This window comes from Apodemus sylvaticus, chromosome 1, assembly GCF_947179515.1.
Source record: "Apodemus sylvaticus chromosome 1, mApoSyl1.1, whole genome shotgun sequence".
Lineage (NCBI taxonomy): Eukaryota > Metazoa > Chordata > Mammalia > Rodentia > Muridae > Apodemus > Apodemus sylvaticus.
The window spans coordinates 45,263,344-45,335,432 of record NC_067472.1 but is presented as its reverse complement, the minus strand read 5'-3'; the positions used below and the strand labels follow the sequence as shown (position 1 = coordinate 45,335,432).

The window sequence follows — 72,089 nt, the reverse complement described above, 5'->3', positions numbered from 1 at the left end:
ATCAATTATTTATAAACAAAAAGAAAAGAAGATGCAAATTAAATCCACAACCATATACCATTCACAGCTTCCTGGTTGGTGCACAGGTAGCATCATTCAAAGGAGGTTTGCCCCAGGGGAAGGGCTGAGAAGCTGCCTTTGAGGCCCCTCTAGACATTACTTTAGGTATCACGTCACTTGTTGGCTCCTACATTGTATTCTTTATAATAAAATAGTAATTGTAAGTGCAGCTCTGTAGTGCTTCTGTGTAGTGTGTAGTGTAGTGTGAGTTCTGTAAATTATTCTAATGACCCTGAGGAGGTAGTCAACAATCTTCAATCTGTAGGCAGCTAGGCACAGTGTAGATGCCATGAAACCCCTTGAGCTTGCACCTGGCATCTGGATTGAACGCAGTTTTGTTGGAGATATGTCCTGTAGGGCTGTGGTAGCTGCAGGGGCCTAATATCAGACCTGGATTATAGTATATTGCCTGGTGCCAATAATAATAATAACAACAACAACTTCAAAGCATGATGTGGTGACTCTTGTTTCTAATCTCAGCATTTGGAAGACTGAGGCAGAAGGGTTGCTATAAGTTTAAGGCTGGCCTGAGCTATATAGTGAGACTATGTCTCAAAAGAAAAACAGAAAGGAGGAAAGAAAGAGAGAGAAAGAGAGAGCAAGAGCAAGAGAGAGAGAGGGAGGGAGGGAGGGAAAGAAAGAAAGAAAGAAAGAAAGAAAGAAAGAAAGAAAGAAAGAAAGAAAGAAAGAAAGAAAGAAAGAAGAAAGAAGAAGAAAGAAGAAAGAAAGAAAGAAAGAAAGAAAGAAAGAAAGAAAGAAAGAAAGAAAGAAAGAAAGAAAGAAAGAAAGAAAGAAAGAAAGAAAGAAAGAAAGAAGGAGATAAGAAGAGGGAGGGAGGGAGGAAGAGAGAGGGGGAGGGAGGGAAAGAAAGAAAGAAAGAAATAAAGGAGAGAAGAAGAGGGAGTGAGGGAGGGAGGGAGGGAGAGAGAGAGAGAGAGAGAGAGAGAGAGAGAGAGAGAAGGAAATACAATAAAGAAAGTAATAGTTTCCCATCCCACTCATAATACTTAGCTTGAATCTAACACAAGCAAACAATTTGACCAAGTAATGGAGGAATGGGGGGATTGACTTAAACTCTTGAGAAGTAGCAATGTAAGAAAACAAAACAACTCACATGACACTTGTGCATTCCTCCCACTGGCATAAACACACATTCAAGCATACTCCTGGGCACGCACAAAGAACTGAAGTGTCCCCCTCCGAAGTGCTCTGTATTGAAGCAGTCTAAGGAAGCAGAACAATGAAGTGTGGAGGGAGTCTTCTGGGATGTAGAAACAGCCAAGAGTTCGAGTCCTTTGAAGAATGTCCTTGTGTTTAAGATGCCCAGGGATTTTTGGATATGTCTTCAGTGTGTCCCACTTGAGGGTCTACACTGGAAGGAGATCACTGACTTTGTGGTGTTGAGTTAATGGAACCTTGAAAAGGCAGAGGGTAGGCTAGCTACTGAGGCTCTATCCTGAGGTATTAAATATTTCCAGGTGAGCCGCCTCAGCCTGCCCCCTGCATTAAAGCCAGTGCTTAGTGCAGTGATGGGAATGCAGCTAACACCACTGAAATGCACAATTAAATGTGCATAAAGTTTGGTTATGTTTACTTATATGATCTGTTAAAGGCTGAACACCCCCATCCAGGCTTGAAGTCAATTCCGGAGGGGCAGTGAGGACAAAGACCATCTGGCTTAAGATGTCCTGTGTAAGTCGCCCAGAAAGGGTCAAGAGATGGGGCCTGAAACAAGGCGCGAGCCCATTCAGGCGCTCTCTGCGGAGCCACTGACTGTTGCCGCTGCCTGTTTGGGCTGGGACTATGCTCTTTCTGGAGGATTCTGGTTGGGCTTCTGTGTTTTCCAGCAATAGTTCCGGTCTCCTCGATGCTGTGGTGTGTCCCTTAGCCCCGCCCCCACCCCCAGGTGGGCACCCGGCCAGGAAAGTTTGCTGATGTCAGTTCAAAACCATGGAACCCAGGTGTCTGGAACATTTTAATTCTGTCTCTGTTTCTTAATGGGAAACGGAATGAAATAACAATGTGGGCACAGTTCCAAATCAATTGTGCTGCCCTGTTGGCAGCTCCTAGATAGACCAGGCTGCTAGGGTTCAAATCCAAAGATGGTTTCTACTGCGGTCAAGCAGCAGCCCTGGCTGGGGCTTCCAATTGTTAATTCTAGCTTGTGTTGAGTTAGCAAAATCTTACCTGCACATTTGATGAGTGAGTTAGCGTCACTCATTGGGAAATCAGAGGATAACCCATGGGAAACTGTCCTCCACTAATGGGACGGAACTCAGGGCACCAGATTTCTCAGCAAGCGCTTCTCTGGCTGAAATGCTCCATTTCTCTGCCCTGGGTTTGTTTGTTTGTTTGTTTGTTTCTTTCTTTCTTTCTTTCTTTCTTTCTTTCTAAAAACAATGATGGATAAAATGTATTCTACTTGTCAGTGGGAATACTTCATCATTTGATTAAATTCTATGCAAACTTCTTATTCATAAAAATTTTTTTTAAAGTGCAGTCATGACCTCCTGGCAGTCTCCTTCTCCCCTTCCTTCTTTCTGTCCCTCCCTGCCTCTGTCCCTCCCTCCTTCCATTCTCCAATACTATTAAGATTTATAAAACACTGAGGTGAAGTAATAAATTTGCAGCTGTTTCATACATGAACACATGTGCCTTCTTTTGCTAAGACTGCTAAGTTTCTGCCTTCATTTTGATTCTTGGTTTGATAGAAATTTGTGTGCATATCTTTTTTTTTCTCTCAATCTTTTTTTTATTATTATTCATCAATTCATGGGAGAATTGTGTACCATGACAAACCATTCTTGCTTGGCACTGTAGAGTTTTAGCACAGGCAAGGCCTCAGTCCCAGGCAAACTGGGGCAGATAGCCACTGTGGCTATATCTCTGTCCCTAACCCCTTGTTTTATGTGTAGCACAGTGTAAGAACAAAGGAAATGAGTGTTGCTCAGCTAGGAAAAAGTTTGAAGCTGTAAACTGCCCTCTCATGTGCATATCTGAACAACAGCAATACATTCTGAGAAACGTATTAGGCCATTTCCTGTGTTACCTTCAGCCTGTTTACAGAAACTGAGACTGTCCGATTACTCATCAAAAACCTGAGGTGTAGGACCGTCACACTGCATATTAGCAGGAAATTTTCCTTTTTTTAAATAAATGAAATGACTATATGCAAGGTTACTGATAAAAATTTTAGCAATTACATGAACCAGAGACCTAGTAGCTGAGCCCCATTATTACACATTGTCTGGTGTGCACCACTGTGGATGCAGCACACTCTGGTATGACAAGCACATAGTGGGTCTGCTCACACATCACAAACAGGACAGATGTACAGGGCACTGCATTCTCTTGTGACATCACTAGATAACAAATGTTTTTCAGATCCATTACGATCTTACGGGACCATTGTCCTACAAACCGCCACTGAGCATAAGATTGTAGAAAGATGGATGACTGGTCCTGACCCATTTCTGATCTGAAGGGGAGACATAAGCCTCATGAAATAGTCAGGGCCGGTTGATTGTCTGTCTTGAGACTTTCTGAGTTTTCTTTTAATTTTTTTTCCCTCGAGGACAGGCCATCCTCTCTATTATAGAGCTGGAATGTTCTGCGTGTCTAGCACACATCTGTTCCCATCGCTGTCTTCGCACGCTTTTGTTGGTTGTTTTCCCCTCTTCTCTCCTCTCAAGAACCTCGACTCTGAGTTGCCAATTCATGTCTCTGGGCTTCCCTCTGAGCTGGTGTTGTGCTCTCTCAAGGTTGCCCCATGTGATGTTTCCTCAATCAGTTAAGAGGCCTCAAGAGAGCCGGACATTAGCAATCAGCTCCATCAGCTTCCCCACTGCCCACATTGTGACAAGACAGCGGGTGTTTGTTGTGAAGTAGGCATGGTGCATGTTATCTGAGAGCTTGTCTCGCCCACTTTCATTCTAGCACCTTGATGTAAGTTCCCCTATGACCCCATTTTAAACAGTCGCAAACCGAAAATCAAAGATAGGGCCGTATTCAAAGGCCCACACACCTCCTAAGTGGCATGTCAGGCACTTAAATCCAGTCCTACAGCACTTTGTCTCTGGGAGACTTGTTCCATCTACCACATCATCTGTGCCCATTAAAGCTCTGAAGCCTTGAAGTGACTTAATTTACTTCTGATTAATTAAACCCAGTGAGAAACTTGAAAACAGCATTTCTTTCTTTCTTGGTTGTGTTTCAGTTTGGTTTGTTTTTTTCATGTGGTATTAGTATTGGCTGCAGGGCCTCACATTCAGTAGGCAGGAGAGCTCTACAGTAGAGCCTCATCCCAAGCCCAGACAGGGAGCCTGTTCTGTTTACATTTTAATGTATTATCATCCTTATCGTATACCTAATGTTTGTGTGGGAGGGCTGGCTTGTGAGCATGAACGCAGAGGTCAGAAGACAACTTTGGAAAGCCTGTCTCTGGTAACCTGTCTCTACTCTCCAGGCCCTATTTCCTAGAGGATCCACAGCCCCCTAAGGAGCTTCTCCAGCTTTTGAACAATATTTAAAACAAAAATGCATAAGAGTTATTTCAGATTAAGATAGAAGTATCTACTGTGCAATGATCTTTTTTCCTTTGATCTTTTCTGGATTTTCAGAGGGAAAAGGAAAACTTTTATTGTGCTTTTTCCCTTTGTCCTCCCATATATACATACAGAATTATTGGCTAATTCTTTAAGCTTATATGTACTTGAAAGAATAAATGACTTCTCTAAGACTTGTGGAGATGACTCATTGGTAGAGCTCTTGCCTAGCATGCTCAAGGCCATAAGTTCAACCCCAAGTACCAAAATAAACAAATAAACTCCATGATTTCTCTAACACATGGTATCAGCTGTGGGAGGATATGAGAGAAAGTCATGGCTGTGTGCCCATCTTCCCCCGACTGACTGCTCAGACACCCAAGCAGTACAGAGTGTGCCATCCGAGTGGTCCTGGCACGGGCTGCCCATCCAGGGAGGACCTCTGGACTGACTTCTCAGAGCTCCTTCAGTAAATAAGTGATGCTGAGACCGCACCCTTCAGAGTTCTTACTAGATGAGCATCCTTTATTGACTGCTACCTGATAACAGAGTCACCAGAAAGGAAGAGGCTACCATCACAAAAAAGTTTACCAGATTGGGAAAAGAAGGAGGCTTGGGGCAAGAATTATGCATGGGTATGTGTCTCCCCTGGTGTAATCCCTATTGTGTATAGCTTTGTTTCAATTTTTCTAGTTCTGTAATTTTTTAAATTGGTGTAAACTCCTTTCAGTGAGAGCAGAACAGTATATATATAACTGAATTACTATGGCTAGGTCTCTCAAGAAAATTCCAAACTCTCTACATTGTCGTAAGGATCTCAGGCACTATTTTGTGTATAGAATTATATATTCAGTATTTGCTAATTTATGATTGGCTTTATGGAACATAAGTACTATACATAACTAAAGATCACAATTACCAAGAAGATCAAGTGATCAATGTATTCATTGTTCAATGACAAGTATTGTTACCCTGCCAGGCTAAGACACTGGGAACAGCCCAGACACCTGAGTCCTCATCAACCTCTTTATTTCATTCTGTTAAATCACATTTGAGAATTTGATTTAACTTGTTTCCATACTGTCTCAGTTAGAGTTTCTATTACTGCAACAAAATACGATGACTATAAAGCAAGCTGGGGAAGAAAGGGTTCCTTTGACTCACATTTCCATATTGCTGTTCATCATTGAAGGAAGTTAGGACAGGAACTCAAACAGGGCAGGAACCTGGAGGTAGGAGCTGGTGCAGGGCTCCTACAGCAGTGCTGCTTACTGACTTGCTCCTCATGGCTTGCTCAGCCTGCTTTCTTACAAAACCCAGAACCACTAGCCCAGGGATGGCACCACCCACAATGGGCTGGGCCCTTCCACATTAAACAATAATTAAGAAAACACCCTCCAGACAGATCTTATGGAGACATTTTCTCAGTCCAGTTTCCCTCCTTTCAGATAGCTCTAGCTTGTGTGTCAATAGGACATAAAGTAAGCAGACATACACACATTTCAAAAGCTTGTTGTATTTTCAGCCAGTTCCATTGTCTTCCCTTTTTTCCTTCACTGTTGGAGCTGGAAGCTGAAAGATCCCATCTTGAGCCACAGTCACAAAGCAGAGATTAAACTGGCAGTACCATGAACGGATGAACTCTCAAGGCCCACCTTGGTGGCATACTCACCCCAGCAAGTGCTACCTTCGCAAACATGGCTGCCAAGTGGGGACCTGGAACTCCCAGTCAATGGGAATACAATCATGTCCTACCAAACCCAGCGTTACCATGGATTCTATGGCTTGAACTCAGGCCTTCATGTTTGCATGACAAGCACTGTTCTGATTGAACCATCTCCCAATCACTTTTAGCTGATTCCGGCAAACACCAGGGACATGATTGCTATGTGGCACTGTCCGACCACGTTTGGCTTACCATTTTGAATTTCTACTGGCAGCAAATGAAGGAAGGGTCCTGCTGGTGCTGTCTCTTCACTAACATTTGATATTGCCTGGGTCCTGGACTCTGGACTTTCTAATAGGTTTGCCTTGGAATTTTACTGTTGTTTATGTTTAAACATATTTCCTATGATTATTTACCAGTTATATAATGTTACATAAATATATCTTGAAATATCATTTTGGGTCTTTTGCTAATTTTAAAAGTTTAGGTTCTTAATTTTCCTATCATCACATCTTAAGTATTTGCTGTTCATTTTGCATGACAATCCTTTATCAGATGTGAATTTTACACTTTTGCCAAGCTGTGTCTGTATTTTAGCATAAAATGCATAGTAAAATATTACATTAACATCTGGTAGCTAGATGCTACTCTGTAAAGACATTTAATAAGAGATTGCATGAAGTAAAAATTTTTAAATCAATGGCTGATTTTGTTCATTAGGGTAGGACTATGCCACATTCATTTTTGTGTTTCCAGGCCCAACATGGAGCAAGATGAACAGTAAGTGCTCACCAAACACCTGCCCATTAATAAAGCAAATTGATTTGCTTAATCTTGAGTAATTATGCTTATCAGAGAAAAAATCTCAGTTTAATTTTTTCCAAATAGAAATTATAAGCCAGGTAGTGGTAGCACACGCCTGTAATCCCAGCACTCTGGGAGGCTGAGGCAGGTGGATTTCTGAGTTCAAGGCCAGCCTGGTCTACAGAGTGAGGTCCAGGACAGCCAAAGCTATACAGAAAAACCCTGTCTCGAAAAAAAAAAACAAAAAAAAAAAAAGAAAGAAAGAAAGAAAGAAAGAAAGAAAGGAAGGAAGAAAGAAAAGAAAAGAAATTGTAACAGATAAGAAAAACATACAGAATTTCTAATAGCCTTGTAATGCTTAGTTAAATTAACCTTCTTATAATTTTCCAGATGGAACAAAACCTCGCTGGATAATCAATGCTGCATCTGAATTAGAGTATCTTGGCATTTTTATTTTCTGTTCACAAATAGTTGAGATTTATTCTTTAGCAATCTGGCTGTTTAAGCATGTAACTGTTAACTTGAGAGCAAGAAACAAAATGTGGGTCCCTGAGGGTATGTTCATTTTGTTCACTAGAAGAGAAAGAAGATGACAGTGACCTTTGTGAGTTCCTGTTGTACTTTTCCCAAGTTGTATGTAGAAATATCACTGAGAAAATCATTGCTAAGGTCACGGTCACCGGACACCTGCTTCCTACAATGCTGGACTCCAGTTTGTATGAGCTTCAAAAGAGGATATAGGGATGGGAAATGAGAATAGAGGATCTGTATGTGTACATGCCCAAACTTGATTTTTTAAAGCAGCATGTCCTGGATTAGAGAACAAATAAGCTAGTGTGACAGGCAGGGAAAACTCCTTACTGGGAATATTTCCATGTCCCTGCCACTTGACAGGTGAGCTGCAGAGGCACCATGAGTCATGGCTAGTTTACCACTTTAAAAAAAAATCTGAGTACTGTTATCATATTTCTTGGCTACTTTATTGGGTTACTATATCTACCACCCTTCTCTACCTTAATCCCTTCCAACCCCCCAACACTAGGTAGGCAACAAAGAAGGTTAGAGGGGAAAGGGAACATAGATCTCTTTAGACTACTTCCTGATGATTAGGGGAGTTGAGTGCCTAGGGGCAAGTCCAGTCTTCATTGTCAGGATATCTCCAACCAGCAATCCAGCAAAACAGCAAAAGCAGCAAATTATCAAAGTCAACAGCAGGAACCAACAGCAAGGAGAGTAGCAACAGCCTCTCTCTGGATTTTTTATACCTTCTAAAGTATCCCCAGAATCATGCCCCTCCCAGAGCAGAGACAAATCATAGTCAGCTGGACCACTGAAGCAGCAACATATTCTATGCCTCGAATTAAACAAAAACATATTCACATAAGTGGGCTTTTTTTTTTTTTAAGGAAACCAAAATTTTCACTACAGAGAAGACTGTAGAACTTACCTTGCCAAGAACCAGCCTTGGCTTGGCCAGGGGTCCTGAGGAAGATGTGTTTAGAAGCTGCCAAAAGAGCAAAAAGAATGACTTAAAGTCAAATGATCAGGTGCAAGCTGACAGCCTTGTAGTCTGCTGGAGATAGCTCCCTAGACAACTTTCTGTAGGCAGCTTTTGACTGGTAGTCTGCTCGAGACAGCTCTCTCAGGCTAGAAAAACTTGAAAAAGCTCTCTGGATAGCTCATGGGTTTTCTGACCAAAGTTAGAAAAGCTGCTATAAAAAAATTCTTGGAATTTCTAGGAAAAATTCTAAAAGAGCAGTGTCCACTCTCCAAGCAGTTCTCTCTGGGTAGCCACTATAAAAAATTCTAAGGAGTTGTGTTCACTCTCCAGAGATCTCATCATGATAGGCCAGCTTTCAAAGACCAAAGCCCAGTCTTTTACTTGTTTTTTGTTTGTTTGGTTGGTTTTGTTTTTTGTTTTTGTTTCTGTTTTTGTTTTTTCAAGACAGGGTTTCTCTGTGTAGTCCTGGCTGTCCTGGAACTCATTCTGTAGACCAGGCTAGCCTCGAACTCAGAAATCTGCCTGCCTCTGCTTCTCAAGTGCTGGGATTAAAGGCATGCGCTCCCACTGCTTAGCTCCAGTCTTATATTTACATATCAATTCAAATATCCACTTCAGGTTCCCTTATGATTATCAGCAATTTTTGACCTTAGCCGCTTGATTCTTAGAAAAAGACAGCAAGTATACTTTTTTAAACACAGCAAATGATCAGAGATCTTCCTGTCTTTCTGAGCACAGACAATAAGCTAACTGTGTGGGATCCAATTCTGAGGTCACTATTCCTGCCACACCAGGACCTAAACTAGCTCTGTCTTAAACTGACCTTGAACTCAGGAATCTGGCTGCCTGCCTTTGTATTGTTCTGACAAGCTGGTTCTTGGTGCAGCTGCCTTTGTTCTTTTTGGTCCATGAAGCATCTCATATAATTCATATTGTGTTCTTATATTTTGCACAGTTGAGAAAGCTTACATTCTTAAACTCATGTTTTCAGAGTTCTTTCTCACAGCCTGAAGGACTGTCCTAAAGGTCTTAGCATTTACCATTTTTCTAAGGACATTAGACACACCCTTGCCTCCCAGACTCAAGCAGGTCTCTAATTATCGAGAGTCATTAACCCTGGTAAAGAGGACATCCCCCCACCCTGCCTATAGCAATGGCAAGGAGAATATTTCCCGAGGATGAACATCTAGTAAAGTATGTGCATTATTATACAAACAAGTCACTCCCACACCCACACCCATACCCACAGCAACCATCAGTGCTCCTGGAGGCCCATGCCCTCCTTACTCTGCTTCAGGGGTGGGAAATGCTGTCCCTTCTAGGCCATGCAGGAGGTTCTTATCAACATTGTCTCAAGGGTAAATAACTGGTGCTCTACAGTATATTGTGAGAGTGTTTAGTAGATAAGGTATATTAAATATATTTTGATTTATGATATATATTAACTCACCATAGGTTTATTAGAATGTAGCATCATAAATCAAGCATCTGCATTTTGCCTGATATTAAACTGGTAGGTATATGAGGCTAAGAGATGGCTCAGCAGTTAAGAGCACTGCTTACAGGGGACCCAGGTTCAGTCCCCAGCACACATATGGTAGCTCACACCATTCCTTAACTTCAGTTCTAGGATATCAGATACCATCTTCTGACCTCTGAGGACACCAAGTACACATAAGATACATACATATACATGGTGAAAACAGTCATAAGTTAGATCAATCTAAATATTTTCTTTAATAAAATAGACCAGTGAATATGTGTCATTGTATATGATTAAATCTACTAACAGGACAATACCAGAAGTGAATTGTAATGCAAGCTCAGGATTTTGCTAGCAGTGATAAGTCAATGAGGACTCACTACATGTAACAAACATTACACTCAAGTGCGGAACATTGATAGTAGAGTTTTGTGGAACATACCTGTAATCCCAGCATTTAGGAGACAGAGGTAGGAGATTAGTGACTTTGAGGCTAGCCTGGGCTCTGTAGTAATGTCCTGTTTCAAAAACAGATGAGCAAGGTGGTGAGATGGGTCAGTGGGTTATGATGCTTTCCATTAAGCCTTGTAACCTGAGCTTGAAAATCAAATTTCACTTTAGCATGCATGCTGTGGTGTGCACTTATATATACACATGCATAATAAACAAACAAACAAATAAATAGTTTTCTTTTTTTTTTAAATGAACGAGCAAAACTCAAAATAGCATTTGAATGTTGCTGTGTTTGGGATTTTTGATGTCCAGAAAGATGTGTAAAACCATCATCAGCCACAAGTAGGGCCTAGGAAGGAAGTTAGGTGGTTGTGCTGTAATTGGAAAGAGACACTAAGACCCTGAGCCCCTTTCCTCTTTGCAGCCACCACGAGGGCAATGAAATCAAATGGCCATGGACTGTGAGCCACATTAAACCATGCACCTGATTCTTTCCTATACTTTGTCAAAGCACCTGAAAGCTGACTAATAAGACCTCCTTTAAACAGAGACAATATTTTTTGACTCACAAGTGCTTTCCTTCCCCATAGGCCCCAGCAACCATAACTTGTCAATAGCTTCTCACCTGGGGTAGAACATCATGACCCCTCCCCCATCCATGCTCAAATGATGACTGGCAGTAACCACAGCTACAAGTTAGTGGCTGTAAACCCCTTACCATGTCCAGAAGACAGCGAGCATTTCTCGGCAATCCTCCCCAGACTTTAGTTCTTACAGTCATCTTTCTGCCTCTTCTGTAATGTTCCCGGGACTTTGCAGGGATTGAAATAGATTCCTTTAAGTCTGAGCATCCAACAGTCACTAGTTTTCAACACTTTGACCAGCTTTGAATCTCTGTATCTACAGCTGTTCCCTGCAAAAAGAAACTTCTCTAACCAAGGCTAAGAGCAGCACTAATCTATGAATATGAAGATCAATATTTAGGGAGGAGGTTTTACATGTATAGGTACCAAAACAACAGTAGTAAGTTCTCTCCTTGATCTTTGACCTTCCAAGTCACATACTTATGACCAAGTACAATGCCAGGCACACATTCTTTCTTGTGGATAGTCCTCAAAGTCAATCAGAGAGTAGTCTGTTACCTTTTTAATGGTCAAACCACTGTTTCACCATTGGGCACATCTTGCCTGGCAGATCACTATTGTAGTATGCTCTGCTGCTGGATAAATCCTCTAATGCCTTTTCTCCCTCAGTGGTCTGCAAAGCACCTTCCAGCACTGTGAAAGCTAGCCAGCAGAGGATGTTTCCAGGTTAGTTTCAGCTTGACTTCTATGTCTAGCAACCCAAGTATTTGGGTCTGAAGCAATAAAGTCTTACCATCTGGTTATGGTGGGCAACCAATAGCCTGTGTTGTTTGGGAGGCATTGGTTAGCTCCCTGACCGGTATCTCTCAGGAGGGTATCCTATGCTGGAAACTGAGATTCTCATTTAAAACCCATGGCTTCTGGGGAAGCATTGCATGATTGCATGACTGTATCTTTAAACACCAGGGAGTGTTTGAAATAGTTTATGCAAATTCTGCTTTTAAGAGTTCACTCTGATAGTAGAGAAATGTTGTACTTCTCAGATAAGTGACTCAACCTCTCTGATCTGCTGCCACGGACCACCCCAGTCAGGTATGGGGGTCTCTGGGATGAGGGTTCTCGTCCAGGTGGGTAAGGATTCGGAGGTGACAAAAAGAAACACAGAGGCAGTCTGAATCTGAGTGTATTTTGCAGCTCTCAAGCAGGGGATTTTATACATTAAACCAAACATGACACATCTCCTAGAAACCATATCTAGTGAAACAATTGTGAATACCAACAAGAATCACTTGGCAGAGTAAAATACAAAAATCATCTAAGCATTACAACTCTGAACTACATGTTCAGTGACTCACAAACAAAACAGGTAACATCATCATCAGGAAGGAGTATAACAATTCTAAAAGAATGTATTCAATAGGGTGATCATTCAAAGCTAGTGACATATTCCCAGGAATAGGTTAATAAATCTTTATGGTCAGTGCTCTTAACTGCTGATCTAACTTTCCAGCCCCAATGATTAGTTATTGCTTAAAATCTAATACCTGAGTTTTTATAAATCTTTAAAGCATAAATTTAAACTACTTTAATTCTTTCTAATTAAGGCTTTCTTTACCATATACCAAAACCCACCTCCAATGACACATGTGTAGCCATATGAAATTTTATTGTTGGGAAAGTTTTTATCTATCATAATAATTTTGTAAGTGATTTGAAAAGTAAAGCATTGGTTTCCCTGGAGATAAGGTCATGTTAGTTACCGGTCTCAAGGGGTGGTTTCGTACCCATTATTCTTGCTTAAGATCTTTGTCTAGGCTGCCAGGAACCTGTAAGTAAGAAAAGGAATGAAAGAGAACAAAAAAGAAAAATTGTCACGAGAACTACGGCTCAATTGTTTTCTCCTGCCAAGAGTTCCATAACCAGTTCTAGGAGACCTTCTTTTGAAGTCTAATGCCTCAGTCTGTGGAACTTGTCACGCAGATTCTACTGGAGTCAGTGTGGCAATCTGCTTCAGTTCTATTTGTGGAAGGTAGTAGACAAAGCTGACAGTATGGGTCCCTGGTAAGGATTAAATGCGTTAATACCTAAAAAGTGCTTAGAATATATATGATGGAGTAAATATTTACTGCTGCCACTTCTGCCTCTCTTGTTTGAGCTGAACAGTGGGCAAGTAGAACTGAGATGTCAACTCATCTGCACCCACAGCTTGCTGTCTTTGTCAGCATCCTGCACTGCTTCTCAAAATGTTTGCATGGGAAGCTCAACCTGAATATAACTTCATTTTTCACTTCAGGAACATCTTCTAAGACCTATAAATATCAGATGATAGTTGATATCAAGAGACAATTTAAACCCTTTGCTTAGCCAGGCATGGTGGTACATACCTTTAATCCCAGCATAGAGGAGGCAAAGGCAGGAAGATCTTTGAGTTCAAGACAAACTCAGTCTACATACTGAGCTACAGATGAGCCTGGGCTAAATAGTGAGACCTTGCCTCTAAATAAATGAGTAAATCTCTTCACTTTATACTTCTTGCCTTGCTATGTTCTCCGATCCTAACCATTCAATCATAACCGTTATCCAAGATTCCACATTGACAGTGGCCCTGTCTCCCTCCACTAGGGTTCAAAACCACATGAGACATTCAACTGGGCCTTTGTCCCACTGGAATGATACCAAAATTTTGAACACACCACCTCTACAAATGCAATGTGCAACAGACTTGGCTTTGTCTGGGATCAGGTTGTTTTGATGATATTTTCAGGAAGCCAGCACAAACAGGACACTTGGGAATTGGCAGTGGCCCAGGTGAGGGATGATAAGACATCAGGACTTGATGACATGAGAATATAAAAGAAGCATTCTGTGGGACAGAGCATGAGTGCCAGGGTGTTTTGGGGCTGATAGATGTCTTCAGTAGCCTGGGAAGAGTGGAAAAGAAGTTTGTGAACTATAGCTTATGCAATCTGTTAAAGACAATATGCACAGGTCAGTCCATCATAATTGAAACAAGCTTTATTGGACAGACACTAACTTCTAGCCACCTACAAGCTTTGCCCACAAAGATCCCTTAAGAGGAAGAGTGGCTGCAAATACCTTTGGGTAAGGAACACAAGAAATTGATGTGACTGACCTGACTATAGGAAAGATGGTGAAGGCGTTTAGAACTTTGGTCTGGAAAAGCCATTGGGTGCTCAGAGCTTACTAAGCTGTTTGGGGGAGCTCAGAAGACAAGAATATTGAGAGCAATGCAGAAGATGCCTGGCTTGTGACATGTAAGAGGGAAGCAAAAACTCTAACAGGGACATTCATGTGATATGTTTTGATATCACTGGTCAGCCAGTGATGAAGAATCAGCTGTGATTAATAAGAGAGCAGAACCTCTAATGTAAAATCTTTGCTTTGCTGGGATAGCTGATGCTGGTCAGTGGGAGCTGAGAGATTAATGATTAAGCAGAGACCAGCATCACAGAGTTGAAATATTTTAGTATTTTTTTCTAGGTTGGCCCAGATGCTGGGGTCCAGAGAAGATCAATGGTACATCTCATACTCAGACTCAGCTAAATACTCTCATCTCATACTCAGCTAAATACTCTCATCTCATACTCAGCTAAATACTCTCATCTCATACTCAGCTAAACTTAGTAATGTGTAAGAGTCGCAAGAAAGTATGAAGGGGTCATGGAGAGCAGCTGAGGCTTGGCACTGTGTGGCAGGGCTGGAGTCCCTGAAGAAAGGCTTAAAAGGGTCGTTGGTAAGGGTACAGCCAAGTTGCAGTGGAGACACCAGAATTTTTGAGATGCCTGGACTGTATGATAACCAAGATAGAGCTTGTCCAGTAGGTTCATGCAGATATAGGGAGCCGACTGGACAAGCTGTGGACTATGAATGGCAGGACCCAAGAGATAGAACTAGTCATGCCCTTCCATGCCCAGTAGATCATTAGAGAAGTCCAGATGTGAGGCACAGAGCGGCAGGGTTTTATTTATATTGCTGGAGTCTGGGATGGCTTTGTTCAAATTATGACTGTGCCCTGGTTCTTCCCTCTTGGGCTCACAGTTCAGAGACTTTGGATTTTTAGAGAGACTTAAAATACCTTATTGAGAGTGAATTTTTGAAGACTGTGAGACTTTTGATGCTATTTATGTTTTATGTTGCAATATTATTATTAATACAAGATCTTGGGGATGATGAAGAAATGGCCAATTGTCTTGGTTGGCTTATTGTCAACTTGAGACAAGCTAGAATTATCTGGAAAGAGGGACCTCAATTGATTGCACCATTGGGCAATTTGTAGGGCATTTTCTTGGTTAACAACTGATGTGGGAAGGCCTGAATCGATGTGGAAGGCTCCGCCCTTGAACAGGTGGCTCTGGGTTGTATAAGAAAGGAAACTGAGCAAAACATAAGGAGGAAGACAGAAGGCTGCGTTCCTCAATGGCCTCTGCTTCCCGACTTGGGTTCCCACCCTGACTTCTGCCCAAAATGTACTATAAGCAGAAATAAATACACTTTTCTTTCTCCAAATTGCTTTTTTATCATAGCAATAGAAATCTGCCACACTGGGGTCTAGAAATATGGCTCAGTGGTTAAGAACACTGGCTGCTCTTCCAGAAGACCTGGGTTCAATTTTCAATAACGACACCAGGCAGATCATAGGAAATCTCACACTTTCTTTGGTCTCTTTACTGGTATGCACATATTTATGTGTAATTAAAAAATTGAAAGAAAAGAAAGAAAGAAAGAAAGAAAGAAAGAAAGAGAGAGAGAGAGAGAGGGAGGGAGGGAGGGAGGGAGGGAGGGAGGGAGGGAGGGAGGAAGGAAAGGAGCAAAGAAATAAAAAAGGAAAAAAAACAAGTGAACTTTTTAAAAAAGTATCTTGGTCTGTGTATGTGTCCCATATTTCAATCCCAATTTTTATATTTTACAAATTAAACTTTCTATATTTGTAGGAAACAATAAAATGTAAAGGTCTAAACAGCAATCTAAGTTTATAACTTAATGAAATAAAAAATAAACAAATTAAGTCCAAAATTAGCAGATAAAAAATAAAGATCAGAATAAAATCAGTGAAATTTAGAAAAAAAATAGAAAAGATGAAATAAAGAGGTTTTATGTTTTAATGTTTATTTTCTAATTAGATTATCTTATGTGTACAGGTGTTTTACCTATATGTATGCCTCTGTGTCATGCATATTCCTAGTACCTGGGAGGCCTGAAGAGAGTGTCAGTACCCTGGAACAGGAGTTACTGGAGTTTGTGAGCCACTACATGTGTGTTGGGAATTAAATCTGGGTCCTCTGGAAGAATATCCAGTGCTCTTAACTTCTGAACCAAACTAAGTTGTTTTTTTTTTTATTGTTGTTTTAGATAAACAAAATTTTGAAATCTTAAACTAGGCTAAGAAAGTAAAAAGAGATAAGATTTGGACTTCCTGGCATGCTGAGTTGTGAGGAAGCAGATATCAAATCTACTGCCTCACATACAGCTAGGCTACCACTGTGATGGACTCAAAGTGTAAGCCAATACGCACCTATTCTTTCAATATGCTTCTCCCTAGGTTCTTGGCTTCAACAACAAGAAGAGTGACTAATAAACACAATTGGCCCTGGAGATGAAAATGCTGCTACAGTGAGACTGACCACGTGGTTTCTAGGGAACTGGTTTGCAGGAGGAATACCTAGTCTGAGGCTAGAAAGCAATTAGAATGTTCTAATTGTTAGAGTTTAACACACCATTGTGTTACTGTGAAGTTTCAAAACTAGACTGCCCCGAGAACTCTGCATAGTGAAGCAGGACTCTAGAGGTGAGGGAGAGCAAAGACTCCATCTGGAAGTAGATGGGGGCTGTTCACATAATGTTCTGACAAAGCAATGTCTGTCATGTTCTCAAATTTTGAGCGAGGCCTAGTCTAAAAATACTAAAGTAGAAAACAAAGCCAAGCCAACTGCCACTCTTAGGAATCAGTATTGTTGGAAATAATCCTCTATATTTAAGGAGCAGGTATGGTGTGGTAGATTTTGCCTATGGGTGTGGCACCATCCCTCAGGACATGGATAACCTACCAGTGGCCACATACCCAAAGGAGAATGACTCTCCTTCCCTTAATAACCATCAAGAAACAAAGGTGCCTCTGCTAAGGACAGGGCCTTGGAGGTTCCTTGCCCATCCATGCTGGAATTTTGACTGGATGGATCTTGTGTAGGTCCTACTGAGGGGTTACCATGGCTGCTATGAGTTGGTGTATAAAACAGCCATGTTATGTCTGGAAGCTGTCACTTCACAGATCTCTCATCCATCCTCCAGATTTTCCATTTTTCCCTTCTGCTCTTCTGTGATGTTCCCTGAGCCTTGGAGGTTGATATAGATGATTCACCCACAGATGAGCAACCACAGCTACTAATACATGGCACTTGGACTAGTTATGAACCTCATTTCCCTCTACCCACTGCCAAAAGAAACATCTCTGACCAAAGCTGAGATCCATCTCCTCCCTGGGTTCTCGTCTTCCAACACTGTAAATTGAAGAATTCCAGGCATGTGGGCCCTACCCTGGGTCATCTCTGAGCTCCTTTATGGTTCTTCTCCTATCAGGGAATATTTATAACATTGGCAAAATATAGATACTTTCTAAAACAAAGGTTGGGAAACACTGATTTTTTTTAAATGTGATTTTTAAAAGAATGTGTGTGCCAGTACCCCATTCTTAGAGAAATAATAAATATATAAATGCTTCTGTATTTCTTATAAATTTAGAGAGCAATGTAAATGATACCAGTAAAAGTATTAATGTTGGTTGTACACAGAGGTGGGCTCTGGCAATGGAATGGAAGGTTTTCTTTGTATGTACTTATGCTACTGGGGTATTACAAGGAACTAAACTGGTCTTGTTTAAAAGAATACAATGAAATATTTAAAGACAAAGAATTAAACAAATCACTAAAATTTCTTACTGCAGGCAACCAAGCTAGGCACAATGGTGCTAACTTATAATTCATATTTCAGGAAGCAGAGGCAGGAGGGTCACAATTTTGAAGCTAGCCTAACCTAAAACCCTAGACTGTCCAGGGATACATAAGGACCTCCAGTCTCAAAAATATCAAACAAACAAGATTTCTTCACAGAAGTAAATAAACCAGAAATAGAAAGTCAGTCTTCTGAAACCAGATCAAACCACTTGCTTTGTTTATTCAATAATATACAATAGTATCTCTCTATATAAATTAAATATACACTAGGAGAGTGAGAGATTAAAGTAATAAAATGAAAATAGAAAATGGAAAAAGGTAATCTCCTTAACATCAAAAATGTACAAATGCATAAAAAGTCAAAATAAAATTGTTGCATATTTTGCTATGTCTCTGTGTCCAGGGAAAGGGTATGCAAGAGAACACCAGAATTCTAATCCAATTACTTTTGAAGAATGGTTTTCAGGGGTGTGAGGACATTCCTTTGTGTATTGTTTACTTTTTATTTTCTCCTTGGTAAAGCTGATCACTCTCTGTAATTGGTGATATAAAAAGATTTTAAGTAAATCTTAAGAAGAAAAAAATAAACATAAGATCCCTGAAGGAGGAAAGTTTATCTGTGGGAGAGAGTTAATTATTTTACCCAGAACCTGTTTCTTTGGCATGCAGAGCTGGCTCATATTTCATATTGAGAGGAAGTGCAGGTTTCTGCAGACACAGGAGAGGCTCTACCAAAAGCTGTTCTTTGTAAGAGAGATTTTACAGTCTCTACAATGACAGTCACAGGCTTCGTTGTCTCGTGTCACCTCCCAAGAAAGTAGAGGTCTAACCTCTGGCCAGACAGATGACCACCGAGGCCTGCGACCTAGGAGACTTTATCTGCAGAACATGACAGCATTCACTGCTTGTCCCTTTGTCTAGAAGCCCAAGCCCTGAGCCTTTAGTAAGATAGGCTCACACTTCATCCATTTCTCCCCCTCTAGGCTTTGTAGTCATTAAGGCAACTTTGTGTGTTTTGGTGACTGTCTGCAAGTTCCTTCCACAGACTGAGATGCTTAAATCTTCAGAGGGAAGAGTACATTTTATTTGCTTATTTATTTGAGTTTTCTGATATAGGCTCTATGTAACTGAGGCTGGCCTAGAACTCACTCTAGGCTGGGCTTGATCGTGAAATTTTCCTGCCTCATTATCTTAAGTCCTGGCAACCCTGGCAAAAGAGGATATTTAACATTTTTCTATTTACTACTACCACAGAAACTCAAAAGTAAATAGAAGACTAGCATGATTAGTTACACACCAACAAACTGGATAATCTAGAAGAAATGAACAAAGTTCAAAAACATACTGCCTATTAAAAATTGTGTAATGAAGAAACTGGAAATCTGAATAGATCATTTGAGTAAAGAGAATGAATCGATCATCAAAAGTCTTGAGGCTCTGTGGACAATGGTGCCTGTGCCTTTATTCCCAGCATGCAGGAGGCAGGGCAGGCTAGCCTAGACTACGTAATGAGTTTTAAACTGTCAAGACTACATAAGAGATACCATGTCAAGAAACTAGAACACATATACATATACATATACATACATACACACATATATCAATCTTTATTTATTTATTTTAATTAGACAGAGCTGGGATACAGCTTAGTTAACAAGGTGCTTACCTGGCATGCATAAGACCCTTGGCCTAAACCCCAGCACTGTTTTAAAAAAGCAAACAAAGAAACTATAAGAAAAGAAAACTACAGTCCAACATGCCTGACTATTATTCTTCTAGTTTTGTTTCTGTTACTGTGCTCACTCTTACAAAGAGCAAAATAAAGAAGGAGGGGAGGAGGCTTGTGTGGCTTCCAGTTCCAGGGCCATGTCACGCTTGCAGAGGCATCAAGTAGGAAGTCACAGTCTCACAGTCAAGAACAAATGCATGGCTCCTTGTCTGTTAGCTTACCTTTGCTCAGCTCCATTTAGTAAAAGGAAGAAATAATAACAATGGGAAGGCCTTAAGCAGGCATACTAATAACCAACAGATACATGAAAGGGTGCTTGATTTCACAAATTGTCAAGGAAGTTCAAATCACACGTGACTACCTCCCACCATGCGGAAAATAGCAAACAGCAGCCAAATGATAACTGTTGGTAACATCCTGGGTGAAGGCGAGCTAGCTCTTCTATGTGCTTAGTGAGAGTCCAAGTTGACACACCATTTATATAGAGAGCAGCATTATAGGATTCCCAAAAACTGAAAAATCCCAATTTGTGGGTAGCCATCAAAGAGACTGAAGAACATTCTGGTGAAGTCCCTGGGCTCTCAGCTACTGCAGTCATAGTCACAGCAGCTGAGATCTGTTGTGAAATGAGTGAGGGCCTTTGAAAGAGTCCTTTGCTTCCCTTAAAGGAGCACCCAGCCATTGTCCCTATCTTAGGGTTTTCTTCTGGTCTGATGTATCCCCGAGTCTTTCCCAAATCCCAGCAATCACTATTCCGCAGGCAGGCCTGCACTTGATGGCAGAAACAGATTGTGTCCCCCAGCCAGAAGCAATCCTCTCAGGATCGGAACTGAATTGTCCTATTTAAGAAAAGGTGACTTTTCTTATGCTAGACCGATCTCCAGAATAGCACCTGAGATCATGTGACCTACCAGAACATTGTTCAACCAAGATTACTTTGCCGAGGAAATGTCCGTCTCACTGCTCTTACCTCCACTGTGAAATCCTGAAGCTTTATTAGTCTATGGACGATGGGACTTAGGACTCTGGTGTACAGCACCATATTGGGGTGTCATGCCACCTGGTAGGAACTCAACATTGAACAAGGTGAACTTCCTCTCCCAGCCTTTGTAGAGCGGGGATACCTGTGCTAGCCAAGATCCTGTTCCACCTAGGGTGGAGCGCTCAGAGTGAAGGTGAAGTTCATTGTTCCTTCAGGTCTAGAATTAAGCAGGTGACCTGAGCAGTGGAGCCAAAGCCCAACGAACAGCCAGACCAGTTCCCCAGAACACCTCCTGGAATTTGGGGAAGGGTCTTGCCCATGCCTATACCCCCCATTAAACTTTGGGCTTCCATCAGCCATCAGGTTGTCCTGACCTCTTCGCCATCCCCGACCCCCATCTATCTCCAGTTTCTCTTTCAGGGACCCAGTTTGCTGTGGCTGTGGGCAGTTACACCCTGGTCCCTGTCAATGCCCACTCAGGCCATGCTGAATACATTCTTCTCTTCCTTTATGATTATTCTTTTCTCTCATTGGACTGTCAAAGTGGCGGGTGGCTATATTTGGTTAGTTAGGACTTCATGAGTTATAAGTATGGCCAGGCAAATGGATGAGTAAAATGTAGTGAGGGCGATACTACTCTTCATCCCTGGGTAGGGAGGCTTCAGGGGGGTGTGAAGAAAAGGAATGTGTGCTGTTGCTGCACTGTGGATAAGCCAGAGGACACTACTCAAAGGGAAAGAAACCAGACACAAGACAATTTCCCAGCCTTTTTGCAAGTGCAATGTGAAGACAGCCTCATGGAAACAACAGAAAGTTGATTGCTGGAAACTGAAACAAAACAAAAAGCAAACAAAAAACAGAGGGGACTTAGGCTCTAAGGTACAAGTCACAAGTACAGAGTAACTCTGCTTACTACTGTACGGAGTGCTTCAAATTTACTAAGAGTACATTTTTTCTCTTTTAAAAAAGTTTATTACTTATTGTTTGTGTCACTGAGTGTTTGGAGGTCAGAGGATAACTTGGGAAGGTTGATTCTCTCTGATCATGTGGGGCCTGGTGACTGAACTCAGGTCACTAGGCTTGGCAGCCAGGGCCTTTATTGACTGAGCCATCTCAGTGGTCCTTAAGAGTAGATCTTCAGTGTTTCCACCACATTTACAAAGGCAACTGTGAGGTATGATGAATACACTCATTAACTTGACTGTGGTAACCACTTAGCAGTGTGAGCATCTATCAAAACATCCTGCTATATATACTTTAATCATATATAATTTTTGTTCGTCAATTATACCTCAACAGCCTGGAGGCAAGGTACAAATCTCTCTATTTCAACATCAAGTCTTTCTGTGGGCCTACTCACCTCTTCTGGCCTCCAACCCCATGCTGATGTTTCCAGCAGGTTCCACCACCTCTCACATTCTTGGCAAATTCAGCAATTTGCTATGTCACTTGGAAACAGAAAATCCAACCCAATAGCGCTTAACCTAACACAAATCCCCTGTTCCCTCACATTTCCTGGACATAATGTTATTACTGGCAAGTAAGATAAACACAGGTTGTCCTGGATCTGGGTGCTTGAAACTTTCACGTATTTTATGTAGGGGCACCTACTTCTCAGTCTTCCTATGTTTTCATCAAGTCTTAAAAGAGGAACTATTCTCTCAATAGCTCCCAAACTCCCCTCTTCCCCGTGCTGCCTATAAGACACCCTTCCAGGGCTAGGCAGGGCTTGGTAGGTCAAGTACTGCTTATTCTCACACATACAGAGAACCTGAGTTTGCATCCACTTAAAAAGCAGGAACCCCAGTAGTGCTGGCTGCAGACAGGAACATACCTGGGGCTAGCTGGCAAGTCTAACAAAACCAGTGAGCCTCATGCCCAGCACTAACTACTCTTTCAGAGAACAAGGGAACTGGTGATAGAGGAAGATACCTGAGCTCTGGGCTCCATTTGCAGGCACACAAGGAACACACACACACACACACACACACACACACATACACACACACACAGAGGGAGAGAGAGAAACAGATGGACAGAGATAGAAAGACAGAGACAGAGACAGACACACACACACACACACACACACACACACACACACAGAGAGAGAGAGAGAGAGAGAGAGAGAGAGAGAGAGGAATCATGCTTCGGTATTTACCACGCTTCTTCGTTTTCTCTCTGATCTCCACACACCCTTTAAGGGATCATTTTCAACAACTTCAAACAATAGTTCAGGAGAACTATTTGTTTCTACTTAAATGATTTCTTAGTGCATTTGCTATTAAAAGAAAGGAATGGGTAGGGAAAGAGAGAGAGGGAGGGAGGGACGGAGAGAGGTGGTTAGTGGTATTGCTTTGTGGAAGAAGCAAGCATACATGCCTCCTCCCAAGAAATGTTATACTCAAAGCAAAGCAGCAGCTTTGGGAGGAGAGCTGAAACAATAGATGTTTTTGCTTGAGAACAACAGATGCTCTTTGAGTCATGTTTGTCTAACTAACTCCTTCACAAGTTGTGCCTAGAATAGTACAGGTGATTATGCCAGGAAAGGAAGTAACCTTACCTGCAAGGTATGTAGAGTGTGCAGTAAGCTGATGCCCCATAAACACCAGTTGTTATTCACTGAATGGGCTTCAAGAAACATTAAAATGGGTGTTCTTCTTTGAGTGGAAGGGCAGGGGAAAAATTCTCTAATGAGAAAACATCTCTTTTAAATCAAGTCAAGGAAGAGAATTCTAACTGGGCCAGGACATTTTCTTAATGTCAACAAAAATAAATTATAACCATCTAGCAATATTTAAACCAGTGGTGTCTATGTTCAGAATTTCTTCCAATGGTTTCTTGGAACGACATTGATTTCTATTTTCAGCTAATCTTAAAGGTGGGAAATCCTTCACGGAGACTTGCATGAAATTCTCTAGTTAAACAAGCCCTTCTGTACGAACATTGCCTGTCAAAGTCACCCTCGTGGCGGGATGTTCACATGGACACTGGAAGACAGTGACTGGTTGCTCATTCTGTTGAAGGCAAACATCTTTTTTTTTTCATTGTTAAGTAGCATGACATCAAAATCTTTTTTAAAAAAGATTTATGTATTATTATATATAGATACACCATAGCTGTCTTCAGATACGCCAGAAGAGGGCGTCAGATCTCATTACGGATGGTTGTGAGCCACCATGTGGTTGCTGGGATTTGAACTCAGGACCTTCGGAAGAGCAGTCAGTGCTCTTAACCACTGAGCCATCTCTCCAGCCCCTGCATGACATCAAATTCTTAATTGATACAAAAATAAATAAATAAATTCGTATGTGTGTGCATACTAAAGATGTTTTTATTTTCATTTATTCGTGTTTGTATGCACAAACACCATGTCTCTGGGGTGTTGAAAAAAGGGCAGACGAGGACATCAGTACCTTGCTGCTGGAGTTACAGGGGGTTGTTGTTAGGCTACCTCAAGATGGAGGAGGATTCTAAGATGCAGAGACCAACGACCCCATGTGGGAACCAACCCCTTCAGGGAAATGCAAACTGGGCAGTCTGCATTTCCCAGAAGTCTGCTGACCGCCTTATCTCACAAGAGCAGCTGGACCACAGGCTTCTGCTATCCCAGCAGCCAGGGGCCTTCCTCATGACAGCTTGCTTGCAGACGTCCCTTTTGTCTGCTAGGGCTTAACTTTATCCTTCTCAACTAAATTCCCTTTTCATGGGACAGCTCTCCCATCTTTTAGAGACAGCCTGGATGTTCATTCCCCTGAAGAAAGCTTTGTCTTTCAGCCTCAGTGGGGCTCTGGTGGTCTGGTTCTTTAAGCCTCACAGCTGAGTCACCCGATGTTGGTGCTGGGAATCACTTGCATCCTCTGAAGGTCAGTAACGGCTCTTAACCTCTGAGTCACTTCTCCAACACAACGTCTGTACATTTTAAGGAGCCAAATGCAAGCCCACCACCAACCTAAGCACTCTGGGATCTTGAGGACAGATTAACACTGGCCTACAGAAGCAAGGCACTTATGGAGGACGGCTCTTCCATAAAGCAACACCACCGACCAGCACTACCCCACCCCCCTCAACAGCAAATCCAGTGCCCTTCTGGATACTTCTGGAAATTGCTTCACCTGATCTCTACCACTGAGAAATCGCATAGCTGCAAAAGCATCAGGCCCTAAATCACGATGCTAAGTTCCACAGCCTGAATCTAAAACTTTTCCTGGAGTAGTATCAAGAAGGCGACAGGGCCCCTCCGCCTTGAGTAAACATGCAAGATATACAGGGAGTAAGATTCCCTAAGGCGAACCATGACATACAAGCTTCAAATACAGATTTGACAGCCAACAATGTTATGGAGCTAGAGGGGATGACTCAGAAACGTGCACTCTAGGGGAAACTCCAAGTACTTATTTCTGTTCATTATCTGTTTTCTTCTAGGAGGTCACATGGTAAGTAGTTTTCCTCAAGATAATCTCTTACATATTGAGAATGAATATTTTGAAACTATTCAGTGGTACCAAAACTGCTTATCTGATACCTAATCTGGCTTGGATTAGCATATGCTTGATAATGGGAAATGCTGAGGCTGGGGATGTCGTTAGTTGGTAGAGTACTTGCCCACCAAGCATGTGGATCTGAGCTTGAGCCCCATACTCTGTGTTGAAATGCTCTGCAGGATGGAATGGTTTTTGCAGTCCCACCACTGTGGAGGAGAGACAAGGTGTCTGGGGCATATAGGCCAACTAGCTGCTTGTTAAGTTCTAGGTCAGCAAGACCCTTCTGGAAGAAGGGTGGCCAGTGTTCTTAAAAATGACACCTGAGGTTATCCTGTAGTTCACACGCACATGAATGTACTCACACCTTAAAAGAAAGAAATCCGAAACCACGAGTGATGGCTCATATATGCAATTACAAGATGTGAGACCTGGGGCAGGAGGATCAGGAGTTTGAGGCCAGTCTGGTAAATATTATGAGATCATACCCAATTCAACTAATCAATCAATCTGATTGATTAATCTATCTAGAACTGGGGAGTAGCTCTGTGACATCTTACCCTGTCCAGCAGGTGAAAGCCTTGATATGCACCCCAGCATCAAAAAAAAAAACAAAAAACAAAAACAACAACAACAACAAAAAAAAAAAAAAAACGGAAGAGGGGGAAAAGAAAAAAGAAAGGAAGGAAGGAAAGAAAGTAGTCTTTTATAAATCTGTAAGTTTTCAGGTTTTGAGGAATATTGAAGATCCATCCATTTTGTTACTTTCTAGAATCTGCTTCATCTAAAAATGTCTAGAATCTGTCACTTGTAGAGTTCTGAATGTAGGAGGTGCAGCCAAGGGGAAAGGGGACCCTCCTCCCCAAATACTGAGAGCTTAGTCTGGGTACCATCATGTCTGATATGTTGAACAGTCTTGGGTGCTAGCAGCAAAACGTATTCCAGAGCTTTCTGAAAAGCTGAATATTTTGCAAACTTGTCAATGATATTATTTTGTGCTGGAAATCAAATCAAGACTCTCATATGTGCCAGACAGACAAAGGTGCCACAGAACTTTATAGCCTTGAAGTTAATCTGTGGAAAACTGTTCTGTCCATCAGTCCACAATCTGAAGTGTGTCTAGCGTCTGAGAAGGCAACTCACAGCCTTTATCTTTGTACAACCTGCTTTATTTTGTTTTTTGATGGCGTCCCTTTGTATGACCCTGACTGGTCTGGAGTTAGCTATAGAAACCAGGCTGGTCATGAGTTTATAGTAATCCTCCTGCCTCTGGAGTTCACCATCACTTCTAGTCTTTTATCCTACTTTGTAATATAATTTTCTCTATCATATCTACCTTTCAGACATTTTTACCTTGCTAAAAATATTTCAGATGTCTCTACCTTGCTTTTTTAATCACTGCTCACAAGTATAAAAACTATATCTATCTATCTATCTATCTATCTATCTATCTATCTTCACAAATATAAAAACCTTTATTGTGATTGGTGGAGCTGAGAAAGGAATAATTGTGCAAAGACAACATTGGTTTCTCAATGATGGATTTTATTGGTGATATGAATGATTTATTCAAAAACATAAATAGTTTTGCATTTTATACTTCATGACAATGATTATTTAAGCAACTGAAGATATCCAGTTCCATCTACCCTACACGGCCTCTACCAACCAGGATCATGGGAAGAGGAAATAAAGCCACTTAAATGAACTCTACTAGATAAAGGACACAAACAAATGTTTAGAAATAATAATGTTCCCAGGTTTTAAGGTGAAACTGTTTTTTTTTTTTGTTTTGTTTTGTTTTGTCTTGTATTTTAAGCCTTGGCTTTGAAACAACCTTGGCAATTGTCTATAAAATAATCTTATTAAATTAACTTATTTCTAACAAATGATACATATAATCTTCATTGACTTAAGAACTAGAATCCCATTTTATTTGTGAATGTGATTACTAAAAATTTTCTATAAAAGACCTTAATGACAGCATTAAAATTAGTGTTTACTAACAAACATGACCTCGACGTAAACAAAGCCTGCATCTCTCCAAATGAACTGGAATTCTACTCTTCTGGAGTGTCTAAAGGTTTCATTTCCAAGTTCTCTTTGTAGTTCTCTGAGTTATTTATCCCACTGTATGAATTTCTTTTGCTTTAAGTCATATTGAAAAACTCTAAAAATAAAATCCATTGAGTCACGGTAAACAGACACTGTACATGCCCTGTGTCAGGCACTGGGACACTGCAGCCTCAGACATAGTCCCACAAGTGCAATGTCACAGGGTGAGGTAACACAAAGTGTGAGGGCTTCACAGCATTGACTCAAGGCTCTGGGATTCTGGAATCCTAGTTTGACTCCTATAGTGGGGCAAAAAATAAAAATAAAAATAAGAAGTAAAAAAAATCCTCAAACTTGCCATTTAACTGAAATAGAGCCCCACTACAATAAAAGCGTTTAGATGAATAAACATCAAATAGTTGATTTTTTTTAAAAAGTACTTGTAGTTAAAATAAGTTAATTTCCAGTTTTGCAAAATTCAAGAGTTCATCTAGTATAAAGCGAACCCGGCTGGATGTGCTGAGCACTGGTGGTGCCAGGGTGGGGCTGCTGCTAGCTGGGTCCCTAGACTGCTGCTTTAACCCTTTGTTTTCAATATGGAAAAAGAAAAAAAAAAAACCTGTTTAAGTCACAAGTGATATGTCGCCAGGTGCCGCTGGTTTTAAAAGATGCCCCATCTCATAAATAAAAGCCTTTCTATAAAAAGAACCATTGGACAAATCCTGGGTGCAAACTAAAGAGAGAAATCAGAAGCCAGTGCGGGGCATCTGCTGCATCTCCATCACTGCTGGTGGCCCACGGCAAACACGTTTCTATTGGTTCAGCACAAACCCAGCTTGTCTACTGATCCTCAGTTTTTCTAATGAGAGTCGTCATTAAAAAAATAGTTTATAGTTTTGAGGCAGAAAACATACTTTCTCAATTGAATGCCTTAAAACTGTCTGATATTATGATTTTTTGTAAATTATTGGAGTTGGGTATGTTTTAGAAATAAAGGTACATGGTTAATGATTGTTATTTAAATGGCAAGTCTTCACATTCACTGGAATTCTGGGTGAACAGTTGAGATTTAGCTAAATAATATTTAGCTAAATAATATTAAGAGCAAACAAACAATCACCCCCCACCCCCGCATTGGAGATGAGAGATAGAACTGAATCTCACACATCAGAATGGCTAAGGTTAAAAACTCAGGAGACTGCAGGTGTTGGCGAGGATGTGGAGAAAGAGGAACACTCCTTCACTGCTGGTGGGGCTGTAAGATGGTACAACCACTCTGGAAATCAGTCTGGCGGTTCCTAAGAAAACTGAGCATGACACTTCCGGAGGACCCTGCTATACCTCTCCTGGGCATATACCCAGAGGATTCCCCAGCATGCAGTAAGGACACATGCTCCACTATGTTCAGAGCAGCCTTATTTATAATAGCCAGAAGCTGGAAAGAACCCAGATATCCCTCAGTGGAGGAATGGATACAGAAAATGTGGTATATATACACAATGGAGTACTATTCAGCAATTAAAAACAATGGATTCATGAATTTTTTAAGCAAATGGATGGAACTGGAAAATATCATCCTAAGCGAGGTAACACAATCACAAAAGAATACACATGGAATGCAATCATTGATAAGTGGATATTAATTAGCCTTGAAACTCTGAATACTGAAGATACAATTAGCATATCAAATGATTCTCATGAAGAAGGAAGAAGAGGGCCATAATCCTGGAAAGGCTTGATCCAGCATTGTAGGGGAGTACCAGGACAGAGAAAAGGGAGGGGGAAAGATAGAAGAATGGATGGAGATAAGAGGACTTATGGGACATATGGGGGGGACTGGGAAAGGGGAAAGCTTTTAGAATGTAAACAAAGAATATAGAAAATAAATTAAAAAATACAAAAAAAAGAAAAGAAAAGAAAATAGAGGAAAAAAAAAAAAGAACTGAAGAAACCCTATACCGGTTGCCTATACCGTTTGGTGAAAACACACTGTAATACCACAGCTCTTTTCAAACACTTTGTGTGGACACAGGTGTACTTCTCCACTTCTTTCCCTCTCATCAAGGCCACAAGAGAGGAAGAAACTAGCAACTAGCAGGATAAGAAAAGCCAGTGGGCAGATAACATGAATACTCAAGGAGAGAAGGCCACCACCCGAAACACCATTGGATCCAATAGGCAGAAGCCTTAATTTCTTGGGCCAGAGCCAGTGGCTAAGACTTGTGCTGGGGGCTTAGCAACGGCTTAGCAGATTCCCTTCTTCCCTCAGACGCCTTACTTCTCCCTCCCTGGTTTTCGGTATTAGTGACAGGTGACTGGGTCACACTGAAGACCCAAAATACAGATATAGGGTCCTAAGACAGCGACATGTGTGCAGCTCAACGGTATGCACAGTCTGGGAAAACAAGATAAAGAAAAAAATATAGGTCTGTAAAACTGAGTTGACTGCCTTCTCCTTTTTAAAGAGACGAGTTCTTGTTATCTTGCCCTGGCCGCTATCACTTGAACTTAAACAATCACCCTGCGACACAGGCACAGGCCACACACCCTTAAAGGAGTGGGGGGCCAGAAAAGGGGAAACCATTTGAAATGTAAATAAAAATATATCGAATAAAAAAAAATAGACCCTGTCCTTTTTTCCCCTTGCTTTTGAAAACATGTATGCATAGTTATAAGCAAAAATTATGACAGAGTTATTTATGCCAAACATATCTTAAGCTCCCTGAGATGATGTGTGGAGACTCACTACCCAAAATCACAACAGGAAGGAAATTATTTACAAGGATAACTTAGAGTAAAATCAAATGTCTATTCCAAAAAAAAAAAAAAAAGAAACATACAAGATAAATCATATCTTTGTGATTGGTTGATGCTACAAATTTATTCATGTCAAGAAAATTATCGCATGTTTAAAATTCTCAAGAGGCTTTTGGCATAAATCAAATCTCACTTAGATTAAGTACCTGGGTTCTTTGATTAGGTCTCGAGGCTGATGTTTTTCATTGGTCTCTTTTTCCAATCACCTGGGTCCCCTCTGTGCATAAAATCTTCCCAGCCTCCAGCCATCCTAACTCGGTCCTCACATTTCCTCTAGAACACTTGATGTATCAACCTCTCTTGTAACTATATTCTGTAGGATTCATGCAGCTTCCCCGACAGGAAGACTTCAAAGTCATCACCCCAAGGAGGACCCCATAGGAGAGAGGGGAAGCAGATGAAGGTACAGTTTGTGCATCCTTGTCTTCCCCAGGGCTGCCAACAGCGCTTAGTGTTCTAAGGTCTCCAAGGCTTTATGCCTCAGATGTTCATCCAAACACTGGATGGCAAAGGGGTCGACATCCATGTCAAACTTATTGGCAAAAAAGTGGTGTTTGTGCAGCATCCAGCTCAAGTCACCAGCTCCAAACACGCACACGGAGCGCACGTGGGTACCACTGCATGGTGGATAAGGCGCGCCGTTGGAAACATCACCTTCGAAGTACTGCCACTTGACAAACCTAGCAACAGCGTTCATGTCAGACAAGTCATACTTCTGGCTTGAGGGGCGAGAGCCAGGGACTTTGGGGATCCTTTGGATGGTGGCCCAGAGGAACTCATCTGGGCTATATGTGTCCTGTGCCCACTCCATGAACTTTTGAATATTTTCATTTTCCAGCACATAGCCTACATATTCCCTACTGACCACGAAGTAGGCGCTGCCTGAAAAGAGAGGAGTTTTGAGCGGAGGCTGTGCTTTGCCTACTCCAGTGTTTGTCAGCTTCCCATCAATGATGACGTATCTTTTTTTCCATCTCTCTTCCTTGTTGGAAGGCATCTTCTCAGTTTCCAGGTTGTTCTCCCCTATGAAGGACTTGAGCTTCCTGACAATTTCCAAGTTGGTTTTAATAGGGAAATCCATACCACAAAGATTGATCAAGTACTTCCAGCTTGCACTCATTCTGTACAGGTCCTTCATGCAGTTGAGGTCAGCCTGAACCCGACTCCAGGATGCATAAACAACACTCTCCAACCGGCTGGCCACGAAGACATTATCAAAGCAGGATGCAATGCCCCGCACCGCGTCTAAAAAGGATTCCTCTGCTTTTTTGTCCACGTGAATGCAGTAGAAATTCTGAGGCATATAGATGGCTCTCAGGAGCCTGTCAAGCATTTCAATCTTATGATGAACCACTATGGAATATGCAATTGGAAAGCCTACCTCTTCTTTAGTAAGGGGCTCCACAATATATTTGCGTGTCCTGATGAAAGAGGCACAATCACGGGTCATGTTTATATAGTCATGCGGTGTCCTCGTCCGGCGCTTCTTGAATTGCACTGTTAAAATCTCAAGCTTCACCTTCTGGATTTCTTCTGGGTCACCCTGTAAAACTTTGGTGCAATTAATATTGCTCTTAGGATCATCTCCGGTAAGCTCCAGATGTCTGACACTAACAAATTCAGGCTTCTGATGAATCCTTAAAACAGAGAAGGTAATTAGAGAGAGGACAAGAAACATAAAGTAGTATTTTGTAGGATAAGAAAAAAGTCTCCTCCGAAACAAGTTTCTCAGCATTTCAAAGAACAGTCAGTGGCTTCCTGGTGTGGTGGGGCAATCTTCTAGGCCTTGGACGCCAATGATGTTTCCTCCAGTGTCCTGCTGTGGCCAGATGAGATGCCAGTTTATCAGAGGGACAAGATATCACTGCACAGGACAGAGCTAACAAAAACAAAAAGAAAAGAAAAAAAAAAAAACAACAAAACATGTTTAGCAAATGCAATCATTACAGTGTCTTCTTAGGCTCAAAACTACTCCCTTTGCTAAGAGGCCAGCATTTTGGTTTTTGTTTTTTGCTTTTGTTTGTTTTTTTTAAAAAAATAAATAAATAAATAAAAGATCACTTCATAGAAGATCCATTGTTCTCATATTAAAGCCAGAAATAGGGGGTAAAAATAAGCACCAAACCTAATACAAGGATGTCCTAAAATAGCCTACTCGAGACATCTGAGGTTCGATGTGGTGGCACAAACCTTTAATCCCAGGCAGAGGCAAGTCTAGTATATATAGTAAGTTCCAGGACATCCAGGACTACAAAAAGAGAGACTGTCTCAACAACTGGATAATTCTCTGACCTGCAGACACACAGGAGAACAAGAGCACAGGTGGAGGGCATGGCTGTAATGCTCAACTGTCCACACATCACACGTGCCAGGGCTCTGCTGGTTTAAGAATAAGTACCTCTATCTTTATATCATCACTAAGTTCCTCCCAAGGGCATCAACAGGCAGGAGACACTTGCAAGGGTCAGATCCAGCCTTTCTTTTGCTGATTTAGGGCAGTGACACACTTAGAGAAAAGTTTAAAAACAACTGAGAACTTAGTTGGGAGAATGCCTGCTTGGCAGGCTTGAAACACAGGATCCAGTGGTCAGCACCACATAAAATCACACAGAGAGCTCATCCATAACCCCAACATTCAAGAGGCAGAGGCAGAAGGGTCAGAAGTACAAGGCCATCCCTGGATACATTATAAGTTTGAGGCTACCTGAGTAAAAACCAACCAAACAATAAAACCCCCCTTCTATAAAACTGCAACTTATGGTAGATCTAAATTCAAATGCCAAGAGCTCAAACAACTTTTAATGTATAAAATATTTATATATGAAATAAATACTGTGTAATACTTATATATGCTATATAGTATATTATACTATGTTTATATTTATATATTTTAATTATTTATATTCAAACATGATAAAAATAAGTATATTTATATAACTACATAGTATATTCTACTACATAGTATATTAGTATATAAAAGTATATTATAACATACTATAGATAATTAGCATATTATATATACTAAATAATACATAGTATATAATATACTATATATACTAAATAAATAGCATCAGATAGTGTGTGTGCCCTCAGACCCATATGTGACATATGTGAAAGGGTGAATATACGCATGCTTGTATACATGTATTGTTTCTCAAGTGCATTTTGACTTTTTGCAACCGGGTCTCTCATTGGCCCACAGATGACCAAGTACTGCAGGTTGGCTGGCTGGCCAGTGAACCCCCGGCCCTGACTTCATCTGTCTCTCAGCACTGAGATAGCAAACTATGCAACTACAGCAGCTTTTTTAACTACCCAATGTAGATGTCAGTCCCTTGCAAAAGCAGCAAGCTCCCTTAACCACTGAGTCATCTCCCCAGCCCTCCCAACCTCCACTATGTGGTTTGTTCGTTCGTTTAAGAACAATTCTGTAAATTCAGTGTATTAAAGTCTTTAATCCCAGCACTCAGGAGTCAGAGGCAAGTGGATATTTGTGAGTTCCCAGGCAGCCAAGAGTACATAGGGAGACTGCTTCAAAAACAACCAAAGAAAAATAAAACAGTTGGTTCTGTAATTATGGGTACGATTCAAAAAAAAAAAAAAAGTCAAAGGTCATTCATTTTACCCAAACAAGATCTGAAGCAATATTGAAGGGTGTGTGTGGTGGTGGGGGCAGCAGTGTGTGTGTCATTTTGGGGGACAGGTTAACCTTCAACTACTGATGATCATCCTGCTTTAGTTAGCTTCCCAAATACTGACTGGGATTGTAGGCACGGACCACCACACCTGGTTTGAAGTAAATTTCTGACAACAAAATAAACAATGTGACTTGAAAATATTTCATTAGGAAGTAATTTGTTAGTACTAATAAAACAAGGTAAGAAATAAATAACTGGTTACTATAAGTATAACATAACATGAAGAAGGCAAATGGATGGAACTTGAGAATCATCATCCTGAGCAAGATAATCAGGACCCAAAAGGACATACGAGGCAGGAGTCCAGCGTGGCTGCCCTTTGAGAGACTCCACCCAGCAGCAAACTCAGACAAGGGATAGAGAGACCCAGAGCCAAACAGTGGATGGAGCTTGGGGACTCTTATGGAAGAATTAGAGGAAGGATTGCAGGCCCTGAAGGGGATGGGAACTCCATAGGATAACCAACAGAGTCAACTAACCTGGACCCTTAGGGTTCTCAGAGTCTGAACCTCCAACCAAAGAACACACAGGGGCTGGATCTAGCCACTACTCCCCCACACAGATATGTAGCAGATGTGTGGCTTGGTCGTCAGGTGGGTCCCAAACAACTGGAGCAGGGGGCTACCCCAAAAGCTGTTTCCTGTTTGTGGGATATGTTCTTCTAGCTGGGCTGTCTTGTCTGGTTTCAGTGAGAAAGGATACAACCAGGCAGAGACTAGATATGTCAGGATGGGGGGGATACCCATGGGGGTGATCATCCTTTCAGAAGAGAAGGGGAGAGGGGAGAGGGGAAAGGGAGATGGGTTGTAGAAGGCAGTGAGAGGAGGGGGCTGTGAGCAGTATGTAAAGTGAATAAGTATTTTAAAAATAAATAGAATAATAAATAATTTTTTTTTTAAAGAAAAACATTCAGACTTCATTTTACCATTTAGAATCGCAGGAAGTCTGAATCTGTCGAGGCTCTGATTCCTGGTGACATCCTGTATTTGCTCAGAGGGGTTATTGTGCTGCCAATTGTCTATCGAGCACCAGGCATCCAGCGACGATGACATGTCCCAGCAGGCTCTTCCGACAGTCTGTAAAAGACAGAGGGACAGGAGGGAAGGTGCTGATGGTGTGTGTGCTTACCGTACGCACACCACCAGGAAGCAGCTGTTCCACTGTGGTTACCTGTCGCCCCCTCCATCAAACACGAGGCTCACCAGGGCCTCTGCAATCTTCTTTTTCTAATACTATGCTTGTGGGATTTTTTTTTTCTTATTTTCTCTCTCCTTCCTCCTTTGAGAATCAAACCAAAGACCTAATGTATGCCAAATAATCTGCATGGGTTAAGCTTTCTAAGAAAAACTCCAACAACATTCCCAAAATGAGTGTTAATGCTAGTGCAAACTTAGATCAACAGTCTAATCTAACCAGAAAATCCCACCCATTTGCCCTTGCTATGAAGGCGCCCCGTGCCCACCAACATATTAGCAACAACCTCATAGGTAAGTAAGCTGTTCACATCATTATCAACACTCGAAGTTTCTATTACTAACATTTCAACAATGGGGTGTGTGGGGGGGGGGTGCCTTGAGAGATAGCTTGCTGCTCTTCCAGCTGACTTGAGTTCTGTTCCCAGCAACCATGCCAGGTGGGTCAAAACCACTTCAGACTCAATATTCACACACAACCATATACAATAGACATAATTAAAAATAAAATAAATATTAACTTAAAATATCAATAACAAACAATATTCCTCTAAGGATCTTTGCCCCTTTTTAGGTTAGGGAAGAAGAAAAGAGTCCTTCTGACCAGCCATTAGCAGATCAGGAAGTTAACTGGACAGAGACTTCCTCCTTTCTTTTTCTCTTTCTGAGGCAGTCTCACTGTGCAGCCAAGGCCTTCTGTGAACCTGTAATCCTCCAGCCTTTGTCTCTAGGGTGCTGGGGTTACAGAGCTGATTGGAGACTTGAGTGGCTTCTCAACAATAAAAGCTCTTTTTTATTCTTTTTTATTTTTTTATTTTCTATATTCTTTGTTTACATTCCAAATGATTTCCCCTTTCCAGGTTGCCCCCTCCTCATAAGTCCCATAAGCCCTCTTCCCTCCATCTGTTCCCCAATCAACCTCCTCCCACTTCTCGGTCCTGGTAACCCCCCTACATTGCTGCATCAAGCCTTTCCAGGACCAGGGCCCTCTCCTTCCTTCTTCTTGGGAATCATTTGATATGTGAATTGTGTCTTGGGTATTCAGAGCTTCTGGGTTAATATCCATTTATCAGTGACTGTATTCCATGTGTGTTCTTTTGTGAATGGGTTATCTCACGTAGGATTATATTTTCCAAACTGATTAGAGATGTGAGTGGCTTCTCAACAATACAACTTTTTTTTTTTTTAAAAAAAAAAAAGGCACTAACATGAAGGGTGGAAGGTCTGATTTCTAGAATCAACACTCTGGAAGATTTCACAAGATGCACAGCTACAACAACAAACACTTATAAGACATGCAAAGAAACCAAAATATCTGCCCCTATTGACCCCTATGGTGGTCAATTCTATTCCCCAAAGCAGCCAGGCACTGGTCTTAACAGACTACCATTCAAACAAAACTGATTAAATAATTACTATGCATCCATTCAAACAATTTAAGAATTAAACAAAATTAGAGATAGCTAACCAAATTGAGAAATTGAGAATGGCAGTAAAAGAACTTAGTTCTTAAAAAAGTCTGGTGGATAATCAGTAAACGGATCTAACACATTGCAATGCCTGGACTAACTAGAGGGATCCAGAAGCAGGGAAGAGCTGACATAAGAAAGAAAGAATCCGTGGGTGAGGGGTGGGCGTGGGTGTGGGCTGGAGAGATGGCTCAGTGGTTGGGCATACTGGCTATTCTTCCAGAGGAGCTGGGATCAATTCCCAGCACCCCCATGGTTGTAACTCCAGTTCGAGGTGATCTAACACTGTCACACAGACAAAAACCAGGAAAACAACATTCACAAAATAAAAATAAATCATAAAAACAAAAGAAGGAGAGAGAGAGAGAGAGAGAGAGAGAGAGAGAGAGAGAGAGAGAGAGAGAGGGAGGAAGGAAGAAGGAAGGAAGGAAGGAAGGAAGGAAGGAAGAAAGAAAGAAAGAAAGAAAGAAAGAAAGAAAGAAAGAAAGAAAGAAAGGAAGGAAGGAAGGAAGGAAGGGAGAAAGAAAGAAAGAAAGAAAGAGAGAGAGAGAGAAAGAAAGAAAGAAAGAAAGAAAGAAAGAAAGAAAGAAAGACAGAGAGAGAGGGAGGGAGGGAGGGAGAAAGAAAGGAAGGGAGAAAGGAAGGGAGAAAGAAAGGAAGGAAGAAAGGAAGGAAGGGAGAAAGGAAGGAAGGGAGAAAGAAAGGAAGGGAGAAAGGAAGGGAGAAAGAAAGGAAGGGAGAAAGGAAGGAAGGGAGGGAGGGAGGCTGCAGACAAGTGACAAAATTCAGTCTGAGGAACAAAGCGAACAAGCGAGGAACACTGAGTCACTGAGACCCAAGAGACAACATGAAAAGACAGTGTCTGGAAATGTGGGTAGGGGACTCCCAAAAGAAAAGAACAAAGAAAGAGGGGCATGGGGAGAAATGTTTAATAATGGCTGAAAAGCTGTATTCAGAATTGCCAAAATTTGGATACACTGTCCTTCCGTAAGTAAACAGGTAAACATACTGAGGTATACCATAACTAAGAGCAATGAGTCCACAGCTCAGAGATTGTAAAGTGGAAATACGCACAGCCAGGACATAAAGACCTGGAGAGAAAGTTCCTGAAGCAGGCAAGCTGAGTGTAGCAATTGTTTCCACGTTGGGAGGATCTTCTGCAGGGAACGGTGCAATTGATGCTTGGGTGGGACCAATCCTAGGCTCCGTTTATGGACATGGAGGCTACAGTGATGGATGGAAACACTTCTGGACATGCTTCGGATGTACTACAAAGTTTTGACTGGGAACAAAGATGATGCTCCAAGAGTGAGTTAACAGGAGGCGCCTCATGAGAGAGTCAGCCTCACTTGCTGGCTAACATATCCACATGACAGCGGCACAAAGATTGGCAAAAGGAAGTTAGTTATCTCGGCACCACAGAAAGAAGCCAGTTGGAAGAGATTGCAAACGGTGCCAAGTGCTTGGTGTTCTGGAAAAGACAAAACTATAGAGAGAGTACTAAGATCAATGTTTGTCAGAGGTGTGGAAGAAGTGGGGAGATCGAGTTACGAGCAGAGACATTACTCCATGTGATTTCAGCTAAGAGATGGGAATGATCAGCAATTAATTTCTGAGCACCAGGGTGCAGAAATCCCATGTGATTTCTGACAGAAACTCATATACACACAAGACACAGACATAACCAGAGATACAGACAAGCAGACAGACAGACAGACAGACACAGATACACAGACACTCAAATGTAAATGTAAGATGTTTATAACAGGAGAAATAGTGCACAGTTATGGAAACTATTCTCTGCAATTTTTCTGTAAACCCAAAACTGTTCCATAGGAATCTATTAAAATGAACTGTACCCCTTGGTTCTTTGAGCTTCAGCAAATATAAACTCAAAAACTGCCAGGTATGGTGGTCAGAGCCTTTAATAGGAGTCCTCTACCGGCAGAGGCAAAGGTTTGGGCTACATAGCAAAACCAGGACTCAAAAGACAAGACGAAATAAAACAAGACAAAAAACAAAACAAAACAAAACAAAACAAAAAAAAAACCACACACACATACACACACACAAAAAAAGCCTACAAATGATTGTCATCAAAAGTTCAACGATCAGTGAAAACATTAGAAATTAGGACAGTCCCAGAAACACTAAGTTATGCTAATGTAACTATTCTACAAGGAATAATAAATAGAGTCGTTTGGCTGAAATAGAAGGATGTTGACATTAACCCAAACCCACACAAGTTAATACAACATAGCAGTGGTGGTATACACACACATAAGCATACAGCTTGTTAATATATGTTCTCAGTGACTTGAAGGACAATTGAACAAACTAATAATCCCTTTGATTTTGTACATTTATCACCATCGTAAATGGAGACAGAGTTTCATTAAGATTTTACACTACTCATTCCAACTTCAACCAGTCGAGCATTCTCTTAAAGTGAAGAGACAAGAAAACATGACATTACAGAAGAAGGGATTTCCGTGACAGACAGAAGTTGGAGAGAAACATGTATGACTGCTATGCTAACAAGTTACTAAAGATTCTTTTGGTGGTTGTTTGTTTTGATTTTCTTTTTTTAAAGATTTATTTATTCATTATATGTAAGTACACCGTGGTCGTCTTCAGACACTCCAGAAGAAGGAGTCAGAGCTTGATACTGATGGCTGTGAGCTACCATGTGGTTGCTGGAATTTGAACTCAGGACCTTCGGAAGAGCAGTCAGTGCTATTAACCGCTGAACCATTTCTTTGTAGGCTGTTCCAGGCTGTCCTGGAACTTGATCTGTAGACCAGGCTGGCCTTTACCTAAGAAATACACCTGCCTCTGCCTTCCATCTGCTACTGGGATTAAAGACATGAGTCACTATGCCCTGTGAAAGATTCTTAATTTATGTAGAAAATGGAACTGAGAAGAATTGGAACAAAATAATTCTGAAGTGAGAACAAGAGAAGATCGTGAAAACAGAGGCTATGAATGTGTGACTAACACAACACAAGACTAAGCTCTACAAACAAAGTCTTGGTTTTTTGTTGTTGTTGTTGTTGCTGTGGTTTTGTTGTTGTTTGTTTTCGTGCCAGTAATAAGGAGACTTGGTAAAGGAAAGCGAACAAGAGAAGAATGGCATGTCTCAAGGACAATACACACACTCTCTGGGTTACAACACAAAATAAATAACCACCTAGGTCAAGGCAAGAGGCATCTTGGTCCTCATCTTGAAGTGGTAGGGAAGACAAATGACTTTGGATGAAGAAAGGAATTAGAAAAAAAAAAACCAACCAAACAAACAAATCCCCCAAAACTGGAGGACCATAGTGAAGACAACAGAGAAGCCATGTGAATCCCAGACCACAGCAGACAGAAGGAATGAGCTCTATTTACGCTATGGACCTTCGAAAGGTTGAGGGACTGGTGCACGTTTCAAGACTCATGCAGGAGGCACACACACACACACACACACACACACACCCCTTCATACACACCTTAAACAAACAAGTAAAGTTGAAGAACATAAGAACTATGAGGGAGATTACATTGTCAGAAGACTGCTACAACTGCCCTATGGTCTTCCATAAGGTGACTTTGCTAGCCCACAATAATCCCTCTCTCCTCCCCACTCCCTCCCCCCAGAATTGAGAATGTTGACCAACAGAGTTTGGGAGGAATGATACGGAGTGCCTAGGTCGGTCCAATTAGGAACATGAAGTGTCCACCTTGCTGCCTTGGAAATGGGCTCTCCAGAAGCTTTTTTCAAAATTCTGTACTATGAGAAGAAGAAAAGGAAGAAACCAGAGAGTGGGGCCCCAGCCATCAGCTCCAGTCATTACAGGTGCCACAAGCAAATGGATAAATCATCAGATGACTGGCACTGTCGTCACAGTCTTACCTGAACCCCCGGAGCGTAGAAATGAAGAATAAAACAGATGGGGCTACAGTTGAGGTAGGCCTACTAACCTATAGCAATAGGTTAGTAAAACACACAGGAAAACCTCAGAACATCTAGCAAAAAAAAAAAAAAAATAGGCCCTCAAATATTAATGACATGGTAGCAAAAATGAGAACCCTCAATAGAAAGAGTAGAAGGAGCTACATAGACAAGGTGACTCATGGAACAGCACGGGCGAGCATAGGATAACCAGGAGAATCACCAAGAGATTAAAGCACACTTACCCCATAAACCTGTTCTCAGGAAGCTGCCCAAGCTCAGCTCTAACACAGTGAGTGAATCCCAGAACTGTGACAGAACAAATGGAATCAGGAGAGGCCCCAAGAGGGATGTGCTCACAAAGATAAAAGGATGCGAATGAAAATACTTCAAAATAGTATAAACAACAGCAGTCTTTGGGCTGAATTTGATAGCTACGTTCAAAACAAAGCAAAGAAGTGAACCAGGAACACAACTGTGGAGTTCAAAGACACCAGGTATGTACTAGCTTCCCATGGCTTAGCTCTGAAAATCTTGGGTCTTAGAATATAGATGCTACTAAACAAAATCCAATAAAACTATGCTCTAGGCTGTGGGATCCATTCCCCATACCCGGGAAGAAGGGGAGAGGAAGAGGAGGGAAAGGATGGGAAGCAGAGGAAAGGACAGAGATGAAGTTTGGTAAAGCAAGGCCAGAAGCAGTAAGGCACAGGAAATGAGTGTGGCTACTCAACAATGCCCATAACTAATCAGAGCCCTGTGGGAGCACAGTTTCCCTTGCCACTATAAAACAAAGGCTTCTTTCTACCTTTAATTAACCAAGAAACAACTGTTTTCCATAGTTCAGTGTGCAAAGATCCGACAGAAAAAAGTCAAGGGGAGCTAAGGGTGCAAGCCAGGGCAGGGCTATTTTTACAGAAGATGCAAGCAAGACCCGCAAACCACTGATTGTCAGATCACATTTATCTTAGAATATGTAAGAAACATAAGAAGACAGCCAGTGCAGATGAGGACATTTCAAAACCACCATCTATTTGATATAACCAGGACACACATCTCTTTTTGTCAAAATAAAAAAGATTCACTCATATTCATCCCCAAACACACACACTTGTGAATGTAAGTTAATTTACAGAAAGACCACCGCACAGAGAGGGAATTGGAAAGAGTAAGTATTTAAAGAAATGTGTGCTGTGGCTCAGGCTAGAGAGAAGCAGACACGGACTGGACATGGCCAGGGCTAGAGAAGCAGGAGAGAGGCACAGACAGGGAGGGATGGAGAACAGGGAGCAGGGGCAGACAAATCACATGGATTATAAGAACTAGCTGTGGCAACGAACTCTTCGGGGAGAGGGGGGGGGCATGGAGAAGCCACTTCACAAGTTCCTAAGCAACACTGGCCTTTATCTAACCCCAGAAATCCTTCTCAAGTCCAGCTTGAGCTCGTTTCTAGATATACAAAGAACCTGAGTCCCGACAAGTATATTTTTAATACTTAAAAAAAAAAATCAAGCATGGTGGTCCACAAGTATAATCCCAGCACTTAGGAGACAGACAGAGGATGAGGAGTTTCCAAGGACCAGTTCAGCCTGGCCTCTAGAGCAAGACAGAAGAAGCTGGGCAAGGTGGTGCACACCTCTAATTCCAGCACTCAGGAGGCAGAGGCTGGCAGATCTCTGGGAGGTCAAGGCCAGCCTGATCTACATAGTGAGTTACAGGATAGCCAGAGCTACATATTGAGACTCTTATCTTTAAAAACAATAACAAAAAGGCTTTCTATTCTCGTGTGTGTGTGTGGGGGGGGGGGAGTTATATGTGCAGGTACCCACCTGCCACACTACTCACATGGAGGTCAACGAATAACACAAAGACGTTGATTCCACCATGTAGGTAAGTCCCAAGGATCAAAGTCAGGTCATCCGGCTTGGCAGCAAGTGTTTTTACCCACTGAGCTATCTCATAGTCCCAAAGCAAGAATTTGGAGAGGTGATAAAAATGTTCATCTTATTATAAATGGGCATATTAAAACTCTACAGTATCTTTCCCCTTCCTATTTTACAGTGCTCACAACAAAAACCAAGGCCTTCTGCATACTAGGCATACTTTACCTGAGCCATACCACTGACACTGGGCATACTATTTTTGTTTTGTTTTTTTGTTTGTTTGTTTTTGTTTTTTTGGATTTGGTTTTTTTGAGACAGGGTTTCTCTGGGTAGCCTTGGCTGTCCTGGAACTCACTCTGTAAACCAGGCTGGCCTCGAACTCAGAAATCTGCCTGCCTCTGCCTCCCAGAGTGCTGGGATTACAGGCGTGCGCCACCACTGCCCGGCTTGGGCATACCATTTTTAAAGCAATAGAAATACTCCTGAAGGGCCTGGAGAGATGGCTCAGCAGTTAAGAGCACTGACTGCTCTTCCGAAGGTTCTGAGTTCAAATCCTAGCAACCACATGGTGGCTCACAACCAGCTAAGTGTATTCATATACATAAAATAAATAAATAAATCTTTTTTTAAAAAAAAAGAAATACTCCTTAAAAACTGCACTTGTGCTGGGTGATAGTAGCATAGGGCTTTAATCTCAGCATTTAGGAGGCAGAGGCAGGCAGATCTCTGTGAGTTTTGAGTAAAGCCTGGTATACAAAGTGCATTCCAAATCAGCCAGGGCTATACAGAGAAACCCTATCTTGAAAAACAAATAAATAAATAGGTAGGTAGGTATGCAGATATTTGATAAACAGACAGGCAGGCAGACAGACAGAGAGATAAAAATAAAATATACATGTACACAAAATATACGCACACACTTATATAACCATATGGGCATTTAGAGCAGGCCGCGCACCTCACTGCAGCAGGAAGCACAGTCTAAATATCTCCAGTTAGCATCTCATCCCAGGCAGTACTCTTGTGCTCAGTCTCTTTCAGAGACTGATGTGACATGAGCAGGATACCAACTCTTCTGTGTAATACCAAGCCACACAAGTGTCTCAGTGTTCTGACTCCAGTGAGGAAGCCCAAAGCGCCACCAGGAGCAGGCCAACAGACATGCTAGAAAGAGATGGCTGAGGGCAAGGACTGGACATGTGGGTGAGGTGTTATCTTTCTTGTCGTCTGCACCTTCACAGCCCCTTCCTTTGGGCATGCCCACCTTTCGCCCATTCCAGTCCTTTTAGAAGGTGGGTTCTATTACCCACCCATTGCTGTATGTCACTCACTGAGGTCTGCTTAAACTCGGAGATATCCAGTGAAAGATACTCTAACCACAAGGGAAGTTCTTGGCATTGATCAACTGCTCTCAAAATTTTTCTGGAGTTTTCTAAGGCTCCCACTGGGGGGAAAAACATTAAGCCACATAGACTATTTTTTTATAAGTGGTGCTGGATTGCCTTTTCCATGGTGCATTGAAAAGAGTATTTATGTTGAATATTACAACCAAAGTCAGATTACATGATGAAGGGAGAGTCAAAGGGGCATCTCCCCTTCAAACCCAGTGCCAGGCATAGCCGATCATTCGATGTCTGCTGAACAAGTGAGAGTGTAGCATCTATCTATCCCCTCCCTCCTTTAATCCCAGTACACTGAGTTCTGTGGGCCAGCCTAGTCTACACAGCAAGCTCCTAGACTGTCAGGGTAATGCAACAAGCCATTGTCTCACAAAGAAGAAAAATTTGGAAACACAAAACAGAAGAGAAATCATAGTGTGCTAAATTCAAACCTTTTCAAACATAAGCACTGGCTCACAGTAGATAGAAAATGTAAGTACTCATTAAATCTTTAAAGCATTGCAGAACATCAGAGTACTAGGCATCCTTCCTCTCTTGCTTCATAGACCTTCCCAGGGGCTCTGTGATATGCAATTTCTCAACAGAATGGCTGTAGAAACAAGGATTACAACATGGCTATTTTAAGTTCAGCTAAAACATATGTAAAGAAAGCACTGCTGTCCTAATTTTTCTCTTCTTGCCAGATAACGTTTTCTTTATGTTTGTTTGTTTGTTTGTTTTTACAGATTTCAAAAACAATGACTTCTGTTTAGATGTGACAGGTTTACCGTTGTTACATTCTCATAAAGAATGTTTAAATATGTATTTGTTATTTTTATGTATGTGCCAATGTCTACAAAGGGCCTGAGGGTGTTAGAAACCCTCAAGCTGGAGTTACATGTGGTTGTGAGCCCTTTGATGTGAACACTTGGAACTGAACCTGCATCTTTTGGAAGAGCAGGGAGTACTGAGCCATCTCTTCAGTTGTGGTTTCTAATAACCAAAGTGTTAATATTGAAAGACATCTATTCCACCAAGAATATATGAGTTGGGTTTGTGTTCAGTCTATATTAAAACTGATTTTAGGGCTTGAGAGGTGACTCAGCAGTTCAGAGGACTGGTTCTCTTTCAGAGAATGAGAGTTCAATTCCTGTATCCACATCACAGCTCACAACCAGTTGTAACTCCAATTCCACAGGGCTCAATGCCCTCTGCTGGCCCCCATGAGCTCCAAACACCCACATGGTGCACAGGTGTGCAGGCAAACACTCATACACATTAAATAAGATAAATACTTAAAATCATCTTGTAGATATCACCTACTTACTCTGTCAACATGAGAACTTCAGGAAGCTAGGCATAGCGGTATACACCTGTATAATTTCAATACTTGAGAGGTAGATGAGAGAGAACCAGGAGCTCAAGGCCAACCTAACCTATATAAGATCCTGATCCTGTCTCAGAAATGAAAGCAGACTAAATGGCAGGAGAGAAAGAAAGAAAGAAAGAAAGAAAGAAAGAAAGAAAGAAAGAAAGAAAGAAAGAAAGAAAGAAAGAAAGAAAGAAAGAAAGAAAGAAAGAAAGAAAGAAAGAAAGAAAGAAAGAAAGAAAGAAAGAAAGAAAGAAAGAAGAAAGGAGGGAAGGAGGGAGGGAAAATGAAAGAGGGAGAGAGAGGATAAAGAAGAAGAAAAGGAGGAGAAAGAAGAGGTGGAAGAGAAAGAAGAAGCAAACAAACAAACAAAACCAGAAACTATCCGGGCCAATAAAATGGCTGAGCAGGTAAAGTGGCTTGCAGTGAAGACCCAATGACTTGAGTTCAATACCCAGATCCCATAGCAGAAAAAGAAAGCTGACTCTCAAAGCTGTTCTCTGACATCCACATGCCTATCATGACACATGGGCACCTACCCCCACAGACATGCAGCATACACACGCACACACACACCCACACACAGTGGAAAATGCAGAACCTCTACTCCTACTGCTACTCACAGAACTTCACGGATGGCCCAGGAGCCTCGTCTCCTGCCGGATTCACAGAAAGTCAGTTATCAGCTCTGCAACAGGGCACAGTATCAGATGTGTAGTTTGTGGCACACTGATGTAAACAGGTCTTTGTTGTTATTTCTTGTTTCGTTTTGTGGGGAAAGGCCCTGCTATGTAGCTTAGATGACCTCAAACTTGCTGTCCTTTTGTCTAGACTCCTTACCAATCAAGTTTTAAATTTTCATGTTACATGGCTAGAGAGATGGCTCATTGGTTAAGAGCACTGGCTGCTCTTCCAGAGGACCTGGGTTCCTAACACACACATGGCACCCTCAGTTCCTAGCACATACATGGCACCCTACAAACAACTGTAACTCTAGTCTCAGGGGATCTGACACCCTCTTCTGGCCTCTGAATACGTGTGGCACACTTAAATGCAAACAAAATAGCACTACACTTAAAATAAAAATAAGTAAGCCTTTAAAAATAATTAAACTCCCATGCTACATCTATACCAGGCAAAACCTTCATTTTTCTTTTTAAAAACTGTACCTTTAAGTTTTAATTATGTGAATGTGTGTGTATAGGTTTATACATGTGCATACTGAGGCATTAGATCTCTTGGAACTATAGAGTTAAAGGTGGTTGTGAGTCACCTCATGTAGGTTCTGGAAACCAAACTCAAGTTGACTGGAAGCACAGACTATGCTCTTAACCATGGAGCCACCTCTGTACCCTCAAAGACTACATCTTAAAAATAGTTCTTAAGATAATGATGAAACTGAGACATAGAAAGCTGACCACTCAGGTTTTAAACATAGCTGCTTCAGCCAGATGTGATGGGGCATGCCTTTAATCCCAACAGAGGCAGGGGAATCTGAGTTCAAGACCTGGCTGATCCTCAGAGGGATCCATGACAGCGAGGACTACACAGAGAAACTGTCTCAAAAAAACAAAACAGAACAATCAAACAAACAAACAAAATACATAAGCAGGCAAGCAAACAGCCGTTGTGTCTCCTAACTTGAGAAGAGCTGCAGGGCTGAAGATTTGGTTTTCCCCATTGCTTTCTTGGTATAGTTCTAGCCTCTTTAATGATATATTAAACACTTCATAATATACTATTCTAGAATACTTGGTTGCTGTGCATTAGTGATATACTAATGCCTTCTTAACTAATTTTCACTGAGATGAAATAAAATTAGGCTTCAACTATAGATCACCTACAGAAGAAAAGCCAGTCCTCATGGTTGGGACTAAAGGCAGGGAGGATTCTACAGAAACCTTTCTTATTCATTTCAGAACTGAGACTAAGCATCACTTGGGGAATTCCTCAGGCACTTCACCCATTAGTGGGCAGTGTTCACTCCTCTTTGTCTCAGCACAATCCCTGAAAGGCAGAGCTATGAACCCCAGCAGAGAGAGAAGCTGCCTTTGCTGCTCACACAGTCCACAGGAAAGACGAAGCAGTCCCCAGGGGATGCAAAGAAGAAAGGGGCAGGGTGTGTAGAAAGGAATTCCAATTGGCTCCCTCAGTCACAGGTGACTTGAATCTCACCAAAGGGGAGGGTTGAGGTCTGAGGAGATAAAGCTGTTATGTCTGCTCAGGAAGTAGAGACCTCAGCCAAGGGACACAGGAAGGAAGTAGAGTCTGGTGCACAGTCAGCCAACAGGAAGGTGAGTAAGAGGTAATGTAGTTTATCCTTGTGTTGTGCAACCTGGCTTGCGTCTCAGCCACCAGCTGCATGTCGTAGAAGAATGACAAATGCTCTCTCTCTCTCTCTCTCTCTCTCTCTCTCTCTCTCTCTCTCTCACACACACACACACACACACACACACACACACACACATGTTAACTCCTTATAAAACATGTACACCCAAGGAGCAGGCTATAGTTTGCCCAGAAGCACAACCACCTGGCTCTGGAGTTAACTCTGCTCTGCCCCAGGTTCCTCCAGGATCCCTCACCTGCAAAATGAGGACTGGCAGCTCGGAGCACATTTACCTTTAATTCCTGCACAGGAGAGGCTGAGGCAGGTGGATCTCTGTGAATTCAAGGCCTGTCTGGTCTACATAGACCATTCCAGTGATAATGGAAGCGTTCAGACCTTTTCCTAAATGGAAGGAAATTAAGGAAGAATGAAGGCACTGCTCTACAAGCAGCAAGTACAGAGAAACCACAAAATAGACTTTGTCTTCCAGATGCATGTGTCTCTGTATCTGTCTATCTGTCTCTTTTGCAAGAACACACACACACACACACACACACATACACACACACACACACACACACACACACACAGAGAGAGAGAGAGAGAGAGAGAGAGAGAGAGAGAGAGAGAAAGAGAGAGAGAGATCAAACATGAAAGAAAGCTAGTGCTAGACTGCATGAGTCTTTCTCCTGAGGAGAGTCCACTGGCATCGGTGCACTTGCAAAGACCTTCTTATCCCCATGGAACCTCTCTTGGACTCCACTGAGTGTAGATATTACAGTAGAAAATGGTCAAAGCCCAGGATAAGGGGAACCTGGGGGATCAGGAACAGCTTTTCCCACAAAGGGGACTTCAAGATTTAATATAACACTGTGTTTTCCACAGCAAAAGCCCCCCAATCCTAGCTTTATTTCTCCATTACTAATATTCTTTACCAAAGCTCTCTTTCAAGTTGAAATTTTGTGCTAGAAGTACATATGACTTTATCTATATCAATTTTGTACATTTCACACACTCCCTTGAAAGCCAGACGAAGCTCAGAAGTACATACTTAAGTACCAAAGAGACATCATATTAGAAGAAGAGAGAAACAAAATGCATCCAGTCAACAGAGTGGAATGGTATTCAGCCTTAAAAGAGGTGAAGTCACACACTGTAACACAGATGACCCCAAAGGTTAACTGAAATGGAAAGACACAAAAGGACAGATTCTCCCAGATCCTGGTAGTACAAGATACAAATTAGTGCCGGACAGCAGCACATATCTGTCTGTCTACCATTCATCTGTCTGTCTATCCACCTACCTACTTACCTCTCTGTAGTGCTGGGGCTCAAGCCTAAAGCTGTCTTACTCACACTAGACAAGGGCTATATAGATATATGTGTGTATATATATATACATATATATATAGCATACTGAATGACACTCAGTCCCAAAGCATGTAACACAAAAGTGTATTTTAAGTGACTTTTACATAGACACTGAAGGGAAGTATTAGTAGTACACAGGTAGATAGGATGCAAGGTTAGTCATGGGGGAAAGGATAGCTCTACTTTCATGGTATAAGAATTTACAGATGAGGCACAGCCCACTAGGAGAGAGTGATCTCCCAGCAGCACTTTCACTTCTGAGGGGAGATCTCCACCTTCTCTCTGGAGGGGAATATCTAGGAGTGCACAGGGCAGAAGATCAGTGGAGCTGCTGGGACAGGAATCTTCCCTTCCAGCAGCCATTTGCACCAGGGAGTGGGGCGGCTCCACAGCCTTCTGTGCAGACCCTGACAGAAGAGCTTGGTCTCCCAGGGTACAGACACAGGCTTACAGGTCCATAGGAGGGACAAGCTCTAGCCAGAAACAGCAAGACCAAATAACACCAGAGATAACCAGATGGCGAAAGGCAAACACAAGAACCCTACCAACAGAAACCAAAGCCACATGGCAACATCAGAACCCAGTTCTCCCACCACAGTAAGTCCTGCATACCCCCAACACACTGAAAAAGCAAACGTTGGATTTAAAATCTCATCTCATGATGCTGATAGAAGACTTCAAGGACATAAATAACTCCCTTAAAGAAATATAAGAGAACATGGGTCAACAGGTAAAGGCCCTTAAAGAGGAAACAAAAAATTCCCTTAAAGAAATACAGGAGAACATGGGTCAACAGGCAGAAGCCCTTAAAGAGGAAACACAAAAATCCCTTAAGAGAATTACAGGAAAACACAAACAATCAAGTGAAGGAACTGAACAAAACCATCCAGATTCTAAAAATGGAAGTAGAAACAATGAAGAAATCACAAAGGGAGACAACTCTGGAGATAGAAAACCTTGGAAAGAAATCAGGAGTCATAGATACAAGAAATAAGAGAAAGAATCTCAAGTGCTGAAGATATCATAGAAAATGTTGACTCAACAGTCAAAGAAAATGCAAAAATCTTGTAACCCAAAACATCCAGGAAATCCAAGACCCAATGAGAAGACCAAACCTAAAGATTATAGGTATAGAAGAGAGATTTACAACTTAAAGGGCCAGTAAATATCTCCATCAAAATTATAGAAGAAAATTTCCCTAACCTAAAGAAAGAGATGCTCATTAACATATGAAAAGCCTACAGAACTCCAAATAGACTGGACCAGACCAGAAAGTCCTCCGGTCCATAATAATCAAAACACCAAAAGCACTAAACAAAGAAAGAATAATAAAAGCAGTAAGGGAAAAAGGTCAAGTAACTTATATAGGCAGGCCTATCAGAATTACACCAGACTTCTCACCTGAGACAACAGAAAAGCTAGAAGATCCTGGGCAGATCTCATACAGATCCTAAGAGAACACAAATGCCAGCCTAGACTACTATACCCAGTAAAACTCTCAATCACCATAGATGGAAAAACCAAGATATTCCATGATAAAACCAAATTTACACAATATCTGTCCACAAATCCAGTCCTACAAAGGATAATAGATGCAAAAATGCCAACACAAGAGAAACTACACCCTAGAAAAAGCAAGTAAGTAATCTTCTTCCAACAAACCCAAAAGAAATTAACCACAGAAACATAAAAATAACATCAAAAATAACAGGAAGCAACAATCACTATTCCTTAATATCTCTTAACAACAATGGACTCAACTCCCCATTAAAAAGACATAGACTAACAGACAAATTTTTCATGTAAATCTTTAATCTTATCAGAAAATGTTTATAATTCTACTTTTGATCAATTTAGGAATATTTTTATGCCTACCATTTTATCTGTATAATTTTTCCCATGAAATATTCATGGAATATTTCATGAATATTTTTATCTTAACATGTTTTTCTATATTCTTCTTCAATTTTATCAGAGATATTTTCCATGTAATTCTTCAATTTTATCAAAAAATGTTTTTGCTTCCTTTTTCAATAAAAAAAGATGGACAAAAAAAAAGAATTTACACATGAGCTGAAGTTGTAGCTCAGTAACAGAATGCTTACCTAGCCTGTACAAGACTTTGGGTTCAATCCCCAGCACCTAGTTTGTTTTGTTTTTTGTTGTTGTTGTTTTTTGTTTTTAAAGAAAGAAGAAAGGGAAGGAAGGAAGGAAGGAAGGAAGGAAGGAAGGAAGGAAGGAAGGAAGGAAGGAAGGAAGGAAGGAAGGAAAAAGAGAGAACTTCAGATTTGCTCAGAACAAAGATTGCAGAATCCTTGTCTCCAAGGTTGCTGTGCTTTCTCAGCCAAGCTGGTGTAGTATTACCCCAACGTGCTCACGTGTGAGGAACTCAGCCTTTCACAGGGGAAGCCCTACCCTCTCAGGCAGCCCTGGAAGCCAGAGAGCTGGTGGGCAGACATAGTCTCTGCAGACCCAACAGACTCGCAGCTGCTCACATATACACAGAAGATAGTGTCTCAAAGGAATCTTCAACCTCATTATCATCACAGGCCCAAAACAGTAAAGGCTTTCCCTGGTCACTTCTGGTGACAGCCTGTGGGGTCTTACATGTATTCTGAATGTCTCAGTATGTTATTCTACAAGTGTGATTATGACAGCATAGTTTGATGCAAAGAAAACTTTAGACTGGAAAGTTTCTCTCAAGCTCATTTTGTCCACTCCAGGTTTTTCTCAGTAAGACGTGAAGATAACCAAGAGCAGCTCTTTGGAAGACATTCCTGTTGCTGTGGAAACTGAGCCAGAAGAAACTTCAGCCCATTCTGTTTGTCACATGACAGGCCCAAGGCTTTGAAGAAACCCTACCACAAATTCTCCATCACCCCAGTGTTTCTTAGTTCCAGAAATTCAAACACTGAACAGAGAACTTGGGCTACCCCAGAGTTCTGTACCTTTGGTTTGGTAAATGTGATTATTGACATATTTTCATTCCGAATGATAGTACAATTGGAATGAAATGTACTGTCAAGACAATGACAAGAGCTCGTTTTCTGCTTGCTCTGGGTAGGTTAAAATACTCAGCTCAACATCTTCTACTTGGTCCCACCCATGACTCACATGGGCACTGCATCCTTGAAGCCCATCACTTACTACCAGAAGACCCTGGGTCAAAAGAGGTGAAGGCAAAGAGAAATGTTATATAAACTAATTTGCCACTTCCTAACAGAAAGTAGAACTTCCTTAACCCCTCTGAGTGTTAAGTTTCCTCATCCCAAAAATAGAGATCATGGGGCTGAGGCTAGCACACTTTGAATGTGTAAGGACCTGGGACCATTCTACAGCCCCCTTCCTCCAAATACCTATCTCACTTAGTGATTACTTAGAAACCAGCAAAAGTGACTTAGCACAGTGATGCTCAGTCAGTTGGGGACTTGACTTGGGGACTTGACTGTCACAGTTATAACTGATGTATGTGTGTGCTCTGGTGAGCTCCAGCCGACCAGACTAGTGACTGGTCTCAGACCCCTTACCCCATGAGCTTATTCAGTTAGGACAAACTGAGAGAGAGAAAGAGAGAGAGAGAGAGAGAGAGAGAGAGATTTAAGCATACCGATGCATCCCCCCCCCCCCAAAAGTAGGGCAGCCTCTTCGATGCCTTTCTGTTGAATGACTCTGCCTCCAGACAAAGAAACTCAAGTTCTGTACCCAGATAGTCCAAGTTGCAGTTGGGTCAGGGAGTCAAGGAACAGAGCAGGAATCCAAAGCACCCACTGTTGGCTGCTACAGAAAGAGCATTTATAAAGAAACCCCAAACCACAGGCCTCCTTTTGGGTAGAGTTCTCATCCTGTTTGGGGATTATCCCACTGTTTCTGAACTTTAAAGTTAGAAGGGCCAGTGAGTGTTGAATTCGGTGAGAGGTGCCAAATCCCCCGGTGCTAGTGTTCTTAGCTGCTCCTTAGCAGGTTCACGAGGGCCAGGCCTGGGGAGGCTGTCTGTCTGCTGTGTGCTGGAGAGGCTGTCTGTCTGTCTGCTGTGTGCTGGAGAGGCTGTCTGTCTGCTGTGTCTTGGGCCTGCTGGGAATGGGAATAATGGTGTAAGCTTAAATAAAATTATCTACTTCTCATATTGAGTGGCTTTGAATTTGAAGTGCATCTGAGGATGAATGCAGAAATGTCCGGGACTGTGGATTTGTTTGTTTCCCCCTTCCCCTCCTCCTCCTTCTCTTTCTCCTCCTTTTCTTCTGTCTTTCACCTCCTCCTATTCTTGTTTTCTTCTAGCTTTAGAAACAGAGTTTGTCTGACATCCACCTGACCCTATCCCTGCCCCTGCCTCCCAAGCGCTGGGATTAAAGGCAGTTACCATCACCACCACTTGGAGGAATGGTTATATTAATAGTGAGTTTCACATACATTCTCACTTAAACCTCATGGCAACCCTCTGAGTAGCCATTTTTGTTCTCATGGATTAGTCAGAGTAACAAAAAGCCAAGGCTTCAACTACTTTACATGTGGTCAACAGCAGTTCAGGGATGAGGAAGGGCCGATGCCCTGGACAGAGACCAGAACACAGGCTTTATTTATAGCTAAGACCCACACAGCAGACAGTCATTAACGGCTCCCTGTCTGTCTCCTAGATTTCCCCAACCCCTCCACCCCACTCTTCCTGCAGGCTGGATATCATAAACTCTCCTATGAAGTGTGTCAGCCCAAAGTTCCCCGGGACCTCTTCATGACCTGGACTTGCTTCATGACATAATATTGCTTCAAAATCCAACTGGGAAACTTCACCCACCGTGTTCACTTTTAGATACAGTTGTGAAATTTAAAAACATCGGCAAACCAAGCATTCCTCAATGTAATGACATCTTAAAATGTTTCTAAGAATATTTAGAGTTATCATATTCCAGTATACTCACTTAAAAAAAGAAAAGTATCCAAGTAAATATATCAAATATATACAATGAAAAAAATGTGAGAAGCACACACCCAAAATTATTCAGTGGGCCCCTTTTTTTCCTAGAGAGGAATTTTATTTGAATTAAATTAAATAATTTAAATTTAAATTTATATTTGAATTTTAGATTTTCAGACCAGCAATTTTTTTTAATTACAAAAAATGCTAGGCAATTATGGCACACACATCTTTATTCCCAGCACTTGGGAGGCAAAGACTTGTGGATGTCCAAGCTCCAGGCCAGCCTGGTCTACAGAGTGAGTTTCAGGATAGCCAGGATTACACAGAGAAACTCTGTCTCAAAAAAACCAAACCAAAACAAAAAATTCCAAGTTCCAGGACAGCCAGAAGCTACACCGACAGACCCTGTCTCAAAAACAAGACAACATCAATAACAATTATAGACTGAGATATAGAAGACATTGATCAAGCCAGTCAACATTTCAGCATGGATGAAAAAGAAATTCATGAATTACCCCTAGGAGAGGCATTATTGGCCACTGATAGAGGGGTCTATTGGGTTGACCATGTTCCAATGGTTCCAGATCCATGAGGTCTGAGTAGCAGTAATTTTTGACCCAGTGGTTTACATTTTTTCTTTTTTTATATATATTTTTTTATTTTCTATATTCTTTGTTTACAATCCAAAAGCTTTCCCCTTTCCCAGCCCCCCCCCCCCATATGTCCCATAAGTCCTCTTCTCTCCATCCATTCTCCTATCTTTCCCCCTCCCTTTTCTCTGTCCTGGTACTCCCCTACAATGCTAGATCAAGCCTTTCCAGGATTAGGGCCCTCTTCTTCCTTCTTCATGGGAATCATTTGATATGCTAATTGTATCTTCAGTATTCAGAGTTTCAGGGCTAATTAATATCCACTTATCAATGATTGCATTCCATGTGTATTCTTTTGTGATTGCGTTACCTCGCTTAGGATATTTGCCAGTTCCAACCATTTGCCTAAAAAATTCATGAATTCATTGTTTTTAATTGCTGAATAGTACTCCATTGTGTATATATAACCACATTTTCTGTATCCATTCCTCCACTGAGGGATATCTAGGTTCTTTCCAGCTTCTGGCTATTATAAATAGAGCTGCTATGAACATAGTGGAACATGTGCCCTTATTGCATGCTGTGGAATTCTCTGGGTATATGCCTAGGAGAGGTATAGCAGGGTCCTCCAGAAGTGTCATGTCCAGTTTTCTTAGGAACCGCCAGACTGATTTCCAGAGTGGTTGTACCATCTTACAATCCCACCAGCAGTGAAGGAGTGTTCCTCTTTCTCCACAACCTCACCAACACCTGCTGTCTCCTGAGTTTTTAACCTTAGCTATTCTGACTGGTGTAAGGTGAAATCTCAGGGTTGTTTTGATTTGCATTTCCCTAATAACTAATGATGTTGAGCATTTCTTAAGATGCTTCTCGGCCATCCGAATTTCTTCAGGTGAAAATTCTTTGTTTAGATCTGTACCCCCATTTTTAATAGGGTTATTTGGTTCCCTGGGGTCTAACTTCTTGAGTTGTTTGTATATATTGGATATTAGCCCTCTCTCGGATGTAGGGTTGGTGAGGGAGAGGCCAATGAAGTTGAATTCCCGGGGGGGGTAATGGAGTTGAGGACTGAGGAAGGCCAATGATCAAAATACATAGTACACATGTAAAATTCTCAAAGAAGGAAGTTTTAAATTTCTAAACAGGCATCAATACTCCAACATAAGCTCTAGTACAAATTTTCACAAAGCACCAGGATATTTTCTCAAAAACAAATTCCCAGTGGTTCCAGTTCATATCCTTCGGGTTTGTTCCACTTGGGAGGGTTGCAGGGTATTCAGTCGAGGCCTTGCACATGACAGGCAAGGCCACTGAGCCTCCCCTGGCCCTGGGTTCACACTTCACTGCTTTTCATAAGTATCTATGAATGTTACAGACTCTCTTTTTTACCCACCCTAATGGGCAGTGGGCATTTTTCATTTCCTGGATATCAAGTATCTTTACTGTTTTCACCACAATTTGTGTCTTAGGGCTGAATTTAGGCACTCCCAAAATATATTGTTACAAGCATTTGCTATGAACATCTTCAGGTGATGTTTCTAGTTTTGCTTTCTTTTAAAGGATTTCCTTGGAATTCCCAGGAACAGCATTGCTACACCAGTATTTATAAATCTCTGTACACCTTGAATGCCCTCCAAATGAACCATAAGTTACATAGTACGATTTCATCTACATCTCTCTGAAATTATTTTAACTCTGCGAAGCACATGCATAGACTCGATAACGCTTGCCAGCGTTTCCGCTGTAATGGTTGGTCCCTCCCCGAGGTCCCCTTCTGTATTCTTCACAATCAGCTATTGCTTCAATACTTTCTCTTGAGTTTGCTCACAAATGAGGAACAAGAGAATCTAGTCACAAAGACCTCTGTAGCCAGTCGGAGCCAGCTAGAACCCTGGAAACTATCATTTAAGTAACTCAGACTCCAGAAAGGCCTTAAGGTCTCTATGCTGCAGTGCCAACTTTTAAAAAAATTTAAATGTATTTCTTTCACAGGTCTAGCTATGTAATGCAGGCTAGCCTCAACTCCCAACATTCAGAGGTGAGAAGAGGACATAGGAGGGGGGATGTCTTCCTCTAGCACCCTCTACCTCACTGCCTGAGACAAGGTCTCTCAGTGAAGCAGAAGCTCGCCCTTTGACTAGGCTGGCTGGCCAGTGAGTGCCCGGGTCCGTTAGTCTTTGTTCTCCAATGATGTGAATACAAGCGTATGCAGCCTTTACATGGGTGCTAGGCTTGTAAACTTGGGCCCACTGTTAGCCACTGAACCAAACCAGAGAAAACCCTTTCTTTTCCAGCATGTTACCAGATACTCCAGTGCAATTCAAAGTTACTATGAAAAACTTCATTGTATTCAATTATAATTCCACAACGAGCACCTTACCCAAAACAGATTCCAGGCTCTGGGAAGGAAAATACCAAAATAAATAATTCATAGGACCAGCTCTCGAGGAACTCACAGTGTTCATTTGCTAAGCCTTCTAGGGAAAATTGCAGACTTCGTAAGGGTAATTAAACATTATTTTTGGAACAATGTGTCATTGTAAAACAAAGGAACTTTGGAGTGCAGAGAGTGGCAGGCAGGGTTACTGAGTTTTCTGGGTGTGGGTACATACTGCTGTCCTGTAATTTAAGAAAAATGTTGGCATAAAGAAGCAAGGTCCTATGCTTCCGGACTTATTTCTTAGTCTTTCAAATAATAAGGCAAACACTTAAAGCCAGGAACACATAACAGCATTACACCAACTGACAGGTCCAGAATCCTAAAGAAAAAAGTTGGTCTAGTTTAAAGATCCAACCTCCAATTTAATTGATGAGAAAAGAGACCATGAAGGTCTAAAAGACTTTTTGTTTGTTTGTTTTGTAAGGAGGGGCTCCTTATGTAGCTCTGGTTGGATTTTGGAGATCAGGCTGGCTTTGAACTCAGAGATCTCTCAGCCTCTGACTTCAAATGTTGGAATTAAAGGCATGAACAACCACACCCAGTTCTAAACGGTTTTCTAAAGGTCAGGATGGTGTGGGAGGTAGAGGCCACACCCAGCCTGGAACTGCATCCTGGTTGTGTCCTTCCGCGTTCCTCTTCACGGTCACCACTCAGTTCTGCACTTAGGGAGGAATGAAATCGGACATTTCCTTGTGGTCGGTATCATTCAAACATGGCTTCTCTTCCTGCATGCCCTTTTCAATTCAGATAACTTTACTATAGACAACAAATAATTCTGTATCAATCAACTAGGTTTCAAAGTAATAATAATAGAATTCATTTTCGATATAAATATTAATGGCCATGATCAATCTATCAATCTTACAAGGTTAACTTCTTATGGATCTATTTTTAAAATACGTGTGCGCGTGTGAGTGTGTGTGTGTGTGTGTGTGTGTGTGTGTGTGAGCATGGGGACTCACAGGGGTCAGAGCCATCTGATCCCTGGAACTAGAGTTTCAGACCATCCACCATAAGCTGCTTTGCATAGGTGCTGGGACTTGAACTACATCCTCTGCAAAAGCAGTAACCACTGAGAAATCTTTCCAGACCACTACTAATTTCTTGTTTGTTTCAAAATCATATCTACCGAAAAAGAGCTCCCTTCACAATGGGAGTGATTTAGCACTAAGGACATACTTCCTCTAAATGTTAGAGATACCTATGACACTAAATAAAGCACTTGATGTAAGGACGATTATGTAAGTTCGTTTTACTTTTTTTATTATCATTTTATGTGGATGAGTGTTTTGCCTGCATATATGTCTGTGTACCACGTGCATGTGTGGCACCTGAGGAGGTGGTGAGCCTCCACGTAGATGCTGGGAATTGAAACCAGGTCATTTGCAAAAACAAGTGCTTGCGACTACTGAGCGAGGTCTCCAGCCCATGTTTTCACTTTGGGGGGCATTTTTATTTTGTTTTTTGTTTGTTTGTTTGTTTTTTGGATTTGGTTTTTCCGAGACAGGGTTTCTCTGTGTAGCCCTGGCTGTCCTGGAACTCACTCTGTAGACCAGGCTGGCCTCAAACTCAGAAATCCGCCTGCCTCTGCCTCCCAGAGTGCTGGGATTACAGGTGTGCGCCAACACCGCCCGGCTTTGGGGGCATTTTTAAAACTGCATTTCTTGGCTACAGTTTATATGTTCATTATATTCTATACAATTTACTTCCGAAATATTTTATCAGAAAGATAAGATTTATATCAATAGTAAACATTTGCCAAGCATATGGGAGGTCCTGTATAAAAGGACCTAGCACTGCATAAAAGTACAAAAGTACACAGAGAGAGACAGACAGACACACAGACAGACACACAGACACAGACACACACACACACACACACACACACACACAGGCTGAATAACATACAAGGGTAGGTTTTCAGGTACAATCTGTGGTATATGGGGTCTAAGCCTCATGCAGGTATAAGGAAGGCCGCGTGGTAACTACAAGAAGGCTTCCTAAAGGCTCTATTAACCAGAGAACGTAATTAAGACTTCACTCCCACTGCTGAAATCTAGTGCTCCAACTGTTGAAGGTTAGACGTACATACCGACAATTCTGCATTCCCCTTACAATGACAAAACAGGCAATCCTGGCAAGTGAGACAGTGCCCTGGGCACATTCCTATGTCCAGTGACTGATTCCAGAAAATTCCTGACTACCTGGCTCCAGCTGAGTCCTACAGCTGACCTTTCACAGAAGACTTAGTCAGAGCCCACACTGATAACAGCATTGACCCAAGACCTGCTTTTCTTTTCTTTTCTTTTCTTTTCTTTTCTTTTCTTTTCTTTTCTTTTCTTTTCTTTTCTTGTCTTGTCTTGTCTTGTCTTGTCTTGTCTTGTCTTGTCTTGTCTTGTCTTGTCTTTTCTTTTCTTTTCTTGTCTTGTCTTTCTTTTTTTTTTTTTTTTAGTATAGAATAGAGTTTATTCAGGGCATGGGGAAGGGCATTAAGAGGGTAGTAGAGGCAGAGAAAGGCAAAAAGAGGGAGAAAGTAGAGAAATAGAGGGTGGCCATGACCACATGAACAGAGGGGGAAAGGAATGGGGAGAGAGGGGGAGCAAGGGGGCAAGAGACAAGAGAGAGGGGCAAGAGGAGACTTGCTTTGCAATGTTTACCTTCACCTGTCCTCACACTGCTGCCCAGAGAGCAAGAGCCCTCACCAATGGGCTTACCAAAGCAAGCAACATGGCGCCGGCTGATTCTCAGCGACACCATGTGACCACCATAATAGTGCAGGCTGATTCTCAACAATAGCATGGGACCACCATGTGACAAAAGTAGTGACTGGTAGAGTAAGATATCACAGACAGATGTTTAAGTCATTATAGCCTTGCCAAGTGTTTACACGGGAAGTTTTTATTTTACTTTTGGTCAGAGTTAGGGATCAAACTTGAGGTCTTCCACATGCCAAGTATTCTATTGAGCTATACCCCCACCCTACAAATGCACTCTAACTGACAAATAATTGACTTTATGAACACAAGGAGATACATGAGAGATAATATTATAGCATAGTATATTATAGTATATATAATATATTACACATACTATACTAGATATATTACTATGTTTAATATTATATATTACATATAATATATTATATATTCCAGGAGAACCCATTGTACCAATCACTCTTCACAGTCTGAGCACTATGTGTGTCCATGTTCACATGTGTGAGCAGGTACACAGGCATGGACCTGCATGAGCAATTAGAAACCAGGTCAATATCAGGTATCTTTCAGTCAGTCACTCCCCCTCCCTCCAACCCCCACCCCCATTTATGTTTTTTGAGGCATAATATCTCACTGACCCTCAAGTATGTATGCAGATTCTAGCCAGCTAGCTCCTCAGATCCACTGATTCCTCCCCACCCCAGCTTAACTGCTGTGATTATAAGCCTGAGACATCCAGGTGGGGTGCTTCTGTCAGGGTCAGCATAGCACTTGCTCAACAAGGAAGACCTGAGTTCCACCCCTAGAAACCATGTTAAGAAAAAGAACAAGAGGAGGAAGAGGAAGAGGAGGAAGCTAGACATAGTTACACACATTTGTAATCTCAGCACTGAAAGGAGACAAGTGGATCTCTGGGGCTCCTTAGATGCTAGCTTAGCCAAATCTTATCACCAAGCACTAGGTCAATAACAAACTATAGCTCAAAAATGTAAGTGTGGCCAGGCAGTGGTGGTATACCCTTTTAATCCCAGCACTCTGGAATCAGATGCTGCAGAATCATTTTGAGTTCTGAGTTCAAAGCCAGCCTGGTCTACAGAATGAGTTCTAGGGTACCCAGAGCTATACAGAAAAACCCTGTCTCAAAAAATCAAAACAAACAACAGCAAAACACGTAAATGTAATGTCTCTAAGGAATGGCACTCAAGATTGTTCTTTGGCAACTTTGGCAAAATTGCTAAGACTCTTGTCAGGTGTAACTGACACTAGTCACCCAAGCACAGGGAGAAAGGTAAGAAGCAGCTCTCAATGCAGGACAGACACTCAGCTCCACACAGTCGCCACGGCAGCTCACGAAGTTCTGTCAGAGACCACTACTAGAATTTAAGCCCAGGAGTTGACAGATACACAGGTTCTTGGGGGAAGACTACAATATATCCAGATTGGATGTGGGCTTCTTGAGGGAGACTGGTACTTTCTTGTCTTTACAGTGACCATAGACAAGATTTTGGTGGCATATGAAGTAACACATCAAATGGTTCACTGTTTACAAAATGACATTGGAAAAACCCTAGGTCACCAGGATAGCAGGGGAAGCTAAGATGTTCACAGTATAAACAAAAGTCTGTGACTTGTCCAGAAAGTTTCCAAGGAGTGAGGCCACGCCCTAGGTCCAGAAAGGAGTGAGGCCACTGTCTGGCCCACCCACATTCCTTACCCTCACCCCTGTTCCCACTGGCTCATCAAGACAGACTTAGGTGGGACCCCGTAATCTATCACTGGCCCCACCCTTGGTGAGCAGGGTTCTGTTCACCTCTCCCCAGGATGAATTAACTCAACAGCAGTGAACACCATTCTGAACAGTTTTTCCTAGAGTTCAGTCATGGCATGACTTGGCACGAGAAAAATACTCCAACAGGCTGGACTGCAGTTCAATAGAAGAGTGTTTGTCTTTCATAAACCCAATCCCTAGCACAGCAAAATTAATATTTTTAAAAAGAAGAAGCTTTTAAAAAATACACTAGTTCAAAAAATAAATACACTATTTCAGAAACAAACTCACTTAATGGTCTTGCTTCTTTCTTTGAGCAAAGTGGGATAAGGACTTGAGTCCCAGATATAAAACATCTTCATCCCTCCTCCCCCTCCTGTCACAGGACCACTCCAGCCCTGACATCCTTATCTCTGGAATCTGGTCCCACCCTCTATTTCCCCATACTTTATTAGCCATTTATCTATCAGAGGTTTCCAGAAACAAATAAACAAATGCAATGTCTCTCAGCTCAATACGGAGCAGACCAAACAAAAACAAAAGCAAACAAAACCCCAGAAACCACAGATGCCAGCCAGGTTTTCTGCCTACCCTCAATGTGTACCTGGTTCCTTATGATCAGCGGTCGTAATTGGCTTCTCAGCACAGGGAATAGTCTAAAACACCCTTCCTCTCTGTGGAGGCTTTAGTACTCAGGTCTGCAGACACATCCATCCCAAATCTTTCTAGTTGCCATCTTCTCTGCTACATTTGGTTGTTTCACAAGTAAAACAGCTCCAGAGGGGAATTACCTTCTCTCCCCAACCTGGTGCCAACCTCATCCTGCCCTTCCACCTACCTCCATCCCCACGCCCATGCTTCCAGCACCCTAAATGCTTTCCCTATCCCACCTCACTCAAATGTCCACACCACAAATGTCTGAATCACCTTGCTACCAACCTGTCAACAGTATTAGTTAATCACCACTATATTTCTGATTTCAACCACAAACCAAGTCTCATTCTCTTGGCTATTATACTTCATCCATCACACTACCCTTGGGTGACCTTAGGAGCACTGGGTGGCACTGTTTGCTAACACCCATTCTCCCCTCCTGGGTGGCTGCACATGACTGCACAGGCTGAGCCACATGTCTGGATGAGGAACTGAAGCCTTTGGTGCTGCTCTCTCCTGGGGTAAAGAACAGTCTTCTCACACTGGTGCCCCACAAGGGCACCATGAGTACCAGTAGTACCCACTCCTCAAACAGTGCTCTGCGTAGCTGCAGTATGAGCATCTGAAAACCCCAGAAGCCATGAGTGGGCATCGCCACTACCATCACGTCCAACATCCTCCAAATGATCCAAAGGCTTCATCCCAGCTAGTTTCCTTCTTGAGAAGAGCAACACTCTTCTAGAAACCTGTCCCCTAACTTATCTGGTTGCTTCCTGTTTACTTTTTGGGTATGTCAAATATCAAACACAACTTACAGAGAAAGAGACCTTCCAGGCCTCTCCTAAACCACGCAAGGGGCCCTTGATCAACAAAACACACCCGGCGCTTTTCAACAAACACTGGCACTTAAGATTAGCATAGCCTGTGCAGCTGTGCTCTTGTCTGCCTTTCTCTAGTCAACAGACTCAAGAATTCAGTGAACAAATGCAGGGACTGTCATTCAGTCATGGTCGCAGCTAGAGGCCCAGAGCCAACAATACCTGTCTCAGTAAACAGTTCTTCAGTAAACTCCTGATTGAACAAGCAATGAAGGTACCCAGAACCCCAAGGATTGAAGGTTACTACCCTAACAAAAGAAAATCAAGTCATGGGGGCAGGATTTCTTAGGAATCTCCTAATTGGATGGAAAATTACAGATCAATGACTCAGAAAAGCTATGAGGGACTGGAGACAAAGTCCAGAGGAGGGTCGCCTGCCTAAGTGGAGCACGGCCCTGGGTTTGATCCCCATCTGGCACAGAGAAAAACAAAAACAGACAAGACTCCAGTGTTTGGTGGTAGCACCATTGCATTTGGAGGACTTGCTTTTGAGGGTCACCATCCTCCATTTAGCTATAGACAGAGATCGTTAATAGAGCCAACTTCTCTTGATACACAACCTATGCATCCATCACAAGGACCCCTTAAATACTCTGTTGCCACCAGCCTAACTTTTTTACATCTTAAAAACAGTCTCCCAAATTATGTTTCTAGTCCTGAGTTCTACAAATCACTTTAATTTCTGAAGGGGCCAACTCCAACAGATTCCTGGATGAGAATCCACCTTTCATAGCCTTGGGCTACGCTTTCACCTCCTTGAGCTTATTGATTTAAGGCCTAAAAGGGGGTCATAGTACCTTTCTGTATCAGTTACTGTGTGGTTTTTGTTTGTTTGTTTGTTTGGTTGGTTGGTTTTTGGTTTATTGAGACAGGATACTGCCTGTATTTTAAGGTGCTCTTTTTCATTAACTTTTGGATTCTTAGGCTACAGAAATGCACAGCAGAATGCTGTTGGCTAAAGGTTGATTCTCTTCCACCACTTGGGACCCCCGGGATTGAAGTCAGGTAGCCAGGCTCAGCCGTGGGCATCCATTCCTGCTGAGTCACCACAATGGCTTTGCTCCTGCTGAGTCTCAGCTGATCTGGTTTGTTTGTTGAAGGAGGGTCTCTAGGTAGCCCAGGGGAACCTTGAACCTTCTATCCCAGCCTCTTGAGAGCTAGGGTTAAAGGTGTGCACCAAAGGCTTCAGTTCCTCATCCAGACATGTGGCTCAGCCTGTGCAGTCATGTGCAGCCACCCAGGAGGGGAGAGTGGGTGTTAGCAAACAGTGCCACCCAGTGCTCCTAAGGTCACCCAAGGGTAGTGTGATGGATGAAGTATAATAGCCGAGAGAATGAGACTTGATTTGTGGTTGAAATCAGAAATATAGTGTTCTTGGTTTGTTTTCTTTGGGGCTGATATGTCAGGCTGTCAACTTTCTCTATTCCATATGCACGGCCAGTTGATACTTCTCTAACTTCAAGAAGCTGAAAGAAACACTGAGTATATTAAAAGAAAAAGAAAAATTGGTTTACTATTCCTTTTTAAAAGATGATCTTGAGTGCATATGTGCTTATGTCTGTGTGTATAGCTATGGGTGTGTGCATGCAGCTAAGGAAAGATGTCTGAGGACGGCATAGGGCCCTCTGAAGCTGGACTTACAGTCACTTGTGAGTCGTCCAGCATGGGTTCTGGAAACTGAACTCTGGTTCTCTGCAAGAGCAGCAACTGCCCTTTTAACCACTGAGGTGTCTCTCAGTCCCCTAGTATTCCTCCTCCAGCTTTGAGTTTCTAATGCTAGCCTCTAATCAAGCTTTACAACGGCATAAACACCTGAAATGTCTGTGGTGGTAAAACTTGGCAGAGTACAGAAGCCCTGTACAGGGAATAGTAACTCTGTACTCTTTGTAATAATAATAATAAAAATAATAATAGTAATAAACTACTTATATTTCAAGGCATTTTAATGTACTGAAAGCTTCTCTACTTGTTGATAGGAAGTACTTAACCAATAGCTCATTGATACTTAGAGCATTTCATATGTAGACCAACTTCCACCCTCAGAGGCCTATTTTGCATCCAAGGAAAATCCTTGGCAATGTCTGGAGCCATGTGCATTTATTGTCACTGGAGTAGGAGAGGGGCTTGGAGCACCCAGTGGGCGCAGGAACGCTGGTAAAAGTCCTATAAAGTATGCAGCAATCTCCTGTCACAAAATAAGAAAGAAAAGAAAAGAAAAGAAAGAAAGAGAAAGAGAGAAAGAAAGAAAGAAAGAAAGAAAGAAAGAAAGAAAGAAAGAAAGAAAGAAAGAAAGAAAGGAAGAAAGAAAGAAAAATCTGGCCAAGGGTGAGGGGCTACAGCTTGATGTATACAGTACTTGTCTACCAGGAATAAAGCTCTGGGTTTGGTCCCCAGTAGCATATAAGGGGGTTAGTGGTGCTCACCTACAATTCCAGCTCCTGGGAAGTGGGTGCAGATGGATTAGAAGTTCAAAATCATTCTCAGCTTCATAGTGATTTGCAGGTTGCACAGACTCCATCACAAAATGAAATCTATTTTGGTCAAAAAATGTCAGCAGTGCCATAGACGCCTGTAACATTTGTCTCCAAAAGGAAACCTGACAGTATCAAACCACACCTCCATCATCAAAGCTAAGAATCTAGTCCCCCACAAGAATATACCACCCCTGGTTTATGACAACAGTCACCTGGAAACGAACACCGTCCTTTTCAGCAGCGTTGGGTATTTGACATCCTGACCCAGAAGTGTTTCTCATTTATTAATATAGATACTAAAATTAGTCTCAGGGATCCTTATCTGTCCATATCCAAGGCTGCACTGTTCGGCGCAGCTGAAATACTGCACACTCCAAAGCAAACAGCATTCGAGCCGGACCGCTGCATGTGCTTGAAATCCCAGCACGCAGGAGGCCGATCCAGACTTTGAGGCCAGCCTGAGCTACACAATGAGAACCTGTCTCCAGAAAACTAACAGAAAACTGCATCTGACATTCAGGAAAGACTTTCCAACAGTACTAATTTTTTCCCTACCAACTAATTTCCTGATTGGTCGTTTCTAAGAAAGCTAGGTTTCCCACCTTCAAAGCCTGGGGGAGTGGGGGTGGGGGGGAGGAAGGTGGAAGGAAGGAAAGAAGGAAATCAGGGAAGATCCCTTTAGTTTTCCATCTTTCCAGAACTGAAACCTTCTTCCAATCTTCCTGCAGAGGGGCCCCTGTCTACTAATAGATAATTTACTCTGATCTTAAAAAAAAAAAAAAAAAAAAAATTACCCCTCCTCTTCCTTTCCAGAAGACAAACCTGCCTTTCAGAACAGCTCTAAATAGGGGCAGCAGGCCAGAGGAAGAAACCATATTGCTTCCCCACCACCACCACCACACTCACCAAATTCAGGTCACAGCCCCACCCACCCTGTCTCAAGTCAACGCACCAGTGCTCCCTCTGAACACCACCTCCTACCAGTTGTCTCTAGCTCTATTATTTGTAACAAAGCAGTTCTCTTCTGCAGTGAAAAGGAAAGATAAAGTGTACACATCAATCTGACACTTAGTTTTTGCAGAGCCAAGCTCGGATCCTCCACAGTTGCGCGGGGGAGGGGAAAGCGCAATTTTTATTCTGTACGGAAAGAACCGAGACTGGGAGCAGCTCTGAGGGACTTCTCACTCTTCAGGTGTGGTGGCGCTCATCTTTAACCTTGGTAGACAGAAGCAGGAGGATCTCTTTGAGTTCGAAGCCACACAAAAGAGAGAAGGAAAGAAAGAAGGAAGGAAGGAAGAAGGGAGGGAGGAAGGGAGTGGGAAGAGGGGAGAAAAAAGAAAAAAAAGAAAAGAAAAACTAATAATCCGAGAAAAAGCAAAAACTAAAAAAGTAACGCGTCTAAGAAAAATTACCTGTTTTCGTAACAGACCTGTACCCCAAGGCAAGAGTGGCGACTGCTTGGACCCCAGACTAGCCAGTTTGCAATTGCCCTAAGGCGGTCATTCTCTGCCCCAGAGCCGGCTTCTCGGTCCGTGCTCTAACAGGGAATCACAAACTTCTCTACACTGGGCTAAGTCCTGGGCGCCCAAGACACCGCTGTAACCGTTCGCCTCTACTTTCCATGCCTGCAACCAACCTCGATTTCTAAGCTCTAACTCATTGTACCAGTTCGGGAAAGAGTGGTCAGAAAGTGACTTCTAGATGCCACGTGTACCCGCGTCCCACCGAGGAACCGGAAGGAGAGTGGGAAGAGGATTCCAGTTCCATCCTAGCCCAGGGCGCCCGGACCAAGCGCCCTATCTCCCTGCTCCAGTTCCACTCCCTCCTCGGCGCAGCCGGTCCCGCCCGTTAGATCCGGCTCGGTGCTGTCCCACTCTGGCGGGATACCCAACCGCTGCCCGGCCTAGGTTACCTGGAGCCTGTGCTCGCAGGGCGCACGAGAAGCTGCTGGATCGGCTCGCCAAGGAGATACTGGCGCGCTCAGCTTTCTGCGCTCCAGACCTCCGGGCCAGCGACACGCCCTAAGACCCACCCTCGAGACCACGCCTCCAGGCCCACCCTTGAGACCACGCCCCCGGTCCCCACTTCGCCCACCTGCGGCCACGGATCGAGGTGAGGGCGCCCTCTGGGCGCTGCAGTGGTCCCGGAAGAAAGCTAGGATCCAAATTTCCTCTTGCTTCCTAAGAATTCTAGGTTCTCTGGACCAAGGACAAGGTACTTGAATGGGATCTTTTAAGAACTTTTAAGTCTACAGAGTGAGTTCCAGGACAGCCAAGGCTATACAGAGAAACCCTTTCTCGAAAAACAAAACAAAACACAAAACCAAAAAACAAAAACATCAAAAAAAAGAGCTTTTATGTCTTCTTCTGAGGCAGGCAATGGTCCAACTTGTTGACATGTCTGATCTTAAAAATAAGTAAAAAGTTTAAATGCCAACCTGTTTATACTGCATAAACTTTAGAGATGCCCATGCCTTAGCATTTTCTAGATAAACCTTGTATCTCATTTTGTGTCACCAGAATGTCAGAATTTATTGAATAACCAATATATTCACAAGCAATATCAGTGTTTTGGATGCAACTTGGCAAGTAATCTTGATTTCACTTGAAAGCTTGTTCATCTTTCACATTTTAATTCATAGTTCTAACTCACTTTACACACTATGCTTTACACAGTAAATAATACACAAATATACAGATTACAGAAACTAAAACTTTGCAAGCACGTGAGTCTCATGTGAGCATGCTCAGTGTCCCTGAAGGACAGACGTCATCATCCATGGGAGTGTGGAAAGCAAGGCTGAGCTGTCTTGGAAGCACCACTCTGCAGTTCACCCTCTGGGGCTGTAGATCTGAAGAGGTTGCCCTGAGGACTGCCTGTTACAATGTTACAGTTGAACAGAAGATAGCAGTATTTACTGAGTGGGACAATAATACTCCAGTACATGTCAACTCCCCCCCCCCCCATGTGTCCCTTCTGCTAAGTTTGGGCCCTTCCTCTTCTATTCTGGGGGTTGACTCTTGGAAGATTGCTTTGTTTACTTTGTCCCTGTTACCTGCCCCTCCCCCGTCCCTGGAGTCTTACAGGGGAAAGCAACATCAGCCCTGGCCACCTGCAGAAACAATGACCTGGGTGTTAATGATTCCTTCCTAGAACCTTGCCCTTTTCCCTAAGAGATTTTCCCTCTAGTGACAGTCTTACAATCTCTTGCTCTAATTTTATGCAGAAAAGTAATGCTATAACGATTTTAAAAGGTTAATTCCATTATTATTTTGCACATATGGATGTTCTAAGTGTATGTATACACTGCCCTCTGATGTCAGAAGAGGCCGTTGGTTCTCTCACACTAGAGTTACAGATGGCTGTAAGTCTCCCTGTGGGTGGTAGAAATTGAACTGGGATCATCTGGAAAATCAGCCACCTTTCTGGTTCCTTTTATAATGGATTGTGTGTTAGGTCTAGAACAGAGAGAGGACATGAGCCCTTTCTAATGTGAGCTTTATAATGTATTTTGTTATGGAAACAAAAGTATAATAAGTATCTCCTACAAAATGCACTTAGTTTGCATTCTGTTCCAACTAGATAAAAAGCAGCTATCCCTAATCCACTTTTCCCTTTACTAGGGAACATATTATTGTAGGTGTAAATGCACAGCGAAGCCTCCTAGTGCATATGGAATGTCACGTGACATCCTCACATCTGACAGCCTGTCATTTGTTTTCATGAGAATGAGCTGTCTCCTCCATCCTCTCTGTACCGATGTACCCTGCAGAAGTTTACCCTATGTAGTTTAAGTGTGTTTTGAACCGTCAATGTCTATAAGAAACACACACACACACACACACACCTCTTCCTTTTCCATTGTGTTGTTTTCTGTTTGTTTAGTTTCATTTTTGGGTACTGTAATAGAAACCAAGGACTTGGGCATGCTAAGTAAATGCTTGGATTACTTGTGCTACACCACCGAGTCAGGCCCTGACCTTCTAACTTTAAAGTGTATTGACAGCTTTTAGAATAAGCCATATGTAAGGCTGGAGAGTCCTTGCTCCTCTTGCAGAGGATTCAGAGTTGGTTTCTAGTACCCACATGGCGGCTCAGAATCACTTAAAACTCCAGTTTCAGGACATCTAGGACCCTCTTCTAGCTTCTATGGATACCAGACACACAATGCATACAGATACATACAGGCAAATACTCATACATATAAAATAAAACATAAAGAAACATTTAAAAAGGGTCAATCTTATTTTCCAATTGAAATCAGTATAACATGTATGCAATCATTTATTTGCCTTTAAATGATGCTATAGCATATATACATCAGACGACACTATGTTTCTGGATTGGAGTACTGGAATGTGTGAATGGGGATCTGGTCAGAAAACAGACATCAAAGCAGTTGTTTCTCCAGAGACTTTAAGGAAAGATATGGAGAGTTGAAAAGGACCAGGGAAACCTTGCCAAGGCAGAGGGATTTAACTGCAGGAAGCATCTGCCTCTCAGCTAGAGAGAGGGAAACCCTGTGCTGCTGGGATTCAGACCCTTGAGGAGGGATTGGTTCCACCCTGGGACCTTATTTCTGAAGGTCAGCCCTGGGGCTGGGTACAGAACGTGGATTAAATCCCAGAGATCAAAAAACCAGCCGCTGCAGGCACCAAGACACACAGCCTGCTAACCCCTTGAGGAAGAGCAAATAATGTTGGAGTTCTTTCTTCCTTGTTCCTCCAGTCTTCCAGCTCCTCCAGCGCCCCCTACTGGAAAAACCTTCCAGAAAATGTGGTTTACTGAGTCCAGACCCAGGACACAGTGTAGAAAGGTGATCTTCCAGACTATTTTAATAAGTATCGCAAATTAACTCACTGTTACAAACTCCAGCTGTCCTAATATTGGTGTGGAAGATGTCTAATAGGCACAACTTTATAGTACATACTGGTACATTAATAGTGATATATTTGTAAGTGATTGTATATGTGTGTGTGTGTATGTGTGTGTGTGTGTGTGTGTGTGTGTGTGTATTTATTGAGTGCCCAGTGTCCATAAAGGCCAGAAGAGGACATAAGACCCCAGGGGTTGGAGTTAGAGACAGCTGTGAGCATCCTAGTGGGTGCTTGAAATCAAATAAAGGTTTTCTGGTGTGATGTGGAAGGGCTGCCACACATGTCTACTTACCCCAGATAGGGAGCCAATTATAGACCAAAGTATGGATGCAACCAAAGTCCAACTTGATAAACCATAAGTTTTATTGGGGTTACTTACAGGAGTAGAAATGACTGGAAGATAGTTGCATTACCAAAGCCCACCCTGGTATAGGTGAGTCTACAAAAACTGGGACCCTGGAGCACACTGCACAGCCTGGAGGCAGCTCAACGGGATGGAGAGTGTCCTTTTCAAGTACCTCAATTGGTCTAAACCTCTTCCAGGCAGCTGGTCTGGTCTCAAGAGTCTTGGCAGCTCGGCTTCCTTTGAGAGAAACACTCAGCTTTTATTGCTTGCTATGGCGGAGAGAGACCTAGTGAATCTGGTCAGTTTCAGGGACTTCCTGCAGAAAATTTGAGTCACTTGCTTTCCTGCTTAAGGACCTTCCCTTCAGGATGGAATATTTTGGTCTCAGAGGAAACTAACTATTGCACAACACCTTGGTGAGCAGTCAGTCAGTGCTCTTAACAGATGAACCATCCCCCAGCCCCCAGTAATACCTTTTATAAATATCACCAGAGAACTATAGTATATATAATACACTCATCAGTGAGCCATGTCAGAGACACAGATGTGTTTGCTTTTTTTCTCCATGTCATAGTTTATTTAAAAGGATATAAATTCAACACCCTAAGTCCATTTCATTGGCTTTAATTCTCTACTTATTCCTGATTTTACTTGGTATCCACAGCCATTGGCAATCATAATTTCTTTTATTTCAAACTTAATTACTAATATTACTGAAGTCGTGGGTGGGGAAATGTGTCTCCTCCTGCACTCCATCTCTAACTTCTGATCCAGAAGAAGTCACAGCAGGATGCAAACAGGGCAAGCCAGTCATTGAGGCTTATTTCAGCAGGCGAGAAAGCAAGAGCATCCTCCAGAGTGGCTGGCAGATGCGACAGAGTGCAGCAGCATAGCGCTGCCTGGCATCTGGACTTGTGACTCCTGGTCAACCATTTCTCTTCCTCTTGCCCACCCTTGGGGCAGCTTGCAGTGGTTTCCTTCCAGAAAGAAGCAAAGGCCCTCTTAGAAGCTGCCCTTATCCATAATTCAGTCTGCTTTAATTATATGCCCCAGATACAAGAATGTGTTTAAATGTATTGAGAAATATTAGAGGAAAGGGTAGCAGTGCCTTGCAGACTACTTACTTCTTGAGGCTGGGGATTGGCGGCGGGGCTCCCTGATGGCCGGAACCCACCAAGACCAAACCAACGTCATTCCGCCCCCGCCCCTCCCCCAAGAGCCCAGTCCTTCCTCTTTTCGGGTCAGTTTGACTAGCTCCTAGCCAGCTGCAAGCCCTCGTATTTACCTTCCTTAATGCTCCGCAGCAGCTTTGCCATTCTAACTGGAGCATTCATTTTAACCCTAACCTTTGTTTTGAAGTTTATCTGCACAAGCTCGCGCATTATGCATCGCACAGTTGTGTGTGGCTAAGCCATCGGACAGGCTGTGCTTGAAGGCAAAGACAAAGAGCTAGGAGAGTTGCAAGGAAATGTTTTTCTGCAGAGAATCATTTAAGTTTTGCAAACCAGGTCACGGGCTTGCAGATCTGGGGGCAGAAGCTTTTATGTGCCAGCCTGGGTAGGTCACATGTAGAAACCAGGCTTTACCTAGCTAGAGTGCACCAGAGTCCAACAGAACTCATTTGCTGTAGCGGGGTTTCCTAGATAAAGCTCACGAGGGACCAGATGATGTCAGTGTGCTTGCTACG

At 42.2% G+C, this 72,089-nt stretch overlaps 1 protein-coding gene and 1 long non-coding RNA gene across 4 annotated transcripts; both read right to left on the bottom strand.

Moving 5' to 3' along the window:
* Window positions 1-26,776: 26,776 nt before the first annotated feature.
* Gcnt1 (glucosaminyl (N-acetyl) transferase 1) lies at window positions 26,777-67,187 on the bottom strand. Of its 3 annotated transcripts, none has more exons than XM_052188662.1 (4): window positions 67,092-67,187; window positions 65,129-65,236; window positions 34,748-34,898; window positions 26,777-32,003 (listed from the first exon to the last, which is right to left on the bottom strand). In XM_052188662.1, exon 4 carries the CDS (start codon window positions 31,857-31,859, stop codon window positions 30,573-30,575), a length of 1,287 nt encoding a protein of 428 aa, XP_052044622.1. In that variant the 5' UTR covers window positions 31,860-32,003; window positions 34,748-34,898; window positions 65,129-65,236; window positions 67,092-67,187; the 3' UTR covers window positions 26,777-30,572. The 3 variants fall into 3 exon arrangements, with proteins under 3 accessions (XP_052044622.1, XP_052044630.1, XP_052044615.1); XM_052188670.1 differs by lacking the exon at window positions 65,129-65,236 and adding an exon at window positions 32,315-32,416; XM_052188655.1 differs by lacking the exon at window positions 65,129-65,236.
* Window positions 67,188-71,010: 3,823 nt separating this feature from the next.
* On the bottom strand, window positions 71,011-71,580 carry LOC127677800 (uncharacterized). Its single transcript, XR_007976531.1, has 2 exons — window positions 71,527-71,580; window positions 71,011-71,379 (listed from the first exon to the last, which is right to left on the bottom strand). It is a non-coding gene; the product is annotated as an uncharacterized LOC127677800 (long non-coding RNA).
* Between the last annotated feature and the right edge of the window lie 509 nt (window positions 71,581-72,089).

What these genes read in the sequence shown, in the direction of transcription:
- Gcnt1 (XM_052188662.1), bottom strand. Translation starts at nt 31,859, where the DNA reads ATGCTGAGAAACTTGTTTCGGAGGAGACTTTTTTCTTATCCTACAAAA.